This window comes from Schistosoma haematobium, chromosome 1 (assembly GCF_000699445.3).
Source record: "Schistosoma haematobium chromosome 1, whole genome shotgun sequence".
NCBI classification, from domain to species: Eukaryota; Metazoa; Platyhelminthes; class Trematoda; order Strigeidida; family Schistosomatidae; genus Schistosoma; species Schistosoma haematobium.
In genome coordinates, this window is record NC_067196.1 from 32,714,711 (window position 1) to 32,786,799 (window position 72,089).

The 72,089-nt window shown below is 34.8% G+C and overlaps 4 protein-coding genes across 4 annotated transcripts; 2 read left to right on the top strand and 2 right to left on the bottom strand.

Moving 5' to 3' along the window:
• Window positions 1-886: 886 nt before the first annotated feature.
• On the top strand, window positions 887-28,232 carry BRF1 (transcription factor TFIIIB subunit brf1). Its single transcript, XM_051216150.1, has 12 exons — window positions 887-1,097; window positions 1,132-1,179; window positions 2,844-3,122; window positions 5,522-5,734; window positions 12,563-12,723; window positions 13,529-13,661; window positions 16,231-16,674; window positions 17,671-17,739; window positions 22,627-22,682; window positions 25,318-25,402; window positions 26,209-26,279; window positions 27,285-28,232. The coding sequence occupies exons 1-12, from the start codon at window positions 1,007-1,009 to the stop codon at window positions 27,855-27,857; spliced, it is 2,223 nt and encodes a 740-aa protein (XP_051073762.1). The 5' UTR covers window positions 887-1,006; the 3' UTR covers window positions 27,858-28,232.
• A 1,642-nt stretch (window positions 28,233-29,874) lies between these two features.
• Window positions 29,875-37,356, bottom strand: MS3_00007828 (uncharacterized protein; the record flags this gene model as incomplete). Its single annotated transcript, XM_012944097.1, has 4 exons — window positions 29,875-29,985; window positions 32,724-32,830; window positions 32,883-32,965; window positions 37,025-37,356. The coding sequence occupies 4 exons, from the start codon at window positions 37,354-37,356 to the stop codon at window positions 29,875-29,877; spliced, it is 633 nt and encodes a 210-aa protein (XP_012799551.1).
• A 2,504-nt stretch (window positions 37,357-39,860) lies between these two features.
• Window positions 39,861-44,787, bottom strand: MS3_00007839 (uncharacterized protein). Its single transcript, XM_051216184.1, has 7 exons — window positions 44,695-44,787; window positions 41,920-42,074; window positions 41,787-41,861; window positions 41,695-41,742; window positions 41,587-41,641; window positions 40,141-40,230; window positions 39,861-40,085 (listed from the first exon to the last, which is right to left on the bottom strand). The coding sequence occupies exons 2-7, from the start codon at window positions 41,987-41,989 to the stop codon at window positions 39,941-39,943; spliced, it is 483 nt and encodes a 160-aa protein (XP_051073763.1). The 5' UTR covers window positions 41,990-42,074; window positions 44,695-44,787; the 3' UTR covers window positions 39,861-39,940.
• An 11,463-nt stretch (window positions 44,788-56,250) lies between these two features.
• On the top strand, window positions 56,251-64,150 carry MS3_00007850 (uncharacterized protein). Its single transcript, XM_051216197.1, has 4 exons — window positions 56,251-58,553; window positions 59,472-59,734; window positions 61,158-61,397; window positions 62,840-64,150. Exons 1-4 carry the CDS (start codon window positions 58,440-58,442, stop codon window positions 63,000-63,002), a joined length of 780 nt encoding a protein of 259 aa, XP_051073764.1. The 5' UTR covers window positions 56,251-58,439; the 3' UTR covers window positions 63,003-64,150.
• Window positions 64,151-72,089: the final 7,939 nt, after the last annotated feature.

Here is a 72,089-nt window from a genome sequence, read left to right on the forward strand (position 1 = left end):
TGTCTTAAGGAATGCTTAACCACCTTACATCCAAGATCTATCACTAGGAAAGAATTTCTATGCTTTAGATACCTGCCATTGGTAAGTGGTCTTTTCCATTTTTTTCTATGGATGAGTTTGCCTAATACGTGAAATGGAACATACAAGGTGGGACTTGAGTCTAAGATGAACAATGTAGTGTTTTGAACATAACATAGGGTTACTAAGGATAATTTCTGGCAACCGAGATTTCATATTCGTCAGTTCGCGTAATTTCACAGCGCCAGCCACATGTTTCGTTTCTCGAATGTCAAGAGATATCGTAACGTAATCGCGAAAATGGCGGGTGCTGTCTTACAATTCATCAAAATATTTTGAAGTATACCCTAGATTTACGAAGCATTTTCATGAAAAAAACGACAGGAAGTAGTGAATAACTAGTTCGTATGAACTATGCATCATCAACAACTGGTGAAATATGGCAATCGATTGACACACCAACTAGTTTTTTATTGTCCAGTAAAGGAAAATATGAGGTTTATTATTCAAGAAGTAAATTAACCAACACGAATCCGACCTCCGATTGTGATTTCTCAGCAGTCCCATGATTTTGTCCACCCCATTAATGTCCAAGTTTTTTTAACCATTTAGATTCAGAAGCTTTGAAATAGATTTTATTTTAGCACAATTACCCCTCGCTAACATTACGTTTTGAGAGATAATAACGTTTAATGAGAAAAGTAATACATATTCAAACTTGCATGAAGCACATTAACTTCTTCAAAAAGTGAGGGTTACGGAACAAAAGTCGATGTTTGGAATTTATTTGTCGTTCTACACGAAAGAGCATACGAAATATTTGACTATTTGAATCTTTAATATTTAGACAGCAGTTACTTTCTCAGTAGATGATCGCGCGTATTCCAGTAATAGCGCTACGACAATGAAGTGTAAAAACTGTGGTTGCTCTAATTTAGAGGAAGATCGCGCACGGGCTGACTTAATATGTTCCGACTGTGGGATGGTTATGGGAGAAAATGTTATTGCATCGGAAGTGGAATTTGTCGAAACCGGTACTGGTCAGTGTGCTGCAGTCGGTCGTTTTGTCTCAGACGAAAGTATGCTCAACTACTTCGTTTGATCATTCTTTAGGTCAGGCAGGAAATTTCAAGGAGTCACGACAGGCAACAGAAAATAAAGGTGAGTCCGAGCTTCACCGTAGCAGTTGGAGATTCAGACTACAAATAGTTATTATGATTTGAAACGGCTTCATCGCAGATTTTTTATTTCCTCTAAGCTTGTCTGAAGCTCTTCTATAAACCAGTAGATGAATCCATCGGTCTTACCTCGCTAGCTAAATGCGTTTGTAATGATTTACCGCTCGTGGACTTATCCTTGTTAGCTTGTATTCTGGATAGTTCCCTCTAATCCGCTTTTGCTGTATGTCACTGGATATCATAATTTAATTATATCTACTGAAGTTTTCGGCTGGTCTTAAGGTGGTCAAAATTCGATTGCCTAAAACTTTGAAGCAAACACATTACGATTTCACATCGCACTCAACTTCAAAAGTTGTTTTGAAAACAACTAATAGCAATTTAAAATCTGAAAACTTTATTAATTGTTCTACACAGTTAGTTGAAGTCATTATGCGAAACATGAAAATTATTAATTATTATTCACCTGTTCCTGTTTATTCACTTCGTCACTTCTTTCGATTCTTATGATTCGTGGTTGTATGTTTACCTTTTTTCTCGACACAGTAAATTGAAGCAATGATCAGTCCAGTTGTAAAAACACTGTGTAATAATTCATAATTATCTTCACTCATATTGGCTTGAAACGTTGCCAATCTTGAGGTTACATTAATAATTTTTTTCTCACTATAATGTTTTAAAGTATTTAGTATTTGAACTGTTTACCATTCATAAGCCCATGATTAAAATATGAGTAACATACGGTCAAAAGTTTTCTGTATCATCATACCGCGCCAACAGTGCGGGCCTTCTGCTTGTAGTCCGCAAGTTGACTGTAAATAATAGTTGAAAACTAAGTGATATTAATAAATTATTTTGTGGACTCACACTCATTATTTATCTTTCATTTCGTTTCTTCTTTTGTTGGAAGTATTGTTACTTTCAAATATTTGCTTGTCCTCCAGTTCACTTTCAATCTATGGTACACGAGACATGACAACTTGGACCAGGACATTCTTGCCAAATCACGAGACTTGTCTTTTTTAGTCATACCAAATTTTAACATTCTTAAATTGTGGCTAACAGTGGGATTCAGGATGTACTTCTGATCTTGTTTATTTGATCTACCTTAATCTCTATATTGATCATTACATTGAGAATTAAACCTAGTACATATCGCTCAAGTTGCCAACGCGTTAATCGCTGGGCTGACTCAGAAATGGTAGTAGTCGGTGGTCCACATCCTCAATCGCGTTCTAAAATGAAATTGTACAAAATTAAGTGTTTTTTTCACAAATCATATGACTAGATGACTATTATTGATTTATAATTATAATGAGTTCCTCAACAGACTTCAACTTTTCAAAAAACTCACCAATTAGTGTTTGTTTTTTAGTTAATGTAATTATTTTACCAGTCTACATTGTATCTGGTTTGTAGAACGTTTTCTGATGTCTGAGCGATATTTTAGTGAGTTACACGGATTCGGTAGATGGATTTCCTTAATCCATGTTGTTATTATTATATGCTGGGTTATAAATGACTTAATCGGCCAAATACACTTTTTAAAATAATAATATGCTAGTTTCAGGCGACGAATATTTTCATTGCCAGTAATCTTATTCTGTTTTGTATACATTTGTAATTACTGTCCTAACTTTGTTGTAGCTCGTCGAAGGATTGACACTATTTGTGGCCAGTTACGCCTAGGCAATGACACAGCTGTATCTGCCTTCCGTTATTATCAAAGCGCACTTTTTCGTGGGCTAACAAGAGGTCGCAGTGCCTTTACAGTTGCTGCAGGTTGTATTTATTTAGCAGCTCGCCAGTTGCGTGTCAATTTGATGTTACTAGACCTGAGCGATGCAGTGGGTGTTAATGTTTACGTCCTTGGTCGTGTTTATGCAGACTTGAAGAAGCGACTAAATCTAGCAATACCAGAAATGGGTTAGTTTTAAATAACCAATTAGCCAAGATTTGCTTTTTGTTGAAACCTTCTATAATATGAGTTATAATTTTTCCATTGCCGACATCGGAACATAGCACATGCGATATTTAGTCACTGAAACTAGAGGTTACATTGCAACTCAGTCGATAGAATCCGGTCTGCACCAATGAGTAAAAATACTATATGAGCCACTACACAGTGATCATTGTATACATAGTTCTAAAAATTTTTACTAACTCGTATACTGAGTACTTCGGTATGAGCTGCATTTGACGTTAGGGCTACTGCCGGTTGTCTGAACCAAGGTACAGGTAGCGGGGTTGGAATCTAGGACCTAGTGGTTAGTAGTCGAACATTTTAGCCACTAAGCTACCACTCCACCCCAATTTTGTACTATAAGTCTCAGATAATTCAAGGCTTGCGCTCATACTCTGGTGGTCTTCGTTCTGTAAACAAAGTTACCATGTCATTTAGAGTACCTCAGATCTCCTGTTTTACTTTTCTGATAAGTAAAAACGGAACTTCCTAAAATATTCTGAGGGATTAGAGGTGACGTTTTCCGATAAATGCTGATTTCCTGTCATTCTCAGCATGTTCCAACGAGTTAAACTCAAGGTGGTAATCTTTGTTTTGACTGACCACTTACTGTCCCCAAAATAAGGTGACATTTATTTCAAAGATATGTTACCTTAACACACTTTGAACATGTAGTTGGTCAGTCAGTCAGTAACAACGTAGAACTTCGTACGTACGTACATCAGTTCGAGTTGCCACACCACATTAGCACAGAGGTGCAGTGGTCTATTCAAATCCTGTAGTGCTAGGTGTAGTAAAATTATAAGCTGTTATCAGAAAAAATAGGGTTTGAAGATGTTATTCAAGGAGTATAATACAGTCCAATAGATTTGGAAAGAGAAAAAAGGGATATGAAGAATTCAGAAGATTAGAATTTGGGAGAACACAAAGAGTGGATGCACCTGCGCCATTGCAAACGATTTTGAGCCATGTCATTCAGGGTCTCTAACCATCGGTTGCTATCATCTCGCGGTCCCCAACCAGGTAGTTTACACCTACCGATTTGACCTAGTCCACTTGTCAGTGACTTCATGAACTTGTGCCATGTTTTGGTCTGGCCACCCCTAACTTTCTTCCAACCTACTCCTATACCACTGAACATAGCACGTGTAGTTGGGCTTTTTTAATAACCAATATACGCAGTCGATATGTACCGTCTGGCTATATGCACCATATAAGTCAAACTGCCCATAATGTTTGAGTTGCGTTTGTAGAACTAAGGTCAGATTCGGTCGTAACCCTGAAAGTTTTCGTGACTTGATGGTTAGAGTGCAGAACTCCCAACTAGTGTTTAGCAGGTTTCAACCCTTTTCCATATACTTCATTTTGAATAGTTAGGTAGTACCATCAGCCCTCACAAAAGGTTGAGTTGATATAAAGCAAATAAATGTGGTAAAATATGTACTGTATAAATTATATTAAGTTGTGGTCAGACTAAGACATTTCGCGATTCCGTGAAGCTACAGAGAATCGTATAGATAGATATCTACTCATTGTGTGGCGCATATATATTCGGCGCACTCGTGTACCAATATATATGTGTTCAAATAAATAAATAAATAAATAATATCTACTCATTAGACAGGGTCGTCGAGATTAATGACAACGGACCACAGGCGACATATTTTTAAGGTTTCGCAAAGAGTTAAATAGATCCACGTTCCTTATATTCCGTGAGCATTTCAGTGCTCTCCACCTATTTTCTTTTCCCCTCTCATGCCTATGACATATGTGTCTGTTTCACACAAGAAACAAAGTAGCTTCGTAACTGAATATATACCTCTAAAAGGTTGTAATTGCTTTTTTTTATTTGGGGAATGCTTATTTTGATAAACTTGGTTTGGTCATGAATCAACAATCAGAAGCTTGTTACTTAAACGTTCAAGCTACAAACTCATGTTGAAATAGGAATGCATAGCTATTACCCCTTCCGTATTTTGTATTTTCCTAAGGCTTTCTGATGCGTCTGTGATTTGTTAATTTCCAGAGTTATTCAGAAACTTCACGCAATATAACTAATTTACCAAGTACAATCTTTGAACCACATTTGCGTGTGTTTTTTCTAACACTTTGAATACTTAAATAGAAGTAGCTAAAGGGATTCAAATTTCATTGGAAGTCGAGTCGACCACTGAGCTGTCTCACTGAAGCTTCGTCCTATTATAAGAGTAGTTAATCCAAAAAGTTTCATCGAATAAGCACAAATGTTTGGCGTAAAATTATAACTGTAACCCTTTTTCGTACTTGTATTAAATTTCCGTGTAGTGCTCGTTTGTCATATGTCTATTTTTAGCCTAACGGTATTTGTATGTTGTCTTTTTAGATCCTTGTATATATATCGACCGTTTCGCTAGCCAGCTAGAGTTTGGAGATAAGGTGTCAGCAGTTGCTACAACTGCTATGCGTTTACTACAAAGAATGAAAAAAGATTGGATCGCTACTGGTAGAAGACCCAGTGGATTGGCTGCAGCAGCGCTACTTGTTGCTGCTCGCATTCATGAATTCAATAGAACAGAAGAGGACGTAGCTCGAATTGGTATGTATAATCAATATTGATGCCTTTTGATAACTTGCAGTTTTTCTTTTCTACGTCAACTTTATTGGTACAGTAAGCACATATTTTCTAACTGCGAGAACTTGGTCTCATTAGTTTAAATTTAAATTCGTGGTCTATGTAAAAGTTTGTCAATTAAGTCAATGATCTAATCTTTCATGTTATTGATTCTAGGTTGATACACATAGTAGTTTCGTATTATCACCCAGGTTAGGCGTGATGATTTCAACCAAACTTAGCGTTGGTTAGAGTAGTAATAATAAAGTAATGATATATTTCTGATATTGCAATAAATGGAAATGAAAATTTTTGACTTTTCGTGACTTATTTTGGTCCATTTCTTCGGAATTAATAAATAACTGAGAATTCGACCATATAAACATTAACACTCATAGAAACGATTCGTCTTATTTTTAGCAGTTTTAAGATAAAAAATAATATGGTGTCATTACATTGAAAACTTCCCAATTTTCCATCACATTACTTAATTTATGCTTCAGGTAAATTTATTGCTCGAGTCTGAAATGTGATGTACCAACTTAAATCCTGCAGATATCAATATATTCATATATATATTCATATATTATATATATATTATATATATATATATATATATATATATATATATATATATATATATATATATATATGGTAACAATTTTAAGCATAAGGAGAGACACCGCTTAACATGGTGACTACCTACACCAGACCAACGACGGACTCAAATAGACCATATTTTCAGCAGTCATCGTTGGAGAGGCTCGATAGAAAACTACCGCTCGTCTTGGAGTACGTGTTTAGACTCTGATCATGCTTTAATACGAGCATTCATTTGTTTGCGTCTCACTGAGCGCAGAAAAGCTACACAAAGAAGACCTATTGGAGTTGAACTCAACGATGAGAAAGCCAAAAGTAGATTCTAGGAACAACTGAGGTCACACCTAGGTAGTTCTGAAAACTAGACTGACCCAGATGTTGCTTGGAAAGATATTCAAGCAGCTGTGGAAAGAGCAGCGACATCTATTAATGACTTGAAGCAAAGGGTCACGAAAAACCAGTGAATTTCTGCAAAGTCTATTGCAGTGATAGATTCCAGTAAACTCATCAGGCTCTGAACCCGATGAAGAGCGTAAAAAAATCATCTAGGTTAAACGAAAGTCTAAGTCAGTCAGTAACAACGTAGAACTTCGTACGTACGTACATCAGTTCGAGTTGCCACACCACATTAGCACAGAGGTGCAGTGGTCTATTCAAATCCTGTAGTGCTAGGTGTAGTAAAATTATAAGCTGTTATCAGAAAAAATAGGGTTTGAAGATGTTATTCAAGGAGTATAATACAGTCCAATAGATTTGGAAAGAGAAAAAAGGGATATGAAGAATTCAGAAGATTAGAATTTGGGAGAACACAAAGAGTGGATGCACCTGCGCCATTGCAAACGATTTTGAGCCATGTCATTCAGGGTCTCTAACCATCGGTTGCTATCATCTCGCGGTCCCCAACCAGGTAGTTTACACCTACCGATTTGACCTAGTCCACTTGTCAGTGACTTCATGAACTTGTGCCATGTTTTGGTCTGGCCACCCCTAACTTTCTTCCAACCTACTTCTTTACCACTGAACATCGCACAACGAGGCAGTCGGTCGTTGGGCATACATACCACGTGTCCCAGCCATCTTAACTGATGAAGTTTCACCACTTCATCAATCGATTTGCCATCCTTACCTAGTAACCGTTTCCTAACAACTGCATTACTTACTCGATGGTCCCAGGATATACGAGCAATATTTCGAAGACACCTATGATCAAATACTAGTAACCTACGGACATCATCTACTCTTAACGGCCATGTTTCACTGCCATAAAGTAGGACGGAACGGACTGCTGCGCAGTAAACACGTCCTTTAGTTGATAGACTGATATCTCGCCTACGCCATAAATGACGCAAGTTGACAAAAGCTAGTTGAACCTTCTGTATCCGTGCTGAGATTTCGTCACACACCAGACCACAAGAGCTGATGAGACTTGCAAGATAAGTGAAGCGATCGACGCGCTCAATTACATCACTTTCTATCATTAGTTTGGGTGTCGATGCAACCCAATCCTGAAGCAACATTTTGCATTTCGAGGGGGAGAATCGCATTCCGAACACGCTTGCATTGTTGCTTAGAGTGGTCAGAAGACTCTGCATTTTGTCAGCGTCTTCACCAAATCGAACTATGTCATCAGCATATTCTAAGTCAACAAGTGAAGCTCCCGGTAGAAGTTCAACCCCTGGAAATCTAGACGAGGAAAGTGTTACCTCCAAAAGTACGTCGACGACAAAGTTGAACAAGAATGGAGAGAGTGGGCATCCCTGACGAACACCACTTGAGGTAATCAATTCTGATGACAGTTCGCCATAAGCTCTCACTCTACCAGTTGTGCTCGAGTAGAGAGCCTTTACAAGGTTAATGTACTTCTTTCAGTGACAAACATTGCCATAGAACCTTACGATCAACAGAGTCGAATTCCGCCTTAAGGTCAAGAAATACTACGATTGTGGGGCGTCTGAATGTATGTCTGTGTTCTAGAACCTGACGTAGTGTGAATATCTGGTCCATACCCGACCGTTGTTGCTACCTTGACGTGGTGGTCGGGCTTGCCTATCGAGATGAAGCAACCGAGTTATACTGGCTGGAACAACCGTTCCTCAAGGTCCTACCATGTTAGACAAGTCGTTTGAAGAGCGGTAAGACTAAAAGCAACAAACCCAATGTCCGAAGACGAAGTCGTACTGCTGACTGTACAGAGGTGTGACACCAGTAAAGTGTTTTTTCATACAACCAGCATGACAGCGATGCTGCCTTCCAACAAAGAGAGGCGGGGTTAGAAAAGGTTGACCCTAAAAATACACACCTCATCTTATCCCACGGATATCCATCTCCGGCGGTGAGGTCTCAACAAGTACGGAGCTAATTCAAAAAATACCAATAAAAAGGTCGTGTGTGACCGACCTCAAGCAGTTGTCCCATGGTTACTGCGGTCACGCTCTCAGGTCACTAAGACCACCTCTAATCCAATTTCCTTTTCAGGTACCTCCAGAACAACCCTCCCACGGTGTGGGCGACCGGAAAGTGATAACTGTTCTCATACCTCTAACAACACTCAAGACCAGTGATCTGGTCCATACAACCATGTCCAGATCGAAAACCAGTCTCTTCTTCACAAGCTTTGGTTAGGCGTCAAAGTATGATTGGAGCTAATATTTTAGACACTATGTTAGTCAAACTGATTCCTCTGTGATTGTCACAAGAGGACTTTTGTCCTTTCTTATAGACTGGCACAATCAGTGATTGAGACCAATAAGATGGGATTACGTCCAGTTCTCAGATTTCACCTAAGACCTCGGTTAATCTCACCGCTAATACTGGACCACCATCCCTAAAAATCTCGGGAGTAAACCTGTCAGGGCCTGCTGCTCTCCCTCGCTTCAGATTTCCTATAGCTTTTTCAACTTCGTAAAGAGTCGGAGGACCTACATTAACTTGCCATTCAGGTTGACTGGAGATCGTGGGAAACCGAAGAGTGGCTGACGGCCAGTTGAACTGACCCCTAAAGTGTTCTGCCCATCGATACAATCTCCTGGATTGAGAATGTATAATATGTCTATCTTTCTCTGAGAGTGTTTCGCTAACAATCGGGTTCCTAATCCCGGTTTCCTTAACAAGTCTGAACAGTTGTCTGCTATTACCTATTACCGCTGCCTTTTCTATCTCTCTTGCTTCCGCTACCCACCACTGTTCACGATCATTGCGTAGATTTCTTGTCAGCTTGCGCTTAAGCTGACTCCGCTCTTCATTATGTTCAGAGCCAGGTGGAATGAGTTTCCGAGCATCTATCAGTGCGATAGATGCTGCTGAGACCCAGTGTTGCTCCCTAACCTTGTGGTTTACCGTACTTAAAGTTAGTATTTGCAAGACACAGGCGGTTATCTGAGCATAGCTGCAACAGACGGTCGCCATTATCTGTCCTTTGAGCCACGATGCTATAAGATCCACCAAGGTGTCTTTCCCTATCGCTTAGTTTACCTACTTGAGCATTAAAGTCACCAGCCACTATTACTACATCAGAGCGCCTAGCTTTTCTGAGGTCGGAAAGCCTTCTGTAAAACTCATCTTTTACATCATCTGCTCTGCAGTCAGTGGGAGAATAGGCAGAGACGACGAAGAGGCAACGATGAGTGTCCCTATCTTTTCGGATCCTTACTGTTCCGTTCAGTCGGACAGCGCACAAACGACTGTCTACTGGGATCCAGTCTAAGAGAGCTGGTTCTGCCCTAGGACTCAATGCTATACCTACGCCGGCGAGGCCACGGGAAGCAGAATCAGGGCTTCCAGATAAACGAAGTACGAAAGTCTAAGTAACGACTGTGAACAGTGGTGGGCAACGAAAGCAAAAGAGATGTAAAAGACAGCGGCTGTAGATAACACCAGACAGCTTTTCAGACTAATAAAAGGAACTGGAATAAAAAAAGTCAAGTGTAATTGACATGACCTCGGAAAAAGACGATACTTAACTGCTCTCAGCTCAGACGTTTAGAAGGATGGGCGGAACACTCTAAGGAGCAGTTCAGCTGGCCTTCAGCTACTCTGCAACTACCCACCATTTCCAAACAGCCCGAAATGGAAAATTGAAGTAGGTCCCTCGACTCTATCTGAAGTTCAGAAGGCTATAGCTAGTCTGAAACGAGGAAGAGCAGCTGGTCCAAATGGATTGACTTCAGAGGTCTTTAAGAATGGTGGTCTAGTTTTGGCGATCACGTTAACTAATATTTTAGCTGAAATCTGGGAGTTGCATGTAATCCCATCTGACTGGTCGCAATCACTGATTGTCCCAATTTATAAGAAGGGGTCAAAATCATCCTGTGACAACCATGGAGGGATTAGTTTGACTAACGTAGAATCTAAAATACTAGCCTCAATAATTATCGGGCGCCTGACCAGGATTCGTGAACTGCAAACACGAGAAAATCAGGCTGAATTTAGACCTGGTCGTGGCTGCATCAACTACATATTCTCCATTCATTAGGTTTTTGAACAGTCAACCTCGAGTGGTGTCCAACAAGTCTGCCGACTAGCTCCATTTTTGTTCAACTTCACCATGGACCCACTGCTGTAAATAACGTTCTCGTCGACCGAATTTTCGGATATTGATCTTTTACTAGGTGGTCCACTTAGAATACACAGATGAAAAGGTCCTGTTCGGTGAAGAATCTGATAAAACGCAGTGTCTTTTGGTAGCACTGAGCAACAATGCCAGAAAGTTTGGAATGCGTTTCTCCCCCTCTAAAAGCAAGTTGTTGCTCCAGGACTGGCCTTCGTCAACACCTGAATTAAGGATAGGGAGTGAAGTAGTCGAACGCGTTGACAACTTCACTTATTTTGGAAGTGTGATCATCCCTAATGAGTTGGTGTCTGACGAAATCTCTTCACGGATTCAGAAAGCTCGTTTGGTTTTTGCCAACTTACGTCACCTATGGCGAAGGGGAGATACTCATCTAGCAATTAAGAGACGAGTATACTGCGCGGTAGTTCACTCTTTTCAACTTTACAGATGCGAAACGTGACCATTAAGAGTAGAAGATACTAGTAAGCTACTAGTATTTGACCACAGATGCCTTAGAAATGTTGCTCGCATCTGCTGGGATCACCGGGTAAGTAAAAGTGATGTTAGACACAGGGAATCAGGGAATGATGGTAAATCAGTTGATTAGGTTGTGAATCTTCATCGACTGAGATAGTTGGACCGTGTTACGTATGCCTGAACACTGATTACCACGACGTGCAATGCTAACCGGTGTTGGGGATGGTTGGAAGAAAGTTAGTGGCAGCCAATATAAAACGTGGCATCAGTCTTTGAAGTCACTAACTTCTGATCTGAAGTATGTTGGTAGATGCAGACAACCTGTTTGGGGTCCGTGTGACTATGGTTGACAATGGTTGGAGACTGGGTGTTATGGCACAGAGTCGATCACAGTGGCGTCGGTGTATACACTCCCTGTCATCCCTTAAATCATGAGATTAAAATTGCCACATATCTTTCTTTCTACGAACTAATTCTTCATTCCTGTACTATGTCCTTATATGCAATCTTTTTTTTTATATATTACTACCACTGAAGTAACTGCTTCTGTGAATTTTGTGTTCATCTTGTTGTGCTAATGAGGTATGGCAACTTGAACCAATGCATATATGTGCCTGGTCGTACGTTGTATCTGACTGATATACTGGTGGTGTTCGTATGTAGACACAGGGATGTTCATTAGTTTTTCACATGCAAAACGTTTTGTAAAATGATGTACTGAACAGATATAAGTCGTATGTAGCAGGAACTCGAGGCAGAGTTCTAACCGTCAGAAGAGGAAAGTAAAGAGAGGAGGAAGAAAAACAGAGATCGGTCGGAGTAATAACGATTTAGTCTATAGACAACTGAAAAAATGTGCAAATAGTGCGTTTAATACATTATCTTCACACTTTACAAATGCAGTGTGCAATTTTACGTAACGAAATTGATTTTCCCCTGCCTAAGTATTTGTCCCTTACAGTCAAATGAAATTTCTTCGCTTTCATAAATTTTACCAACCTTATAAACCAGAGCGTAAAGTTACATAATTATGTATATGTGCATTTTACCCGATAATACCTTTCTTAGAGTATGATTTAAATGTTTTATCATTTTCTGGTTAGTTTCATGTTGATTTCAGTCGGCTGACTGTTTTTCAAACAAAGTTTTAGTGGAATCTACTCATAATTGTCTGGCTGTTTTTTTAGCTCGAATAAGCCAAAGTACTGCTCGGAAGCGTTTAGAAGAATTTGGTCGCACTCCATCATCTGCTCTTAGCATCGAAGCATTTTTTTCAGTTGATTATACGGAGGAACAAGACCCACCAGCATTTGTTGCTTCAATGAAACAGGAAGATGAGAAGATAAAAGTAAGTTAACATCTTTCATCTTTGTTCAACAAAGAATATATTGGTAATAATGTTACTCACCGCCTAAGTATAGGTTTATATACTCGACTTTAGGTCACGATATTTTCATGACGGACATTAGTATTACCCGGCTTTCCAAGCCTAAATGCTTGAGGTTGTTGGAGCTTGTATCTTATCGGTTGAAATTTGAGTGCCCTAATCACTAAGTCACCAATTCAATAAAAGAGTAAGCCCGTTGTAAATGTTTTATTTCGTGGAAAAATGACTATGACCCATTAAGAAAAAACTATGTCTCTATTTTGGAATTTTTAAACTACTTTCGGAAACTCAAAATCCGCTCCACTGAGTTGGATACCGTACTTTTGATCCCGTAGGCTATGCTAATTATTTATTTGAACGCCTACACAAATTCACTATATCCCTCAGCAGTTTATAAGCACTGAGCATTCATTTATCTTAGCTTCTCAACTCTAAGAGCTAGTTGTTCCGTACGTAACAAATACTTATGTAATACAACTTCTAAATATCCCACGCTATACTCATAAATTGTTTATTAGATCTGCAAAGGGATGCAATCGTGTGTGGTTGTTAACACTAACATTTTGTTATTTGTTACTAGTTTTCTGTGTCTTCTTGCGCTTAGGTTACCAGAGTAAATGGACGTCACGGTAACAAGAACTCATCAGACTTATATTCGGTTTGATATAATTTCCATTGTCTGGGAATGGATAAAACCTTTTAGATACCAAACAGAGAACTATATATATATAATCAAATCTGTTAACTCGTTTTTTCAAATACTTAGAGTATGTCAGAGGGAACGATGGCTCGTATTACTATGGAAATATCAGAATTAGAACGTCGTATAGATAGTGAATTACAAAAACTGGCTGGAAAGTATACTGCACGTACTATTTCTTCACAACTTTCCAAAATAGGTAAGTTAACCTGAAAGCAAATAGTTAATTAACCATTACTTTATTTCTAACAAAAATCCTAGGTACAAAAAGATGCTAGTGTATGAGCTTTACAAGATAAAATATTCTTATTATTAAAGACGTACATTAAAGAAAAGCATTTAATGAAAGTAAAAAATAAGCGAATTCAACAAATTTAGATTTCGTTCAGTTTAGAGATTTTTTTATTTAGAATACAGAGGAAAACCGTAACTCGTTTGCTTATGGCTTCCTTTATGATTTCTGTAGTATAACATCCCGAACAGATGAGTTTCATTATCTGTAAATCTCCATCAATGTACTTGTGATATACTAACTAACTCCATACCATAAAGTGACTGTATTTCCATATTTCTATGCAGCGTCAACAAGTAGTAAATAGTATTAATCTGCTCGGATAATATGGCTAAATATTGTCTAATCTATCGATTCCCGTGTTTGAAGATGGAAATATCTCTTCTGTGATCAAACATACATTGTTTGATCTCAGGGCGACTTAGATCGTGTGTTAACGGTATCTCGGAAATATTGAAGATTGAATATAGGGTTGTAGTGTTCTAAGCAGTGACAGATCGTTTCGAAAGTTTGGAGTAAGACTGCTCAAACTTAATATTTTTACATTCGATATTTTATGTTCAGAATAACGTCGTGACTATATCTAATGCCACGTAATCATTTAACGTTTCTAGAGTTAACATTCACTGCGGGATTTTTAGTGCTTAATAAATTGCAGATGGACTGTCTTCTGACCATTCTTGTTTAAGTAGCATACGTTCCCTTTCACTCTATCTTTTTTAACGAGATACCAATGTCAAGTAAAGGCAGCTAGTAGGGGCTTCTTTAGAGTTATTTATTTACTTTTTTGAATACACAAATATTGGTACAAAGGGGCACCGAATACATATGCGCCACACAAGTCACTTGATGTGTGTGTGGGCTGTGATACTGCCAGGGTGCCCAGACCGAGTCAGGTGGTTTTCCTAGGGGGCCACACCTGGAGCCTTCGACCTAAAGGTCTGGTTCACAAGGCAGTAGAGCAACGTCAGGAGATGCAGTCCCTTGGTAGCCGGTGACTAACATTAGGTTTATACGCCATTTTTCCTACAGGATATTGGAGCCCATGTGCACCATTGGTTTGGAATCAGGATTTTCCAACTTTCCTAGGTGAACCATCCGTGTCGACCGACTAGGTTAAAGCGCCGGATAACCGCTTTTCGTTCTCTCAAATCCCTAAACAACACCCCCGCTACAAGAAGGCAGTGAGTAGGACTTCGCTGGCAGTGGCTGTATATGTGTGGCCATGTGAGGGCATTTCGAGAGAGCTGACTCTCCATTCTCGGCCGTACTAGGGTATGTAAGGAAGTGACTTCGTAAGTGTGTGTGAGAATGAGGATAGAGTTTCGCCACCACGTGGTGTATTAGAGAATTCGAAGGTATTTGAACATCGTTATGATATAACTTTGTGAAACAAACCACTAACACATACTTCAAATATCACCATGATGCAAGGACTCAAATTGTATTTGATGTTAGTGTTTTCGTAGTGGAATAGCAGTCGAAAATCAGTTAATAAAGTCCAATATGAAATTTGAAGCGGTGATTGAGATACTCAATGCTGACCAATTATCGTTTCGCAACCCATAAAACTGTTGTCAATTCTTCAAGTCTTTGTTAATCACCTAATAAAGTGTCGTGTTTTGGTAAATGGGGAAGCCAACACATTTTCATTTTGTCTGAATTTTTTCATAATACAACTTACCAATAGTCATCATCATTTGAAAGTATCCTTAGTTAATTTCGATATATTCACTTATCAAACTTATCATATAATGTTTCATGTTTTGTGTGTTATGTGAACAGATGTTGTAAATGCATTAAATTTCATAATTCGTCATATCAACTTATTGTATTTCAAACCGTTAGGCGTTATTCTCAAATCACCTTATCTAGTTCCGTTTGTCTAGTCTTTGTAGTATTTCTGGCTGTAACTCAGTTAATCTATCTGATTTAATGCATACGCCATCAATGTTTACTTATTTGCTAATTTTCCTCTATTTTGGTAGCATTTTACTAATTATTTTGTAATGTAAGGGTGATATTAAGTATTGGAGTTTGTGATGTGTACACATCAAAAGGATAACTACTTTAGATTCAGTTACTTTGCAATAAGAAGCATATTTTTCCTTAGATACCTGTTATTTAATAGTACTTGTTTATTCCTGTATCTTGTCACTTATTATAGGATTGTAAATGTTGTTATTTTAGAGTCCTTTGATTTTATCTAGATGTTTTATAAGTGAAAATATTCTTTTTGAATTTCAAATGAAACGTTGTATGTTTTATATTTCGCATTAATTGTACCATTTTACACTTTATTTTATACGCTTTTTTCTGATATCATCACTTTTTGTTTACGTGTCGATATAATCATGATACATATCTTAATGTGACGTTGTTGGCTGGTAGTTTTGCTAGGTAATATCTACCTATATATATTTTTAAAAAAGAATCCCAATCCTATTTTTTTGTCTTAATTTTCACTAATATTCAGACGTTGGTTGCTCCAAGGGTGTACACCATTTACTAGCTGAGACAGATTCACTCAAAACATTTGAACTTCTAAATGACTTACAAAAGTTACCTAATAATAGTGTTGATTGTGGCAATACAGTTACTACTAGTACTACGACAACGACAACAACAACACCTATTACAGTTGATAATGTTTTGAATCAATCTAAAACTGGTCAAGTTCGTGGAATATTACGTGATGTCTTAGATGGTTTAATTGAACCAGAATTATTAGATAGTTGTGTTGAAGATTTGCATATTTTAACTCAACATTCTGGTACTAAAATGTGTCAACTTTTGGCCGAAGCTGAAGAGCATAGAAATTTGGCTTCCGTAAGTAGTGAGCAAAAACAAATAATACAAAATGCTGATTCTAAACCATCTGACATTGAAGAAACAAGCATCACTGAAACAAAATCAAAAGGTAAGTCCTATTTATACTGTTTAAGTTTGATATAGTTTTGAACTTGACTGTAGGCTGATGTGAGTAGTAATGGAAATACCTATTGACTATTGTTTATTTAAAACGTAGGGTAATTGGAATTGATAATTCGATTATTTAACCCGTGGACATTCATTGGGCAAAATTGTTGAGATACGTTTTATGCTTGTTTACTCACAACCTATCTCGACTCCGAAGTAGATTGTGAATAGGAGCGGGATGGTGGACAAAGATTTGTCGTGATTTAATGAAACTACAAATTAGAGCTTGTTTGGAGATGAAGACTTTCTGTTTATGATCTGGGATATAATCATAACCTTTTTGGTTGGAGATCTTAGATTATAATAATGGACATCGATGCATATATACTCATTTAATCTGAATGTCATTTCATAATTTTCGTTCCGTGTAATTATTCATTTTAAAATAAATCTCATATTTATTTAGCTTTCCAAAGTCACTGACATTATTTCAATAATTGTAGTAATATATATATATATATATATATATATATATATATATATATATAAATTGCTAACTTTTTAATGATTTTTCAATAAGTTATTTACTGTTGAGTTACAGTGTTTATGAGATCCATAAAAAATCTTCGATATGATGCCCGATATCAAGCCTGACGGTCAGGTCTTCATTGATTAGGGAATGAATAACCTATAAACTAATTTCCTCCAATTGTTTGTGGCATTTTATCACGTTTATTTTGCGCTGTTATTCTATATATAAGCATGTTATTTTATTACATGACAAACGATTGATCTGGCTAGTGGTCTTGTCTTCGATTTCCAATCATTCTGGTGCCTGAGCGAAAATTAATCGGCCTCGTGCGTAGCTATCATTCGGTTTCATATCATTGCCTTCACCTATCGATTAACATTCTATTCATCGCTTTTAATAGCCAAAGTTTTGTCTAATCAAATAATAGAAAACCTCCATAGCGTCTTTCTTTTTGCTTGTTAACAGATACAACGGGCTTGAAATTGCCGGTTTTCATTTCATCAGCAACTATTACTACAAAGAAAGAAAATAAAGGTATGTAGGTCATTTCATCATTTGTTTTATTATTACATTTGACTACTTTTTTTGAATGGTTAACGCTCATTTTATATCATGCCATAATATAGAAGTAATTTGATTGGTCTTAGTGGACGACATTGGTCAGATGAGAATATAATGTGAATTGAATATACTAAAAGGTTTAAGTGCATGCAAATAACTTGTGCTTCGCCAATAATAACAATGACCTCCCTCGTTCCTCAACCTCTCAGCCTGTGTATTTCCAATAACTACTCGATCGTATTTTCTTACTTGTCAGATACTTTTCTAATATGTGTTACGTATGCCCACCCACTGATTACATTGACGCGCGATGGTGATTGATGTAGAAGTTGGATAGAAGAAGGCTAGGGGCAACCAAATCCAGGACTCACGTCAATCCATGAAGACATTGACTGTTAGACGGAGTCATGTGGCTAGGTGCAGTTTACCTGATTCTGGTCTGTGTGATTATAGTAACAGATGGTTAGTAACCTTGAATGACATGGCTCAGAATCGTTCACAGCGGTGCAGGTGCATTCATTTATTGTTTTTTTTAGATTCTACGTTTTTAAATTCCTCACAAGTTCTTTATCAATTCACTAATTTATATTTTCCCTAATCGTCTTAGATACTTAATCTTTTCTATCATCATTATTACTGATTATACCTTTACTCTGAGATTTGCTCTGATGATCTCATCGTGCTGTGGTAATGAAGTATGGCAATCCGATCCAATGTACACGTGTTCCAGGTTCTACGTCGCGTTTGACTGATTAAGATCCTCTTCTAACAATACGGTCTAATGTCGCTGTTTCTGTTGTGAAATACTATTATGAAGATTGTTTAAATGACAGTAGAAATTTACCTTTGTTTCTCATCTGCCATCTATATTGTGTGTAATTTGTCCCAAACATTTTATAGGATGTTAACAGTGTTAGATGGTGATATCGTAAAGTTGTTTTAGTTGAAAAGGTGAAGATCATCATTTTCATACTTTGATCTTGACTATATATATAAATATATATATATGTTTAATAAAAAACATAACATAACAAATGCCCTGGTATGGCCGAGAGTGGGGTGGGCCCGCCCTCCCTCTCGAAATGCTCTCACACGGCCACGCGTATACAGCCTCTGCCAGGGAAGTCCTACTCATTGCCTTCTCGTGTCAGGGGTGTTGTTTACGAAAATGAGGGGACGAAAAGCGAATGTCCGGCGCTTTAACCGGATCCCAAACCAATGGTGCACATGGGCCCCAGTGTCCTGCGGGAACAAATAGCGTATGAACCAATCGTTGGTCACTGGCTACCATGAGACCGCAGCTCCTCACGATGCTCCACTGCCTTGTGGATCAGACCTTAGGGTCAAAGGCTCCAGGTGTGGCCCCTAAGAAAACCACCTGATTCGGTTTGGGCACCCGGATAGCATCACAGCCGACACACAAACAGAATGAAATGATAATACTTACGGAAAATAGTATTCCTGCTTCGATTACCAGTCAAACGATTCACGTTATTATTATTATTATTATTATTATTATTATTATTATTATTATTATTATTTACTACGCTCTCGAGTCACTGCCTGTTTGGAAATTGTACGCTACCACCGAATACGAATACTGAAGCAGTTTTTCAGAAACCACGTGCACCATTCAAACTGGCTGCCTTCAATGTTCGCACACTTAAGCAGGTCAGACAGATATTGTAGTACTAGCCGGAGACTTGAATGCTCAGGTCGGGTGTCTAGGCACAGAAGAGGGTCGTTTAGGTGGCCGATGGGGACTTGTTGGTCGCAGGACAGATAACGGGGACCGTCTACTGCAACTGTGCACAGACCACAACCTGTTTCTGGCTAGCACTAACTTACGGCACAGTCATCGCCGATGTGCCACCTGGCGTCCTCCCTCTGCATCTCAAGCCTGGACTCAGATTGATCACATCGCGATCAGCTACCACTGGCGTGGTTGTGTACAAGACTGCCGCTCCTTTTGGAGTACCTATCTGGACTCTGATCATGCCCTAGTTTGCGCCAATCTCACCTTACTTTTCAGTGGCCAACGAAGTGACCACCACCAAAGGATTGATATTAGCAAGTTGGTTGCAAATTCTGTTGGAAGTGAGTATCGAACCGAGCTAGCTTCTAGGCTAGCTACCATTCCATCGAAAAGTATGGATGAGCATTGGTTGCAATTGCATGACACCATGAAAATGGCGGGTAAAGTCACTTGTAGGTTCGCGAATCGTCCCACTTATAAGCACTGGGTTTCTTCAGGTTCCTTACAACTCATTGAAACCCGTCGGTCTACTCCGGGTGACCGTGAGTTTGATCACAAACGAAGGATGTTACGTAATGAAATTGAGGAAAGCTTGTGTAAGGACCGAGAAGCCTGGTGGTCGGAGCGTGCTAATGAGCTGGAAGCAGCAGCTGCATCTGGTAATTACCGGAAGCTCTTCCAACTCATCCGATCCACTGTCAGCAAGAAGTCTGGTGTGAGCGAAATAATCTGTGAGGATGACGGGATGCCAATCACTAACATCCATCGACGTCTTGGACGATGAGCAGAATCCGTCGAAAAGCAGTTCAACTGGCCTGCTGCTCCGGCAACATCGGTCGGACTGTCCTGCCCTCCGTGGCCGGTGACGATTGATCCACCAAATGAGGCGGAAGTCCGCAAGGAACTCCAAATCTTGAAGCGTTACAAATCACCTGGCCCAGATGACTTACCTCCGGCTCTTTTTAAAGATGGTGGTGACTCTCTGACTAAGGAATTGACGACGTTGTTTACAAAGGTTTGGGAACTAGAGAGTGTACCAACGTCATGGAATGAGTCGATAGTTGTCCCTATCTTTAAAAAGGGTTCACGTCGTTCCTGTAACAACTATCGGGGATAAGTCTACTTCCGATTGCGTCCAAGCTATTGGCTTCCATCATACTTCGTAGGTTGTTCAAAACCCGAGAAAGATTGACTCGCGAGGAGCAGGCTGGGTTTCGTTCTGGTCGAGGATGTATTGATCATATCTTCACCCTCCGCCAAATGTTAGAACACCGTCATACTTTTCGAAGGCCAACAATCGTAGTGTTTCTTGACATCAGGGCTGCCTTCGATTCGTTCGACAGGACTGTTCTCTGAGATTGTCTATTGAAGAAGGGTGTGCCTGAGAAGTTTATTAACATCTTAAAGGCCCTATATACAAACACTTCAGGTAGAATGAGGGCATACAACCACCTCTCTCCATTGTTCCATTCGAGCAGTGGGGTTAGGTGGGGTTGCCCAATCTCACCATTCCTCTTCAACTTTGCCATCGATGACATTCTGGAAACAGCTCTGATGGATGTAAGTAATGGTGGTGTGGATCTGTTGCCTGGAGAAAGACTTCTCGACCTTGAGTATGCGGATGATATTGTCTTACTGTGCGATAATGCCCAAGTCATGCAATCCGCACTTAATCAGTTGGCAATCAGTGTCCGTAGGTATGGTATGTACCTTGCATCTTCTAAGTGCAAAGTACTTCTACAAGACTGGAAGGATTCTAATCCTGTACTCACTCTGAATGGTGAGCAGATAGAAGTAGTTGAGAAGTTCGTGTATCTGGGTAGCTGCATAAGTGCTGGTGGTGGCGTGGGTGATGAGATCAATTCACATACAGTGAAAGCCAGAGCGTTTTATGCCAATCTGGGCCATCTTTGGCGCCTTCGTGATGTTAGTCTGGCTGAAAACGGTCGGATCTACAACGCGTCGGTGAGATCAGTTCTGCTCTATGCTTGTGAAACCTGGTCTCTCCGAGTTGAGGACGTTAGACGACTTTCTGTGTTCGATCATCGCTGTCTCCGAAGGATTGCTGACGTCCATTGGCAACACCATGTCAGTAATGCAGAGGTTCGGCATCGTGTGTTCGGGCACAGAGATGATAATGCAATCGATGTCACCATCTTGAAACACCGACTTCGGTGGCTTGGACATGTTCTACGAATGTCGTCCCAGAGAATTCCACGTCGTGCATTATTTGCCGACTCTGGGGCTGGTTGGAGAAAGCGGAGAGGTGGTCAGTGTATGACATGGTGTCGTGGTATGAAAGAAAGCTGCATAGGGCTGGCTTCTGTCGGTCCTTCACGACTCCCTAGCTGGGTTCCGAGAGATGGTGCTACACAGTGTCTAGAGACGTTATCAGATATGGCTCAGAATAGAAGCCAGTGGCTATCGTGCTGTAACCTTCTTTTACTTTCTTCATAAAAAAATGGTTGTTTCCTCCCTAACTGAAAGATTTCTGATTGTACCTTTCCGTTTCCTCCATTATTACTATAATTATTATACTACCTTACACTAATCTACTCGTTATTGTTCCTTTTTTTTTCTCTTCGCATTCTCATTGTTTTGTGTCGCGCATACATATTTGGTGCCCTCTTGTACCAATATTTATGTGTTCAAATAAATAATAAATAAATAAACCTATCTGTTCTACGTGAATCAGTTTTCGGTTATTGCAAATAAAAGATCTTAAATTTTCTCTTTACAGGAAGAAAAACTGTAAGATAAAAAATACTGAGTGATCGAATTGTCACCTATTTTAAATCCTTTAACGTCAATTTGGGCTAACATACTAACTAGCTATTCGTTTATTGATATTTATCAATTAAATTTTTTTGAAGGGGGTGGGGGTCAATTGGTAAAATAGTGAAGTAAATGTGATCTTTTAAATTACAATCTAACTTGGATCATTATGTTACTGCTAACTAATATATCTCATACTATTATAGTAGTTTTAAAGAGCTGCAACAACATAGTAACTAATTATGTCAATATTGTTTCGGTTTGTTACAATTCAAAATAATAATTATTAGTCTTTTCATTGATATCATCGTGTTGTTGTGTATTTCTAGTCGAAGATGATGATACTTTGTATACTGAAGATATTGATGATGAAGAATTAGATCGAGTGAGTATTATCATTATTTCTTTTAACTGAACGAAAAATGTTTTCTATTTTCTATGGTTTTCTAACTTTTTATCTGAAAATTAATTTTGGTCACAAGTTAATATTATTTACATAAAGAGAGCAAGAACAAAGATTGATGCAGAATAATATGGATTCATTTTATTTCGTTAGGTTCTCATCAGCTGCTTACAACCTAAATTATTTGAAATTCAAATTATTACAGATATTGACGTACTTATACATAAAAGTGTGATTAAGGATCAATACATGTGTATCATGATGTAGCGAAGATTCAAATAGAGTTAATGAGCTCATAAAATGTTTGATTCGAATAAATAAATAAAGTTAGAGAGGGAAAGTTCCAGAACATTGGAATAGTGATTAGAACTCATGAAAATAGATTAATGGTAATAAAGAAAATATGAATTGAAATCAATGATTTATGTACCAGTACCAGAATTCAAACGACTATTACTCATTTGTACAAAAGATGTTCAGTTCCAGTTCAATGATATCATATACAAACAAACCGACGGTGTAGCGATGGGAAGTCCGTTAGGTCCTGTCCTAGCAGATATTTTCATGGCTAACCTCGAAAGAACCAAACTCAAACGAGTGATTGATGAAATGACGTATTATTCGAGGTATGTTGATGATACCTTCATCGTATGTAATAACAACATGCAATAAATCTGCTACAGTTTTTCAACGAAGCCCATCCAAATATCCATTTCACTATGAAGCATGAAAAAGAAAACGAGTTCCATTTTCTCGATATCGCGATGAAAAGAAGAAAGGATGGTACAGTTCAACGTTCAGTTTATAAGAAAGACACATGGATTGGTAGTTATCTCAATTTCAATAGCTTTTGTCCAATCAGTTAAAAAAAGGCACTGGTCAAAAAAATATTTCACAGAGCAGAAAGAATATGTACTTCCGATACACTAGAAGAGGAAGTTATGAATGTTAAAAAATGTTTAAAGAATAACGGATACCCACTGAAATTTATTGAGAAATATGGCAAACGTGAAGATAAAAAGCCCTAAGAAATTACAACAAATAAAAAGCCTATTTTTATCCAACTTCAATTCAAAGGTGACGATGTCACAGGATCAACCAATATGAGACTAAAAACTTCACTGACAAGAACTTATCCTGCAGCGAAATTGATTGTCCTGTCCAAAACAACATGTTCTTTGACACAATCAAAAGTCGACAGGTATCCCTTTCATGTTACCGCCAACTGTGTATACAAATTTACATGTATCTGCCAAAGCAGTTACATTGGTAGAACAGAAAGGAGAGCCTACGTCCGATTCAAAGAACATATTCCGAAAAGTTTAAGGTTAAATGGATTGAACGCATTCAACAGTGCCATCGCAAGACATCTCCTTGATACAGGACATGAAGTTGATATACTGAAGTCCTTCAAGGTGATTAACCTATTATGGTATCTTTGCCATAAAAACGTTGTAAAAATTGGTATTCTCCGCGTTAGTCTACTAAAAAAAGTGTAACCTTATGAAAGAGTATTCTGATAATTGATAATTGTGTGAAAAAAACACATTCACTTTTCAAATATTATACCGTTTACTTGAACATTGACTATCCATTGTGTTCGTTTGATATTGGTTATTTCTCTTTCTGTTTCTTTTACTTACTCCGTACTATGTTTCTTGGGTTTTTTCTTCCTAACGTGAGTATACGGTGGACAGGAATTACCCAGATATTGTTTATTATAAATCCAATATATTTTGAGTTTTTAATAGGTCACTTAAAATAAAGATGATGTATATAATTTAAAGATCTGATTGGTGAAAAGAAATATCAGATTGATGACATTTTGTGTAGTTGATTGAAGTGTTATTTGATGAGCGTTAATAATTACTATGCGGTAACAAGCTATGTCGTACAACATTTTAACTATTGGGTTACATGTTTAATTCTCTCTGTAACCCACCCCAGTTTGGTCAACTGGATCTTATCACTAACCCTTTCACTAAAAGTAGTGTAGCTAAAAACAGTACAAAAACATGTAATCGTTCACTGTATTGGAATAATATATACAATCTAGCTATTATTCATTCCTTTTTAACTCATATTCTTATTATCATTGTTACTTCATTATTTCGACTCTTACTATTTATCGTGTTAACTTCATCTCGTTGGACCGATAGGTTATAGCAAATTGCACTAATCCACAGTCGTGCAAGACCTCTGTGTTGATTATGACTATTCTTTTAACGTACTGAAGAGTATCGTATGTGAATTGTTACTATATATTTATAGTCGTAATTTACGAATAAAGTTACTCCTAGTTTGTTTTCCGATGAGGTAGAATTTTACGAGATGATAAACTGATTTTCTCTTGACACGACGTAGCTGATTGATAGCTGCTCACGTAAACAAATTACTAACCTATGCTCCCGAATAATTTGGAACCAAACACAAGGCTATTAGCTGAAAGAGTGGTTTTTCATGCAATAAACTGACTTGTTTATGTACAAAATATTGACACAAAAAATACCATAAGAAATTGGAGCGAATTACGTTGTAGATCACTCACTCTTCAATCGATCAAGACCTGATTGTTAGGTTTTATTATTGGTTATCGTATCGTATTATTTTATTTTAGGAGTACTTACTTCAACCTAGAGAAATAATGTTAAAAGCAGCTATTTGGTTCAAAGCAAATGCAGAGCATCTGGAACTGTCAAGAAGTAAGTAAATATTTTTTTCTTACTTAAGAATTAACACAAATTCCAAACTAAAGATTATTAGTCATCTTGCTAACTAAATAAGGGACATAATATATTCATGTACAACATTGAATATTATCTTTATGCATAGCATAATTTGACATTTTACTGATATAAAAGCATCTGAAAATATAGAAATTAGGATATAATGCATGACTTAAAAAACAAAACTATAGAGTAATTTAAGCAACTGCCTCTTATTCATCACGTCATCTAGATCTGATTTACTTTTTTTTATCATTTCAATGTAAGAAACTGGGTTATTCCTTTATCGATCATTAAGTAACTAAAGCGTAAAGTTTAGTACACACTTTTATGTGTGTATTTAATTGTGTTTTCTTATTCAGCTATACAAGTTAACCACTTTATTTCAATGTAAATATGATATGCAGCTTCATCGAAGATTTCATTTATAATATTTTAATTGTTACACTTATTATGGATGATCATTATTGTTAACATTAGTGTTAGTTGAATCAACATCCAGCATACTGAAAAAAACCCATTTCAAATCGATAGTAACAATGTGTTTCACCTGTAATCCTCTGAGAAAACAACCTGACAACTTTGGTTTTACTAATATTGTTTAACACAAGATTATTTCATATTTAGTTTTTCTGTGTTGTACACTTCTGTACTGATTCATCACATTTAATCTAGATGTAGTAAGATTTACGGTTACAGTTTGATGTAATGTTGTGTATTAGGTGATCTCTTTGTAAAACCCCTTTTATCTTCAATTTGTTTTCTTTTTATAAAATATTCAGAACGGAAATTAGCTAAATTACAAAAGCAACAACAAGAACAACACGAAGATACTAAAGGTGGTTCTAAAAAGGTTTGTTTATTTGTTTTCATGTTAACGAGGCGATTTATTTATTGGTTATACATTTGAACATCCTTATGAATTGTTTTTCGCTGCATACACACATATATACATATGAATGCATTCGATTTACAAAGACTGTTGTATGTATAGAGTACTTGTAGTAATGTTTTGGTTTATTAACTAAATACACACTTTTTTTGTGTGGACTTGTGATATTGCCTGGTTGCCTTAACCAAATTTGATTGAATAGCCTTCTAATATTTTATGTATTGGTTCAAAGTGCAGTTCTGTAATCACTAATCCATGGCTACCAGTTTCTTGATAATGGTTAGAACGTTTGACTTTCAGAGACTAAGCTTAAGTTCGAACTCTGTTTTACCTACTTCTGTTTAGGCAGTCAGGTAATATCACTAGCCCTCGCACTTAGAGTGTGGCTCATAGAATGTATTCTGGCAAACGAGTAAAATATTGTATCGCATTATGCTATTATGCACTAATATTTTCGATATGTTTATTCCTCTCGATTTCTTTACTTTTTGACTTGTCAACTGGGCATTTCTGATTTCATAGTTGATGTTTTGATTTAAATTAATTAGACGTTTGCGTCATGAAAGAGTTTTCAATTTTATGTGATAAATATCAAAAATGTTAGATAATATAAATTAAATTCTGAAAAAAAAACACGAAGAATACATGCCGTTCATGTCTTAATATACTATACTATATGAATTGTGTAGAATGCTTTTAGTTTCGTCTACATTCTTATCCTATCTGGGCTTTAATTGAAAAGCAGTTATATGTTAGATTGATTAAATTTCTTCATTGTCATTTATCCTTTTTTCTTTATTTCTAAACAGTAAAGACTTATTTGCTGTCGTCTGAATTTTTAATTTCTCACTGTTCTGGCGTTTTACTTATTCAATGCTAAAATGAATAATTTTTGTTTTAATTTTATTTTGCTTTTGATTGTCGAACGCTACTTAATATCTTGTTTATTGTATTTGTTGCATACAGCGTAAGACTATCAATCGTAATAATTATGCATCAACAAAAACAAATCGTAATGCCTTTCCCAGAACAGAAGATGCAAAACCGATATCTCGTAAAATTAATTACGAAGCACTTGAAGCAGTTGTTGGCCTTTCAACAACCTGTCCATCAGTTGATTTGGTCAATAATAGCTGTAAAACTGTATCGGCGACTGATGTTGACATTGTCACTGAACCAAGACCTGGGCCACTACTTGCATCCACGTTATGTGATAATGATAATTCTAAAGATTTATTCAAATCACCTAAGCATATTCGAGATAACAGTAAACACAAGTCACTTGCATCTTCTACGAATTTAAAAACTTTATCCAATGTTAACGATAATGATAAAAGTGCAGTAAAAGCTCAAGATTTGGATGCTAACAACAATAAGCTTGAAGTTGAAGAGATGAACGACAATGAAGCAGAAGAAGAGGAAGATGAACAAAATATTGATGAGAACAACATGTATAATTCATATTTACCTAATTATAGTCATGGAATAGATGATGAGGATGATGATATAGAATGGTCTACTGGTGCTGAATTATGGTGACTAATAGATTTATCACTAAACAGCAATAATATCCCGAGTGTATATAAATGTATAAGTATATGTGTATTTATGTATTTAAATATCCCTTGTTTGTTTGTTTGTTTACATTACTTATTTGCATTTGATTTCACATGTTGTTCATTGAATTGTAAAATATTATCATATACAATACATAATTTTGTTCTAACTTTAGTATTTAATATCTGAGCGTCTAATAATTCTTTTATACAACTTATTTACTTTTGAAAATAACCAAAAGATGATTTTTCACATCTCTGTCATTATGTTAATTTTATAAATGATTATTCTAAATATTTATTGTTCTATTAAACTATTTTCTATTTATTTTATAGATTATTAAATTATTTGTTTCAACTGTTTGTTCTGATATTTTTAGGGTGTTGACTCATTTGGTTCTTATTTTAATTACCATATCATGTTTAGATAACAGTTATTGTTTTGGAGTATATAACTTGTTCTATCTAACTCCAGTAATGATGATAGATATATTCTGTCCTCCTAATTTTCCACCTTCTACATTAAATTATAGGTTAAACAAATTACACACATCCATGTGTGTGCGATATCAGTGACCATACTTTGAAAGAATAAGAATTATACCCATGAAGAGTCATACTACGCTAAGAAACACTTTATAGCAAAGCTCAGCAAAAATGACTTTCCCCGACGCAGATAATTCGATATAGTTACCTTAAAGATAGTCGCTAGAAAGTATGGTGAGGAGGTTACGATTTATGGTTTTTGATAATCATTACATTCATAAAACGCTTTGAGTAATGAACTGAGTTTCTTTTTTGAAATAAGAAATATTCCTTCGAGCTCTAGAAAAATACATTTCCACGATTGGTCTTATGTTAGAGATTTGAACTATATTCCTTTGATGAAACTTGCATCTTATTTCAAAATCCTGATTATTTTTACGCTTCATCGTCTAACGATCAGGCGTGGATATATGATTTTAGTGAAGCCTGTTTTCTTTGGTATGAATTATTATTATGCATCATTCCTAATGTTTTAGAATGAAATGGCATTCATAATGTTTATCATTGCTTGGATTTTAGTACGGATTAGTGTATATTGAGAACCTCTTTGTCTGGAAAACACCAATTACGTTCTTGTGTTGATTTCAATAAGTATTGTAATTCGATGATATAAAAACATGCTATTTTTATCCAGAAATTAATGCTTCTTTGTAAGCAGTTATGTACTTGGTTCTGAGCCAAATAAGTTGGATGAATGTTACTGATAATGCTTGGTTACTTAAGTCAAATTAGGTGGGAAGGTATTCGGATTTTGATAATTGACTACTCTAACTGCCAAGTTATCATTCGCTGACACAGTTACTTATCACACAATAATCCTTCACATTCACACAAAATAGTTATGAAGTTAAAGATAATAGGTTTTTTGTCATAACGCATCACTGGAATGTTGAACTCTCGTTTCATTTCCGTATTACGTTTATTGTATTTATTTTAGTTCATCTCTCAGTATCACGTATTGTATTTGAAATGCTAACTAAAATGTAGTATATTTTTTATATCACTGGAGTGCTTAATATTTTTGAACCTAAATAATATTCAATTTTGTTCTTAAACACAATTTGATCTAATTATGATGTTTGACTTTCGAAGATCGTCCATCGTACATGTTTGAATTCTGTTATCTGTGACTTATCTACGTATAGTTTCTAATTACGATGGTTCACAACCACAAAAAGGTTTATTTCATTGTCAAGCTTGATTACACTTGGTTAGGATTTCATGACATTAATGTGAGATTTTATCGTAGTATACATTTTATACTGTTAAATCTCAAAATATCGTGCTTAGCAACAGACCGAATCCTGTCTTTTCATAACTATGCATGTTATATCTTTTCATAAATCCTCATTTTCATTTATATGAAGAATTCTAACTTTGATAATAGAAATTTTTAAATGAATAAGTAGATAAATATATGTATGATATTACAGTAATTCAATTTTCACTAGTGTTTATGTTAATGTTTGCCTCCAGTTAATTGGATTGAATTTTAGTTGCTCTCTGTCTTCTTCAATTTCATTTCTTCTTTCGAGTTTTCTAATTCTTTCATTCTCTTCCATAATCTATTGAAAATAAAATAATACTGTTAGGGGTAAGAAGATAAGGAAGGGGAAAATTAGAAAAAGCGAATATGTGGGGCTATGTTTTAAAAAGATAAACTCGTAATGTACAAGTTTTATTAGGACATCGGCAAATAATGTTGTTTTCAGTTACATATATATTTATATATATAACAGTGTTAGCATAAGTGTTAAAAATAATGAAGTCTAAACGGCAAAATGAACGAAAGCTTTACAACACAAAGTAGGTCACAACTTACGTCAGTTTTTGTCACTTCTGGTCAATCGTGAACACGAGTTGGAAGCAGTTGGATTTTTATGGTCAGTTTTGTGATTTTTTTTACTGATTTCAACCACGCATTATGCACATAACAGAATCTTTCGGAATTTGAACTTGCAACCATAGCCTTTGTATTCAGACGAAACTGATAATAGTTTTACCCTCCGATATTCATGGGCATCTGCTTCATCCCGGTGTACGGCTTCACAGCATTAAACGTTCACGACATCACTGGAGATTGAACACAGGACCTTCACATGTCGTGGCAAGAACTTAAACTTTAGACTACTGATCCAACACTTGGTGGTGTACATGTCTAACTCCACTTGATTAGCGGTATTGCACCATCTACTCCTGTTGTTTTCGGTGGGTAGTTGCCTCACATTTCACGATTGAACACCGCTGATTATGGATTCGTAAAATCCTGGAATTTCCACTTGAAATTAACCTCTAGTCAAGATATGATAGTTATCAGTATAGGTTGTCTAACTTAGGTTCGCTCCTGATCTCAACAATATTTATAAACCCCTATACTAGTATATATGTATATATTCCCATTAATACATCAAATAATAAGTTGAACAGACAAATGTTTCTTCTTAATAAGTTCTTTGTCTCCGCTCTACATTAATATGTAGATTTTATGAGTAAGAATAAAATCAATAGAAAATGAGTGATAATAGATCCATTTGATAATATCCCAATATTGTCTAAAGAGAAAATAATCGCGTATTAACTCAACAGATGCAAAATAAAATTATCACAACTAGTTTCGTAAAAATTAAGTTTAGAATTGAACGCGTATATTTAAGTATTTAATGTTATTTATAAAACTGCTAATATGTAATTAATAAGACGGAAGGTAAAAAAAATTGTTTAATCAGATAATCAAGACTGACTACGTAGGAACGGAACAATAAGTAAATCTTGTATTAAAACGTGAAAATGACAAAGTGGCCAGGGTAAATTAATAGTCGAAATAAATTTTTTTATGTACACAGTAATCAGGTTTGTCAATGTATATACACATGGCTTCTATTGTATGTAAAAGACGAATTCTACGAGGATATGAGAATTTTGACGGGACAGATAGTTTTGGGAGATAAATTTATATGGATTTGTTGACCAAAGTTGACTAAATGCCAGAACAGTGCCTATTGTTTTCTTTTATTCCGTAGTAAACCAAGAGGATAATTCCTCGAGAATACGATGATTTATTTACCTGATCGTACATTCAACGTAATTAACTCCATTGGTCTTAATTTTGTGTTAACATCAAGTGTTAAAAAGGTAGAAATACAAGTTCAAAACGTATGGGCACAAACATGAGGTCTAGTACCTTTGAAATAGGAGAATATAGGAATACTTAAAACTATCCTGGTAAATTGTTACTATTAATGCGGAAATTGCAAATATAACAGAGATGTTATTGAGGCCAAAAGATAGAAAATCTCCACTTCAACTAAAGGAAAATGAAAACCAAGTAATCAGCAAACTCATGAAGAGGTCAAGATTAGTTTATATAGAATAGTTGAATATATTACTCGGCGACTATCCCAAAATTCATAAATTATCGAAAAACAACCTAACTTGAGATACTAAGTAAGAACTGGTGCCTTAAATAGCTTGGAACGAACACGTTCATTTTCATGGAAATTATACTTAAGACTCAGGCTTATTGGGTCTATTACTCACCAGCTATCGAGTATGCCAAACGTATGTAAAATTGATTTACCACTTACCAGTGATCCAAAATAATAATAAGTTCATGTTATTGCTGAGACTTAAAAATGGGTAGTAGAAATTCTAAGACCACCACACAAAGAGGTAGATCACTATGTAAAAGATAGTTTCGAATTTAAAGATAGAATTAAAAATCTAAGGGGGGAAATAATCATTACAATGTATGATCTCTATTCACGAACGTGCTTCTTACAGAAACATTTAATTTCATATAAAGTAAGCTGCGAAGTCAATGATTATAGATTCGAAGCCCTGTTTCTTTTTTAAGTGAACTGATTTTTAAATGTAAGATGAATGAATTTTTGTTCGACAAGCTGCTCTCTAGAGAGTGTGGGCATGTCTCTATGTTACATATATATATATATATATATAATTTATATTACGAGGTGTCAAATTTTAGGAATCGAACTGTTTATATCTAATGCGATGAATTAAGAGTAACGTACTGTCCTATTGCAATAGAAGTTCTATAATTTAACCTTTAAACGGCCGTGGAAGTAACCATGAGGAAAGTTTCAGATCAACTTGAAACCGCTGCAGAACATTAATGTTTTACTCTGATTCTACCATTAATATAATTTCATAAACCAATTTTCATGTTATATATTTTCCTGAAAAACTAAAAATCTAATTAAAAATGAGTAGATGCTGACATTTTCGTTAAAGTTGAAGTTCGAACAAAAATAAAACAATATTAATACTTATCAATTAGACTTACCTTTTTATTCATATCTCTGAATGTGAGTAGAAAGGCACGTTTCTGTTGTTCACTTATCATCTTATTATGAAAGTATTTTTGACAATCATTTTCTATTTGTTTACCTTCTGTTTGGTTAACAAATATATTATTGCGTTCATTCAATGATAATCTGTTTACCTGCTGATTTGTTTAACCATTCTTCTTTTCTTCGTTTAATCTTATCCATCATTTGTTGTTTTAATCCTTCACGTATATATTTCCTATTTATAATATTTCATAGATTTGAAAATGAGTAATTCAAGTGGCATATATTATTATTATCATTATTATTATTATTATTATTAAATCCCGTTGCTTACGAAAATATGATGGGTGAGAATATAAAAACGTCTGATTACTATAGTTTCCAAAGATATAACCTCGGAAATAACTAGTTAAATCTTAAAATAACTGGTATAAACAATGTGAATTTTATCTAGGTTATCGGCTTATTCATCTTATTAAGTTGTTTGAACAAGAAAAATTCCCCCACAGTTACCTATCAGCTAACGATAGAGTTTTCCTTATTTCCTCCTTAACTGGATAGCACCTTATGAAAAGTTAAATGATTGACTATTGGTAATAATACCTCAGTTAACTTGAGTAATCTCCAAAAATCATACATAGATGTTAATGAATCTTCAAGTAACAGCGTACTTTAGATGGCGAATAATAACTTCTCATGAATACAGTACTCAACATGTATTCACATGAATATATTTGTATTTTCAGTCGAAAGTTAGTTTAAAATAAATTGAATTTCTAGTCTTCCTGATTTTTTGGACATAATTGTTCGTTTTTTTGTCATTGTTTTGTATTCATTTATGGTTAAATTAATTTTTACTTGGTATCATTCACATATCTAAATGATTTTCAAAAACATTATGTTATAATGAATCTGAAGTCATCAACTAATAATACACCATTTACTCATGATTAATTTTAATTGTAGTAAGAAAATTAAGTCACTGTATTGAAAAAGTATCACAGAATTCTGGTAGTAAAGATAAGGATATTTCTGTATATTAGTTCAAACTCACTAATTATTGAACATTGAAAACCAAAGGGGTAAATATTGTGTTGTGTGGTTGTTTGACTCCTATACTGTTACATACGCTTTCCGTTCACACTCCTAAATTGGTAATTTAGTGAAAATTCCAAGAGATAGTTGGAATCGGTATTGGCTAATGAGATCAAAATATTTGCCCAGATGTATCCACTAATAATGATGTGTCCTTCAGAAAAGTAGGCCCTATTTTCAAGAGATAGCTTGTACTCGTTATCATCTCTCACCTACCATTTAACCTTGATCGGCCCAGCCTATTAACTTCCTTTCGTGAAAAGTGAATCTAGAGTTTTGTATTCAGCTGTAGGAATTGAGATTAAGGTACATTAATAAGCGATGCACTGATTCGGTTAACTGATTACGTACAGTTAATAAATAAGATGATAAGGTAATATACTTTAATAAGACAGCAGAAGAATCTGTTGAGGATGGTAATCCTCGAACTGCGCTACGTGAAGTAGAGGTCGTGTATTAGATATGTGGTAGTAAGACCAATCTATTGTGCCAATACATTACATGTAGTCTTCATTCTTTGACAAAACCTCATTTAGATGAATGATTACAATCAGTGATATTATATAAAATGCTTAGTTCAAAATAAATATCTTTCCATTATCTGTACCTTGTGTGAAATGGAAACAATGGATTTACTAACTTACAACCTCTTACATAAATGTTCTGCTTTGAATAATTAATTAGTTTAATATAAACAAGTGTAAACGTTTGGAGCAATACAACGTTGATCTATATCTATCAATGATTCTAATTTTCAAATTGTCTAAATGGTAATATCTAATATTACAAAGCGTTCAGGTTATAAATAGGAGTTAACCATGATTCCGATATATATATCCTCATTTTATAATGAAATATATTTGGAATACAAGGCAAAACTTAAACATAATCATTTGTACATAATGAACTTTCACTTGTCAGAAATTATACTTTTAGCATAAAGGTATGCAGATTTTTAGCCACTTTATACCACATTAGAGCCCTCACTAACTGAACGTCTACAAGTGGTATGAAAAATATTTTAGGATTTATCCGTTTTATTACCTACTTTCGATTGATAAAAATCTAATGACATCGTGAATTATAGATTACCCATATATAGTTAACGTGGACAGAGGATTTATGGAGATTTGATCTCTTGTAATGCAGAAGTAATTCAGAACTGGTATCACATGACGAACAACTAAAATTCATAGTGTTTTGAACAGCGGTGTGAACGTACAACAGTACATGTGTTCCGACTCAACGTAACCAGAGCCCTATGCTGTCACGATAATATTAAGCCAATACGATACAGTTCAGTGGTTCACATTTTTAACTTTATAATATTCTGTGATGATTGTCAAATTTTGTCAGGGATGGACTTTGTACTTCTTGTATGCTTGAACTCTACCATTTAAGTCTTTTCACAAGAACTTCAGGAGTCTATCTCATTTGAAAGCGTATGATTATTATAAAGATATAGGACTACTTGAAATTACTGAATTGACCTGTCTTCTTGTTCTCACATAATGAGACCTTGAAAATTTGGTGATATTTATGAAGCCACCTGATTATAGTTGAATGAAACACTCGATTTATGCTTTAAGTGATAATAACTAACCAATCCCCTACATAAAAGCGTTTTTTTAGCAATTATTGAAATTAAATAGATGATATCCAGGAGTTTGCTCAAGTTAATTTTCATATTGCTTCTGAGTTTACTTTCAAAATCGTCCTCAAAAGAATTCATAAGGTTATTACAAATTCTACTAAATGTATTTGTAAGCTCTGTATGTCAAGTGGACAGTTTGAAATATCATATCTGACGGAGATGGTTAGTTTTACTTAGAATAATTTCACTTTTATGATAACTAGCTACTTCAAAAAAAAAAACAATAAGGTTTCTCAGTAGATCACATTTGATAACGTTTTGCTCGCCATTAAATGAATTACATACATTTATAAATTTATGGTTAAAGATTTTAGACTAATTTACTGATCTCCTTTCTCGTTTTTCTTTCAAACTGAATTTCAGTTTTTCCTTTGATTATAAATAACTAAACTTGATAACATTTTATCCCAGTGATTATTAGTTTTAGAGTTTGAGAATAATAAGTTTCGAATATTATGCATATTCACTTTTATTAGTAACAATCACAATGATATACTTTAATGCTGCATAGTTTTCTGACTCTTGAAATCTAAATAGTTTCAGATTTTATCAGAGTAATGTATCTTAATTTATTGTTAATTTAACTAACTAGGAAAGGTCTATATAATCGTCAGCAACTAAATTTATGTTCTTATCCTTACTTTTTTAAAGAATTTATTACTGCTAGTATAAACAATATATCCACATGATAGTACTACAAAAGTTTATTTTTGCTCATCAGAAGACTTGATTATAAAAAGAGTCATAGCGATTTTAGTTTCGAAGCGCGAACTTTATTGATAATCATTAGTGTCAACCTTTTGTTCGATATAATTATATGAGTTAAATACATATACTTTAAGAATGCAAAGTAATTGATTTCTCTGTGCTTCTATTATTGTCTTTGAAATAGATTTTTAAATAGTTTATCCGTGAATACCATAAATGTTTCGTTCTCTGTGTACAGATTGGTAACCATTATAAAATGGTTATATAGATTTTAAGTTTGTGAAATTCATTGGATCATTGATAATAAAGCCAAATAACAAAAAGTGACTTTAAAAATGCTAGTTTTCCTAAACTTTCAAGAAATTCTAATCAACATTATGCACTTTTCAGAAAAATAATTTTCTAGTACTGACGGAACTTTCTTATTTGAAGTTCTTTTATAGTGTTCTAATAATAGGGACTGATTGATTCCCCTCTTTATAAAGTAGTTTGATGTGGTCAACAAATCTGTCTGAGTTTATTCTTTACAATGCAATAAACAAACTTAGAAACCGTTTTCTTTTTTGCTCATCTACTTATTCATTACATTATTATGAGTACATCAATTTACTATGTATTTAATAGAAGAGTAGTTTAATCCCGCGTAATAATAATAATAATGACAGAACTGGTAGTACCATATTGACTGGACATTAGGGTTGAAATGGTTTGACAGATTTGTCTATATTAACATAAGATTAATGTTATTTTGAAGCGTTCCGTTTACAATTAGACTGAATTGTTTAATACAAAACTTTAAATTGGTTAATTTGAAAATAACTATAAGTAGTAACTTACCGATAATCTTCTTTCTCTTCCATATTTCCATAAAAATAATTAGAATAATAATGATGATATCTATCATATTCATTTCTTAACATATGATTAGCTCTTTCATGAATATAATTACTAGCATCAGTTGTTTCAGCTAGCATATTTTTAGCATGTTTCGAATAAAAATAAGGATTAATTCTAGGTGGTGGATTTGGTTCATATTTTACCGGTGGTGGATAAACAAGATATATACTACGAGTACGTAATGTTGGTTGAATAGGTGTTGTAATTCTATGCTGATTACTAATTGAATTTGAAGTAGTTGACTTTTCTTTTATTATTACATTTCCATTCATTGCTTATTAATATGTAAAATAGTTATATTAACATTATTATATTTTGATTTAAGTGAATAAATTTTATAAAGTACATTTGTACGTATTCTTCTTTTTATATTATTTCTTAAACCTTATTACTTAAGGAAGATGGTTACCAACCAATCAATTGACTTTTAAAGATTTTGGTTTTTCTTTGAAAAAGAAACGTTTTATGAACAAATAAATTAAGGTCACCGATTAAATTTACTTGTTTTTGTATTAATACCTAAAAGAATATCAGATTGCAACTAACAAATTGGTTGATATTTTAGCAAACGAGTCAATCCGTTTGTTAATATTAATTAAAATGATAAATATCATTATTATAGTGCAGTGTTTTAAGTAGTTTAAAAAAATCAGCGGGTATTTGTTATAGTACCTATAGTCTAATGTTTTTTTCTCTGACTTTGTTGTTAAACGGTAGGAGTTATTTGTTTAAAGTAGAAGACAGTAAAAAAAATAATTTTTAGTTGAGAAACGTAAGTTTGAAAGTAGATGCTCACTGCTGAGGAGTCCCATACTAGGATGAAACGGTCGTCCAGTGCTTCCAGGTTTTTCATGGTGGTCTAGCTTCAATTGACTTATATATGAATGTGTTCTTTGATCAACAGACTTTAAAACATAACGGAAACTGAACAATAAAAATCTCTGTTTAGTAATACCAAATGTGATAATGTTAAAAAAATGAAGTTATTAGTAATATTTTGCTTGTAAGACTCGTAATACATAAATTTTCGAATTTATATTTTCATATTACCACCAAGAGTTAATAGACTCAAGTCTAATGAACTAAAATTAGGAATTTTGGTCATACAGCTTACTAGTAATGAAACACGTTGATTTATACAGTCCTTTTTGATATTTTGAGAGGTGGAGAAGAACAGTTCATAATTTTATTTGTAGTAATTTGACTATGACTTGAATAGCTTAGTGATAATGTTATAGATTGGGGAACTATCTACCAGAGAATGTCATTTCTCTGAAGATTATAGAAAGGGTTTGATAGCGTGTGCTAACTGATATGATGGAATTAGGAAGCAAAATTACATTCTTTTACTCATTGTGATTTTTGTTCATTATTACTTCCACTTTTTTAATTCAATGTGATAATTACTCAGTGTAGTATTTGTTTTGTTTTCCAGTAGTAATTTTTTTACTCGGTAAAGCATTAGTTTATTTGAGTGGAATATTTGTTAAAGATACGATATTCTTTATTAATTAAACATGAACTATGTTCGGCATGACACGCGGTGTGATTTGTTATAACTCTAAGTATTTTTCGCATATGTGATTTCATCTTAATTAATTACCAAAATAGGTGTACAATCAATATGTAAATGAGTGTATTTTCGACTAGGGTCGTCTTCTGGGTTTAGTACATCTTCACTTGTATCAGTCTTGGTGTTCTTACTTCGCGTCGCGGGAATTGCAGTGGTTCCTCGTTTTAGAAGTATAAGTAGTAAGGGTTCCGACATAACGATTAGCGATGACCAGTCATAACATCAACAAGCACGAAATCTGGTTTTGAAGTTTTATGGCGACTAGCTTTAACTGCATGACATTGAAAGTTGTATTTAAAAAGTCACCTGTTCGTCTGTTATTTACAATTATATTAAATTATTTTCTGGAATGAGTACTTGGCAGTTTACCAAATATAAATATAATATTGAATTTTATTTCTTTTTTACATAAAATTATGTATTCAATTATTTTCGTCGTCGATTCAGAAATCTTCAAGATTTTGACATTTTACAATATTAGGCTTGAACTTAACACACACATAACACCCTAAACAATTTAGATTTTATCAGTGTAGGGTTATGGAGATTGTTGAGTTTTGATGAGAATCATGAATCGATGAATATTGGAACGCCATTGAAAACCTGGAATCATTGAACGACCATATTGTCACAATATGGGACTCCTCAGTGATGCGCTTAAACGATCCCCCACTCGGTATTTGACTCCAGGACCTTCGGTCTCGCTAGCTGACGCTCAACCTCTAAACTACTGAGCCGGTGCAAGACCGGAGGTTCCGAGTTCGAAGCCCGAGTGCGGATCATATATGCAGACCCCTGAAAAATTCAATACTAAGACGAAACGACTGTCCAGTACTTTCAGGTTTTCAATGGTGGTCTAACAGTTAGCGATTCATGATCTTAATCAAAATTTAGATTTCCTTCACCAATCATGTGTATTATGAAAGAGTACAAGTGTTCGCATTTAGATTCTTTGAAATAACGTCAAAATAATCTACACACTAATATTTTATGTTTATTTATGACCTTTCATTTACGATTAATTGATGATATAGTTTATATATTTATTGACAATACCCAGTTGGGACATAGTGATGCACTTTATTATACTCAAGTATGCTGATGGCATTTTTAAGTCATCAACACACTGATCAAAAAATAGTACGTATTTGTTAGTTTTCATATTTTGAACTGGTACGCAATGAGCAAATAAAAAAGCATATGTGAAAGAACAATAGTGAATTCAACTTCAATTTATTTACCAATAAAAACCAACAGCTATAACATTAACAAACAGTGAAATATTAAATTTGTTTATTTTCAATAAGAACGATTTCATTTCCTTCAATCTCTTCTTTTTGTGGTTCATCTTCAAAATTTCTATCACTAAAATATCGAAAAATCCAATGGTCTTCTGAATATTTAATACATTCCTGTAGTTGATGAATTCTATTGAGTAAATGAGTTAATACAATGGTAAAAACCACTTATTAGTTGAGATTACCTTTCATTCAAAGAATTTTCACGTTCAACTTTTATCGAATCTTCAATTTTTTGTTTATTTGAAATTAGTAAGTATAAATCTTTTTGTGCCCTGCACAATAATAAATGGGAAAACCGTAAAAATGATGAGTTTTTTATTACATTAAACTAGACCATACATTTTAAAATTGCTTAAATACTTTTATTAATAATGTCTATCGCTTACCCAAGTAAGCAATAGGTTAGTTATAAGAGGAATATGGGGAGCAAAATGATAAATTTTTTATCAATTTTCGAAAAAATCAGAGTGGTCAGATATAGAAATAACAGACCAGTCTTTTCAGTGTAATGACAGTGTAAATATAATATACTGTATGCTATTTATAATAAAGATTAAAGCAGAGTTTTCTACATACAGTTCAGATAGTAATCTTAGCTAACATTTATCTTATAGATAGGTATGTACAGAATAGTTTTATTTAGTGTTTGAATCGCACAGAATCGATAAAAGGTTATGTCTTAAGTTCTAAGCAAAACAACTCAAAATATCTAATCCCTCTTATTTGTATTCTTTCCGAATCCTAATGTAATGATATGTAATTTATTGGTTTGTCTAAAGTAATCCTTCAAATAAATCATGTTTGTACCAATGGATTATATAACAGGAATTCTTGTGTTTTGCAAACTACTTAAACAAATCTAGAATTACATTTATGTGGTTCTTTGATTAGTGTTTCATAACCCTTAATGAAGCTTGCACTCAATGGTTGTAAAACGAATATGAAGTCATTTATGAAGACGTTTATGAGTCGATAAAGTACCCAAACATAAACTAGTTTGCTAGCGAATGAATATATTTATGTAGAGCAGTTGACCTGCTTTAAAGTAATGACAACCGATTTTGACTCCTTAAAATCTCAAAAGTTGGATCAAACTGATTCTTGATTTTGATGATCTATTTACTGACTGATTAACAACATGCATAAAATTTTCACAGTAATTTCTAGCGTTGCTCGCGTTAGAATATATTATTTAGTGTAACCATATTAACTCAATATCATATACCTGGGATAAGTAACCGAATTAAAACAAATAATTGTTTTCCTGTTTTAGTGAAATTTTGGTGATGTTGTTATTGATTTACATAATTTTATTAAAGCTAAGCAGTATAAGTAATCGAAAAGAGTCAACAAAAGCAAAAAGTGGCATAGTTTAATTAGCATGCAAAATATCCGTTATAAAAATTACACTTTGTACCTTGGTATGTTGAAAATACTATGAGACTAAAATCACTTGATACTCACTATGTTGTTAGTTAATCGGAGTTCAATATTTACGATATACTATCATTAAATAACTTTTCTTCGTATAATATCAATTTATAAATCCTACATGATTATTCATTGACCCATGGTTCAAATTATATATATATATATATATATATATATATATATATATATATACGTACTTTTGTTCTCTTTGTCGTCTGATAGCTTGTTTTTTTATTAACAATTTTTTCTTAACTACAAGAAAATAAATTATTATTTATAAAATAATTAAATTATTTTTCACTAACTTTGTATGTCTTGAATTTCTTTATTAACTTTTCTCAATTCTTCTGTTGCTAAGTAATCAAAAGTTTATTAATGTTTATTTTTCTTATATTACCTGATTCAATTTGACTTTTTAATAAGTTACATTCAGTTTTCGTTGATGATAATATATTTTTTAATTTTTCTTTTTCTAAAATATATAACAAAATTTTTTGTAACAGTTCATTAATAATCTATTCTATTATTACCTTCTAATGTTTCATTAAGATTTTTTTGAAACTTCTGGGTATTTCTGTTATCATTCTCCGTTGAATTCATTGTGAATCTGTTTTTTTTCTTGACAAGAAAATTTCTTGGTGATTTTATTTTTTGTATTGCTGTTAATAATCTATTCTAAACAAAACTACATAAAAAAAGTTACATTTCATCTTAAACTTATTTAACATTTAATACATTTTTAAAAATACTATCTTATAGAGCTATGGATATTGCTTCATAAAAGATAAATACTGCGGATTTAATGCATTTTAAACTTGCTATTTCCTTCCAGATAAGACGCAAGAGTGCTGTACATAAATATTCGACTGGTGAACTAGTTTTAAAAAATGTCTAAATTTATATAAGTTTGTTATTATATTTAACATTGTTAGATTTGTGGCATTGTTATTTTGGCAATATAATGCCGTATACAGTTGTAAATCGAAATTGTATTCTGTAATAAAACTGTCTGGGAATGTTATGGTTATATCTCTGTACAAAATTCATATTTCTTTATCGTAATAATGTATCCTTCAACTGAAATCAGGTTACTCCAAGTTGGCTGTTTTCCCTCGTAATATTTACTATAACTAATCTATTTAGTTTTACATGTCGGTATATAGGTATAAATTTGAGAAGTATCAGTGATTTTTCTAGTAGTACCTCAGGAAAAAATCATCACAAGTCTCTTAAGTTTAATGAATATATAAATTAATGAATTTGGATTCAAATGACTGATATTACCGATTGTTAACAGTTACTTAAAATATCCATCTATCTAATAAAATATTTCAAATATGAATATAGCTTCGGCTAATTAAAGAAGCATGGAGGCTGACCCTTGATAGATGGTGCTGAAAGATTTCAGTCTATCAACTTGACTCTCTGTGCTACAGAGTTCTACAACAGCGCTGCTAAAAGCCTTTCTCGGATTTGCCGTAGCTATAGTCGTCTAACGGAAGCAGTTGCAAGTCTTTCCTCACAAAAGTCTCTTCACCGTCAAGTTTTTTACATCACGTTTGCAATTTAGATCTCTCCCATAATAATTTCATCGTTTTTTTCGTATTCATAACACCATTTTTTAACTGACTGATGTCAACTTATGTTATTCTTAATTGTTAATTTGTTTCCGACTGCTTCATTATATAATCAACTATTTATTTTCTTCGGGATCTCTTTTTGCTGTCTGACAGTCCGGAATCTTTTCTCACATATATTTATTTACAGCGCTCTTTTCATTTCTACACTATCATTTTTTACAAAATGATGATACCTACCCATTTTTGCTGTTATAAGTGTGTAAACTTTACAATAATTTTGATTTTTAGTAATTAAAGATTGAAAACAATTGATGAGAACCTTACGGAACAAACTGAGTTCATTTTATTCTTGCTCTATTTAACACTGTACTGAACTGGTTAGGGACTAACCAACAGGAAATTATAATATTTATCGTTTGAAACGTCATGACTAAATATGACTGTAGTAAAATATCTTCCCTATATTTTATTATGTATCTATTCATGTACATCACAAAGCAAAAAGACGAAAATTATTTCAAAAACTCAACAATAAGGTATAAATCTTTTTTTCATCTCATTATCTTGGTAAAAATAAAACTGAGATAATCAACAATCCGTTTTTATGTTACTTTCTATGCCTATTTTTAATGTTAATACAATTTTGCTGATTAAGTCTTTGTTTTTAATAATAAAAACTCATAATTTTGGGTATTTCTATTTGTCACATGCACTTACGCAAGCACAAAAGCATTCTCCGAACAACTGTACAATAAATAAAAGGTAGTGTCGTATCACAAATGCGTTTCTACCGAATCCCAAAACTATACATTGAAAGTCTCATTACTATGACAGAATAAAAAGGACAAATTTCTGCGTCTTGAGTAATCAAATTTTCTTAGAAATTAGGCAGCTGAGTATGAAAAACAAACAAGTTAGACAGAAAAAGTATAACTCTGCATATCACTTAACTTTTTATACGTTTTGAATGAGCTTATATGATTTTAGGACTGTTCATAAACAATCAGTAGAAAAAGAGCAGGAATTCGAACTGTTCGAAACTCAAAATTTTGTGTTTAGTTCGTGCAATAACGAGTTTAGTTTTTGACATTTTAAAAACTAAGTCCTCTTCGTTTTCGTGAGCAAAAGTAACTGACGAGTATAGTAACGGACTGTACACGTATGATAACTGAGATGTGATGGAAATCAACATAACGTATCTCATTTTTTAAAGGGATTCATGCATATAAAACAAAGGAATGATGAACGACAACAAATCGTATTAAATTAATGTTCCGAGTCCTGAATTACCTGTTAACTATTACCTAGGAATACTACTAGGAAGTCGTTTGAACAACCATAGCCGACAGCGAATTCAAGGATGTGCGGTCGAAACAAAGAGTGAATAATGAGATTAAAGAATGTGGTTGAAGCAGCTTAAAATAGCTATGCCTTTGTGTGTCGATTACACATTCAAATTGTCAACTCAATCTTCGTCAAAAATGATTACAAGTATTTAAATTGTGTTTTCAAGCTCACTGAACTACTTACAACTCGACTAGTGTTGTGAAGGGCTAACTTAACATAACTTTGATCAAATTGATCAAAATTTCACCTTATTACTACTTCACCAGTATGAAAGTACTTATAAAAATATGTAAAGCTTTGTATTTTTATCTTCGGAATTCAGATCACGATAAAGTATGCAAACGTTTTCGATTATAGAAACACAATCTGATGAATCACCTGTTTTTTTGTTAAGAGATTAGTTACAATGTGATGCACTGGACGAGTATTGTTAAAGCGAAAACAGCTAACAGTTGTTACTTTAGCGCCATAACAACTTGTTAAACAAAAACACATTCTTTATATGGTACCTGACTTTAATCAACTTTCAAATAATGTGTCTCAATCACATATTAATTCTAATAGTAAAAATGACTGATAACGCATTCGAGGGTTCTAGGTTCTTTCAATCACCTAGGTGGGACATTTCTCTCAGTTAAATATGCTGTCTTTGTAACGACAGATATAAGTATTACGTGTCATAAATTAAAAATAGGATTCTTACCGAAAAAAAGGAAAGTGGGCAGAAGAGAAAGAAATACAGATATCAGTCAGAATAACAATAGGAATTGAAGAACAACTTAGTATGTAAGAGATAATTCAAATAACATATGAATATAATGTATCTGACTTGTTGTTTTTATATTTTGCACATTCAGTTTGTGCAAAATTCAATTAACTGGTTGACCGTACAGGAGTCTTTGTTTATAATACGGTGATCATAATGCACACTATGGTATATACACACTAATCCACCTACTTCTACAATGGAATATATTTTCACTCCTATCAAGTAAATTTTACTTCACTTGCCTTTTGGATATATTTTGAAGGATTATTATCAGCATCATTTGACCTGGAGTCAGCCGAACGTGTTTTAAAGTAAAATTATGGTTATCGGAATTCAATATCGTAACTACCTGGTTAGTTGTTTATCTGCTTTTATGGTACTTTACTCTATTTTCACTGCTACTTATACAGCCAAATTAAAAACCTTAGGTTCGCAAATACTCTTCGTTCTGCTGTACAGTATGTATATTTAAAATCTTACATAGGTTCAGATTTTAGAGAAAACGTTTCAAATACCCATATAGTAAACTCCTTCGGTTCTATGCCTGCATTAAACAATGTATTTGTTTCCTCCATTTCAGTTCTCGTTCACACCAAGATGAATTCAAATTCGTCCGTCTGTCCACTTGGCTTCTCACTCTACTTCAGAATCCATTCTATTTGCAACTTTCTAAAACCGTCTCATTAAGTTGCAGTTCGCGTCTGAGGTCCTAGATTTATTTAATCGTAACACAGTTGCTAAACATTCGACTGCCCGTATTATTTCTCTCAATAATGAGAATCCGTTCTGGTTTGCTACGCATCATGGCTCACTGTGTTTATTCCTTATATTTGTTCATCTAGAGACTATTTAGCCACAGTTTAGATAACAGAAGATATTGTGGGTGTTATCTAATAGTTCGCCACACATGTGTCTTTTCAGAGCAGTAAGGCATCATTGTACTTTTATGTCGGAATTCCCTGGTGCCCCTACGGCCCCCATATTTTTCATCATCAAGTTTGTATTATACGGCCATGGAGCTTTCGTTCATACTTGAAAAGCCAAGCTGAAGTTTGTCATGTTCACAGTCAAGCGCTTTTCAGTGTGTAAATTGTATCAATTGTAAATTTATTAGGCAGGTGCATTGCATGAATAATTAGCGGCACCAGAATCTTAGTAACCGAATACTACTTTTGACCAGACGTACACTGTGGAGTGTCACAACTTGAATGTGCTACCGTTTTCAAATTATTATAACTGTAAATTAACATCATTGCATTAACCTATTGATGATGTCACAGGTATTCAGTGTTTGACAACGCTTCTACCAGTAACACCTTCTAATATATTTCGTTCCCACCAAGAGAAATCAAAAGACAGAGTCGAGGAGATCGGAAGAGTATATTTGGCGATGACCAATATACCGGAATTCTCTGATCTAATCTGGCTAGCGATTGCGGTTGATGTTGAGCACGGCGTTACCACACGTGATCTGGTGCGGATGCCTGACCGAGCGCCTTCAGCTAGATGAGTCCACTAAAACATATGGTCAGCATCCAATGTCGAAAACTTACAGAGCTATTTATTTTGGGGATTTATTTACCGCTACAGATCACTCCCCCTAGTGGGGCAGTGACGACCCTAAGACGTGGCCAGCCAGAAGTTTAAACCCAACGAGTTTGTCGTTGGTAAACACTCTTCTGATAGCTTACTAAGTGTAGCAGCGTCTGGTCGTCTTTCCTTACTATATGGGACCGAGGTACAACATAGTAAAAAAAGAAAGAGTTACAACGAAGATTTCGACTCCTTGTAAACTGCATCGTTCTTTTCCAGTCGTCCTGGAAAAGAAAAAAGAAAATGTAAGTGCATGTCGAAATACACTCGTATGTGCGTAAAAACACAATGTCGGCGGAAAAAAATGGAAAAAAACTCATGAACACGTAATAGCATTAAAAAAATTGTTTTTTTTGTTTTGTTTTTTTTAAATAGAAATAAAAATATATAAGCATATTAAAATTGTTTTTTTTAAAAAATAATATAAAATGTCGAGTAGTGCCTTACGTGCAATAGTCGTTTAAATGTTCTGGAAATCTCAGCCTTCTTCCAGAACGCGTCGTTTTAAGTTTATTTTCGGATACTGTCGAAGTATCATCGTGTGTGTTGGTTGTCGGACGAGGTATTATAAGTGTCGGAGTCGTGTCGTTCGATTGTACCGAAGGAAAATCGACGTGGATAGGATTTCCTTCTAAATACGCTGCTTTTAAGCGATCGATGCTGATGCTATCGTTTGTTCCGTTCTTATCGACTATATAGTACTTAGATTCACGTTGAAGAACTTTGAAGGGTCCTTCGTATGCTGATTCGAATGGTCGTCGATGCGAGTCTCGACGAATGAAAACGTGTGTACTATATCGTAAGCCAGGTTGAACGAAAACATCAGTTGATTGAGGTCGATTGGAAGCAGGTTTAACTGAACGCATTGCGTTTGTATGCCTGTTCGTGTAGGAGGTTAGATCCATGTTCATTGAAGAGGATGAAGGATCCACGAATTCTCCTGGAAGTCGAAGTGTCGTTCCATAAACGAGTTGAGCCGCAGTGTATCCAATGTCAGCTTTCACTGCATTGCGGATACCTATTAAGACGAGTGGAAGAGCGTCGGTCCACTGTGAAACGTTTGCTGCTGATAACGAAGCTTTCAGTTGTCGGTGAAAACGTTCTGCCAACCCGTTTGCTTGTGGATGGTAGGCGGTCGTTCGGAAGCGAGTGATTCCTAAAAGTGTGGTCAGACGACGGAAAAGATCAGATTCAAACTGACGTCCGCGGTCTGTAGTGATGGTTGAAGGGCAGCCGAAGTTTGCTACCCATCGTTCGACGAAGGTGCGGGCCACTGTTTCAGCAGTGATGTCCTTGATAGGTGCTGCTTCTGGCCATCGAGTGAAACGGTCAACGCAGGTTAAGAGATAAGAGTATCCATTTGAATCTGGTAAAGGTCCTACCAAATCCAAATGAACATGGTCGAAACGAGCATCGGGAGTTTTAAACGAGCCTAAGGGACATTTATTGTGTCTGATAACCTTAGATTTTTGGCAGCTTACACAGGAGCGTGCCCACTCCCTCACGTCTTTATTCATTCCAGGCCAGCAAAACCTTTCTGCTATAAGCTTGATGGTTGCACGAACACCTGGATGCGAAAGTTTGTGCAATGTGTTGAAGACATTGCGTCGATAATGTTTCGGCACGATTGGGCGATCCCTACCTGTAGATGTGTCACAAAGTAAGGTTTCTTTACCTGTTCCCATCTGTTTGATGCGTAGTTTAAGTGTTGTGGACGATAACTCGTGCTGAAGATCACTGTCTTCTTTTTGAAGCTAGGCGAGTTTAAGAAGGTCGATTCCTTGGAGACTGTTCAAGGAAGTTATGCGAGATAAAGCGTCTACAACTACATTGTTTGCTCCAGAGATGTGTTGAATGTCTGAAGTAAACTGCGAAATGTAGTCCAGTTGTCGAGACTCACGGGGAGAGTACTTGTCAGAAGGAGAGCTTAACGAGAAAGTGAGCGGTTTATGGTCCGTGAAAAGAGTGAATTCACGGCCTTCGATATAGTGTTGGAAATGCCGTACAGCACAATACATAGCTAGGAGTTCCCTACCGAATGTGCTGTACCTCGATTCGGTGTCTAGCAACCTTCTAGAGAAAATGCCAAGGGTTGCCAGGAGTTGTTAACCCATTGTTGTAAGACGCCTCCGATTGCCGAGTCGGATGCGTCTACTGCGATGCTAATGGGTGCTCGGGTGTCCTGATGTGCGAGCATTGTTGCTTTAGCAATCAGTTCCTTAACTGTGGAGAATGCTTTTCGTGTGGTGTCGTCCAAGTTAATGGACTTCGCATTTCCACGAAGTTGGTCGGTCAGAGGTTTCATAAGTAATGCGCATTTCGGTATGAAACGTCTATAGAAACTTACGAGGCCGTTGAACGTGCGTAATTGCTTGACGGTGGTCGGTTCTGGGTAATCCAGAATGGCCGCCACTTTGGTCCTAAGAGGTCGAATGCCTTGAGCATCGATAGTGTGTCCCAGAAAGTCTAATGAGTCGGTTCCGAATTGGCATTTCTGAACGTTTACAGTAATGCCATGTTTTTGTAATCGTTCGAAAACAAGATCCAGATGCTTGAGATGTGTTTCTCTGTCCGGACTTGCGATTAGACAGTCATCAACATACGCGTGTACGAAGTTGAGACCTCGAAAAACGTCGTCTATGAATCTTTGGAATGTTTGAGCAGCATTTCTTAGACCGAAAGGCATTCGCAAAAATTCATAGAGTCCGAAAGGAGTTATGATAGCTGTTTTCGGTATGTCGTCAGTAGCCATAGGGATTTGGTTATACGCTTTAACCAAGTCGATTTTCGAAAAGACAGTTGTACCTTTCAAGGTAGCTGTCAAATCGTGAATGTGAGGCAACGGGTAACGATCGGGAATGGTTTTCGCGTTCAATCGCCGATAGTCACCAGTTGGACGCCAATCGTTGCTGTCCTTTTTAGGGACCATGTGCAACGGAGATGCATATGGGCTACTTGACGGTCGTATGATTCCTAAGTCCATCATGTGATCGAATTCGTTTTTCGCTAACCTTAGCTTTTCGGGAGCTAGTCGTCGTGCTTTAGAGAATACAGGTGGTCCTGTAGTCGTGATGTGATGTGTAACGTTGCTGGTGACACACGGTAGTTTCGGTTGAGTTTGTTGTATCCCAGGGTACTTATCGAGTAGTGGTTGATAGAGTGGGTCTATCATATGTTTAACTGTGACTGGGGATACTCTACAACCAGTAAAAGAAGTTACGCAAACGGACAAATTAGTGTTCCCGTCTACTAGCCTCCGTTTGCGCGTATCGATGATCAGATTGTGGTGTTGTAGAAGGTCCATACCAATGATTGGTATAGAAACATCTGCAACAACGAAAATCCAGTGTATGGGTTTGCGTAAACCCACGTTAAGGTAAACGTACCTTTTGCCATACGTAGCGATCGGTTTTCCGTTTGCCGCCTGTAAGTTTAGGGTCGATTCGTGAAGTCGGTCGTTAGGATTTGCTGGGAGAACGCTAACTTCTGCGCCAGTGTCGACGAGGTAGCGAACTCTCGTTGTCACATCTGTGACGAATAACAGACGGCTTTGTTCGCCGGCTACGGTTGCCGCTAACGCGTGCCGGCCTGGAAGTTTCCCGAATTGTTTTTCGAATCAGTCGGTTTCGTGTTGGGAAAATTGCAGGGTTTTCTGCAATTTCTAGAAGACTTTCCATACTGGTTATGATACCAACACCAGTCGGGGTTATCTGTCTCTCGTGGTCTAGAGACAGATCGCTTACGAGAAATGCTTCTACGTGGTGTGCGCGATCTCTTACGGTCGGTACGAAGACTAAGATAACGCGTGAGTGTGTGACATAAGTCGGTTATATCATTTTGAGTCGTGTGAGGCTTTTCTTTGACTGAAAATACCTCGGTAGTAGAAGGTTTCGTAATTTCTAGAATGCGGTCGGCAGATGCAGCTAGCTCGTCTAAGCCGTTGTTCTGGAACGAGACCAGAACTGCTTGCACCTGTTGGGGAAGTTTTGACAAGAAGAGTTGTTTGAATAGACCTTCGTCGAAAGTTCTTGGGCCTATAACCTCTCTCATCCGTTGCAACATGTCTGTCGCAGAACCGTGTTGCAGGTCGATGTTATTGAAGAGTTGATCTAACCTTTGTCGATCGGTTAGATCTCCTCGTTTAAGAATCGAGCGTTTTAAGACTTCGTAAGGATCGGAAACATCACTAGTAAACATACTAGGTGTTACGTACCTGTTGAATTCGCGCGGTAGTGCCTTGACTACTGCGAGGAATTGTGCACGTGTGTCGATCACGCCGTGCTCGGAGAAGTCGGCTTCTGCGTAGCAAAACCAGGCTTCGATGTTGTCGGGCCAGAAAGGCATCAGTTGAAACGAAGGCGGGGACAAAGTCTTAAGCTTGAGTACTTTAGGTGTCTGTTCAGTCATGATGAAGTATGAAGTACGATAATGAACGAGGGGAAAATATATATATATCCAAGAAAAAACACGAAAAAAAATCACAATGTTTAAAAAAAAATAAAAAATAAGGCAATGATACATAAAAATCCCATAAAGGAACAGACTCACAGTTGCAATAAGGTGTACCAGATCACGTCGGGCTCACCAATGATGATGTCACAGGTATTCAGTGTTTGACAACGCTTCTACCAGTAACACCTTCTAATATATTTCGTTCCCACCAAGAGAAATCAAAAGACAGAGTCGAGGAGATCGGAAGAGTATATTTGGCGATGACCAATATACCGGAATTCTCTGATCTAATCTGGCTAGCGATTGCGGTTGATGTTGAGCACGGCGTTACCACACGTGATCTGGTGCGGATGCCTGACCGAGCGCCTTCAGCTAGATGAGTCCACTAAAACATATGGTCAGCATCCAATGTCGAAAACTTACAGAGCTATTTATTTTGGGGATTTATTTACCGCTACACTATAAAACTTAGCAATGCTAATAAGGCCCATCTGATAGGAATATCTGAAACCTGGATATCTTCTCAGTTCTCGGACCATGAGATAGAATTACCTGGGATGTCTTTGTTCCGCAATGACAGAAAATCAGGATATGTGGGCGGAGTAGCTGTTTACATACGTTCTTGCTTGGAGGTGCTCCAGGTTCATAACCTCGAGTTTAACAATCTCGAGGAATCTATATGCTGCTCTGTAAGATTGTCTAGTACTTCGAGGTGTCTAGTCGGAGTCATTTACAGGAAGCCAGCTGTGGAAATCGAGTATGATGTTCGTATGCTGGAAGGACTATCCCGCTCTACTCGTCTCGGTTTCACACACATCCTGATTCTAGGGGACTTTAATCTCCCTAGAGTCAACTTCGCGGAACACACGTACGCTGGAGGCGACAAATCAATTGAAGCCCGGTTCTTCAACCTCATCGATGACTTGGGATTGTACGAAAATGTGAGGTCGGTAACTCGTTGGAGAAACAGTCAGACACCATCGCACTTAGACTGTGTATTCACAAACAAAGAATTTCTAGTTGACAGCCTCTCAATCCTGGCTCCCCTGGGAAAAAGCGATCATGCCATCATAGCCTTCAGTTTTGTCAGTAAAACTAAGCTCAGATACCCCACCAATAACTTGCGTTGAAATTTTAAACGGTTGAATGTGCCAGCTCTACACGACTATCTACAAGAAGTAGATTGGGATGTTCACCCCGAACTCGATGTGGGCGGTCATTGAGACTTCTTAGTGCACACGCTCTTACGTGCTACTGTAGTGGCATTGGACCATAACCACACAATCCGCAAAGCTGAACATGAGACAACTCGGAAAATAGATATTCAATAGTTAACACGGAGAAATACCTAACGATGGAGAAGGCGCGAACAATGAATTGAATGGAATTAGAGTTGATCGAACGGCATGGCTCGGCCATGCAGGCGTGGTCCCTGCTGAATGTTATCTTATTTCTTCTATTCATATTAAATATATTGTTCTTTCTCTAGCCTAACCTTGTTCTACATCATGTATTGGTAATTGGTACGATACAGTGAGTTGGCGTAGTCGATGGTGTGACTTCCACGTAAGATCTTATAGATTAGGCAGTTATATCATGACAAATCTACAAATTTAGGATTAGGTCTATTATTAGAGCAGCACTAATATCATAGTAGACCATAATTCTACACTACAAACCATTCAGTTCCTCAAACGGTTCCAAAAAGCTGCAAGCCACCCACAATAATCAAGAACCGTACCCTTCGCCTACTAAGCTGCAAAAGACACTGTTGGGCGGAATACAAACGAACTGACAACGACGGAGCGTACAGGCAATATAAACATATCAGGAACATATGCACGAAGGCTATAAGAGAAGATAGGCTTCAGTACCAGGAAAAGCTTATGGACAAATTTGCCTCTAATCCTAAAAGCTTATTCCGTTATGCAGCTTCTCTTCGTCAAGCCAAAACTAGAGTTTCCCAACTGGTAGGTCTTAACGGCCCGATCAACAACGATGGCGACGCCGCTAACCTTCTGGCTGAACATTACTCCCAGACATTTCAACCGACCGACATTAACTTTACTGACGACAGTTTCATCTGCAATTCCACAGGACTTTCCGAAGTGGACCTCAGCTCTGACTTGGTGTTCCGGAAATTGCAGCACTTAAGACTAGATACTTCTTCTGGCCCGGATATGGTTCATACTGCCATACTGAGGGAGGCAGCCTCAATCCTGGCAATGTCGCTTAGCGTGATGTTTTCACACCCGCTAAGCCGAGACAAATTACCGGAAAACTGGAAGTCGGCCCACATCACACCAATTTTCAAAAGAGGTCGACGCAGCGAACCTTCAAGTTATCGGCCGGTGGCTCTTCTGTCATTACCTTCAAAACTCATGGAGTCTCTGATATGCGACGGTTTAAACGACTATCTACTGTCCTTAAATTTCTTCTCACCCCAACAGCATGGTTTCAGGAAGGGTTACTCTTGTATAACCAACCTGCTGACTGCGGTGGACAGATGGACAAGCATCCTCGATTGCAAGGGAAAGGTTGATATCATTTACTTTGATTTCTGAAAAGCTTTTGATAAGGTTAACGACTTGTGACTTATCGGTAAGCTCAAACGACTAGGTATCAAACCACCTCTAATCGATTGGCTTACTTCATACCTAAAAAATCGACACTTTAAGGTTAGGGTTAATTTCACTTTATCTCAGGCTATGGAATGTCCTAGTGGGGTCCCCCAGGGCTCAGTACTAGGGCCTCTTCTCTTCTTGATCTACATAAATGATCTTCCTCAACAGGTAACGTCAGACTTACTACTTTTTGCCGACGACGTGAAACTTTGGAGAGAGATACGCAACCAAGACGATACACAGGCACTTCAGGAGGATCTGACGCGACTTCAAAGCTGGGCAGACGATAACGGACTTACCTTTAACACTTCAAAGTGTAAATTAGTCCATCTATGACGTGCCGTAGACCACAGTTACAACGTAGGAAACTCCTCTCTAGCAGTATCCCAAGTCGAAAAAGATTTAGGAGTCCTGGTGCCCAACGATTTAAAGTCTTACGCTAACTGTGACAAAAATGCCTTCCGAGCAAACCTCGCACTGGTAACATTGAAGCGCATTTTTGGCCAGTTTGACGTAAGAACTTTCCATATAATCTTCAATAGTTTCATCCGTCCCCATTTAGAGTACGGAAACATAGTATTGCCCCCTCACTCCAAAAGGATAAGGACACTCTGTAGCGTATCCAATGGCGAGCCACGAAATCAGTTCGAGGACTCAAAATTTAACCTTATGAAGAGCGCCTCCATTCACTTAACTTTTACCCATTAGAGTGTAGACGTCTTAGAGGTGACCTTCTGATGGCTTATAGTATCCTTAACACTCCTAGACATCCTCTCAACCACCTACTTAAGCTTAGTTCCAACACTAACCTAAGAGGTAACACCCAAAAACTGGAGACACAACATAGCAGAACGGACTGCAGACACAACTTCTACTCCTTAAGAGTTGTCAAATGCTAGAATGCGCTGCTGGCCGAGCTAGTCCAAGTGACTTCCCAGAAGTCCTTTAAGAGGCAACTTTATCTATTCTTAAGGATTAAGGATAGTATCACACTATGATTTACTAATTTCTTTTCCCCTTTTATTGTTAACATACCTGGGTTCCTACCTGGAGGATTTGGTGATCCCCTGATACTAGACACGGAAGCCTGCTTTTGCTTCCGTCTAAAACCGATCATTTGAGAGGATATTCGAAGAAAGTTCAAAAACCGAGATCAAACCGTTTACGTCTGGAGTTCCGTTTCTCGCACCGAGTAGTGAATTACTGAAATTCTCTACCGAAACACGTTATATCAGCACCGTCTTTTAATATATTCAAAACGCGGTCGGACCTTCACAGTATTACAAACTGCAAGGATTAATATCGGTCGATAGACCTCCTATCCTAATTACTGAAGACTGAAGACAGACTGAAGACTGCTAAGCGAAAGCTTCTTCTATTCCGTGCACACCCATTTGAACCATTTTGAACTCGCTGTTGAATTCACATGAATATCCGTTTATTTTCATTAATGATATCAATTTAACAGATCAAGTTAACAGATGAAGTACCTATCAAGTAACCTTACTTACCCGTATTTTGGTCTACAGTGTCATCGTAAACCCTATGTATCCACTTACAAGTCTGTTCATTCAATACTATTATTATTTCAATTCAAACTTATTTTAATTCAATATATTTATTACCACTGTACACGTCAAACAACTATACGGTTTAAATATACTTTAAAAGTATCGGCATTTGAGTCCTTATTTAATTAGCTCAATGTGGATTGTAAAGTTAAAGAAAACAGATTTGACTCGAGGCCCACTTGGTTCGTTGTGTTTGTGACCTTAATTTACATGTATACTTTCTTGTAATTTTGGTTTTATATCACTATTGGGACTTTAATGTGCTTTCAAGATCTTCGGTATCCTTTGAGAACAAAACAGGAGTGATCATAAAGTCTTATAAAAAAATAGTGCATGTTTTGTCTTCGTGAGTATTCTTCATTTGATGATTAAAAATGGTCCACTTAACAGAAGGGAAAACAGAATAGTAACTTTGCAACGCCTACGCATCAGACTCAGAAAATTTCTTTCATCATGTTTGTAGCAGGAATTCTGATTTTGACTATTCATTCACAATTCAGACACATTAAGGTTCCTAGTTTATATAACGTCTTAAAGATGACACAGGTATTTGGAGTTTGACAACGCTTTAACCAGTAACACCATACACCAGGAATCGTACCTACCAAGTAAAATCAAAAGGCAGAAGCGAAGATGTTCAAAGATCTTTTTGATAAGCTATCAATATGTGGAGGGTCAACTGAACTAGACTAGCTAGCGATTGCAGGGGATAGTGAGCATGGCGTTCCTACTCGCAATCTGCTGCGGATGCAAGACTGAGCGCATCCAATTAAGTGAGTCCATTAGAAATAATGTGGTCAGCATCCAATATCGAAAACATACAGAGCCACTTATTTTTGGGATTTACTTGTCACTACAGTTTCGTCAAGTTTTAGTCAACATTTTAAGATTTTGCTGACATTTAAAGACATAAAAAAGTAATGCAACATATCTTACTTATCGTTCAATCATTTTACTGATGTGCAAAGTGTTTATCAATTAGTTGCCATGTTTGCAAGTTAGTTGAACACGTGGCAATTTCAAATATCTGAAACCTTGCACTTTCACCATTTTGTTCTGTTTATCATTTTAATGTGACTCTTTTATTTTTACGATTGTTCTCAGTTGCCTTGTTATTCATGTAAGCGCACTGCTTGTGGTTGCTGAGCTGTCGATACATCTTCTCTTATGTCCCTTTACTCAATCTCCCCATTTTAGGGAAAATTTTACCCTTTTTGAGGAAGACGCTATAGAAAATTTTAAGGAAATGGCACTAAAACCCTCAGCTTTTCCTGGATCTAGGGAAATTACTCGTCAACCTTGGTGAAGGTCTTTTGACTTTGGGGAATTTCCCAAAATTTCCTCCAAATTCCCCAAAATTTCCCCAAACTTGGGAGATTAATTATATAGCCCTCAAGCTACTGTACATGCTTTCCTTGTACATAAAGTACTTTCTGGCTGCACGCGAACGTCTAGAAAAGTGTGTGTATTAAAGTAACTCAGTTTTGGTCATGGGATCTCTTTAAACCTGGATTTTTTATTTCCGATTACTATCTCTTTGTTTATTCATGGAATATTAAGACATTCGTTGTGCTTGCTGAGTGATGGGCTTATTTTTCTCTCAATTTGTCTTCGGATTTCAACACATTACCCTTCACTTACGCGCTCACCACACAACGTAATTTCAGGCTGGACTCAGTTTTACCTAAACTCAAATATTTGTAACGTATGTTACAAGAAAAGTGACACTTCTGTTATTAAATTCAGACATACATCGACTAAATGGACATCTGCCGTTATATGAGCGAAAAAAACAGCAGATGAAGGGGAACCTTTGAAAAACATAGGCGACATTATTTTGGTAAATTTGGTGTAAATTGGGGCGAAAAGGCATCAAATTTTCTTTTTTCCCAGACCAGGAAATCGGTGGGATTCCTATCAAAACTTTCTCACTGCGACGAAGTGTCTCATATTTCACACCTTAATCTTTGCTTGAATTATCAACAGACAGTCTAGTTCTCTCAAATTAACGACCAATAGTTTTATTTCGCTCTATTTATTTACTATATTGTGTCTACGTCAGTGGGGAAAACTGTCTTCCCCAAAGTGAGAACCTTTCTTATCTTTATTTCTCCAGAATTCTACTTTATCATCTAGATGTGGGAAGTAATGATGTATGAGTCTCATCTAGTGGCGGATATCAAAGATAAATTGTAGTGTGGTTATTAGCAAAGATATTAGTGCTATATTCTCATCTCGCCACTCATTTGGTTTGTCTTCAGTAACTTGATCGTCCTGTCACTCTGCGTAGTTCTTAATTAGGTGCAAATTAACATGTATATTTGATATAATTTATCTTAGGAAACTTCAATAGTCCTTAGTAATTTGTATATCTTTGAATTGGTACTATCAATTTATTTTATTTTAAGCACTTTGTGTTCATTTACTTTGGAGGAAATCTATCCTTGTTATTTGGCTACACATTGAGGTAACCCACACTGATCATTCATTTTTATCTTGGTCCAGTTGATTATGTTCTCCTTTCACTTCTGTCTTTTGGGAACACGTCACTTGTTCCACTTATTATTATAACCAACAAAATTGATAGATAATTTCCAGCATCTGTTAGAAAGTAACATTATATATTGGTTGTTTCCGTCTACTTATATATATTAGATAGGTTATCAATAAATGCCAAGAATAATAGCGTATAAACTTTTTATCTGTCTTGTTTGTTGACCGTTTTAAAGATCAAAATAACTTGAGAATAATCAATAATAGTTCACCTTTTAAACTTTTAGTTTTGCCGCTCAGCAAATTTTTTCAAGCCAAATCTGCTAGGAATCGGAGTTTTCTTCCTTGATTTCAGTCTGAAAATAGAATTCTACGAAAATGGATTTTCTTTAAGATTCTTTTTTTTCAGTTGACAGCTGGACAAAGAATGTCTTTTCTTCTCACTATATACGTTTTGTATTATTTAATATACAACTACGTTTTTTAGTGCAGTTCTTATTTTGTTAGTCCTTGATTTTAATGTACTGAACTTAAATCCAATATATTTTTATGCAGCCTAAATACTGGTTGGTGTATTACCTCTTTGAAAGTTAGCTCAACACTTAGCGAAGCAACGAAAAAATGACATACCATGAAAATTCTTCTGAGTTTGTAGGTGAAAAAAGTAATTATATCGGGCTGGACGATGCATCAAATATTCGACCACTTTATAAAAACAAAATTCATAATCAGTGTGTAAGTTTTGTATTCCTTCTATGTTAGTTTAGTACTATTTAACGAATAAATTATAGATAAAAAGCTTGTGTTACTTCTGTTTTCCCCTTTAAAATTAAATATTCTTGTGTTATTGACGAATGATAGCGCGCCTAAGAACGATGCGAACCTCGAAGGGATAAAACGTTTTCCTCAGGGATTTTGTCGGACGATTCTTTAAAATCTCTGCAGCAGTCTTCCTTAAACTCAATGTTCATTAAATGAGTTCTTGCAAATTGTAATTTTGGTTTCACTTTTCACTCAAAAAATCTTGATAAGTAGCTATTTTTGAGAAATATCTGTCGGGGCTTGTAATGTTTCTCGTCTATTGAGTCTTCCAAGCATATACGCCTAGCCGTTGGTGATAAAATTAAATTAGGTTTCTCCTTCTGTTAAATGAAGCGCAGCTATGAAAATTCGTATGTTGTTCATTCTGAGTTGGTTTTCGATATATAGACCTGTATAATATACCATCTTGTCTAATTTCTCATAAGATATCAAGGGAACGAAATTTCAAAATCGATTCTGATTTCAATTAAATCTGATGTCAAGCATTTATAACATAGTCAAACCATTTTCTTGTCTTTACTTTATTTTGAAATGTTTCTGTGAGATTAGTTATGGAGTCCATTATTAAATGGAAGTCTAATAATTCGTTTGCATCGATTTCTTGCTCTAGAGAAAATTTTATTTCATGTTAGCAGGGTTTAGGATAAAATGTTCAGATTGTCATGCTTAACGAAGTTTTGCAGCCGATTGATAATCTGAAGCTAATTGATACTCTATAAAATCTTTTGGGACTATTTAAAAGTAATTATGGGTTACCACCAGCTTTAATTTGCTTAGGACTGTACAAAATTGTCACCAGTGTTAATAAATGATATTACTCCTTTAATATAGCGTCTTGCTGGTCCAACTGGTCAACAAAGCAATGGGGTTGTACAAGATTTATCTACAGATTTCCTAGGTTATGACTGGATAGCCTCTATGGTAGATAATCAGATAAGGCCCATATGCACAAACATTTCGAATCGCCAAGTAAACGTATCAGCAAATCACTATATCGATGATGAAGAGTGGTTAAATCAACGGGAATTTTTCGACAAACTAAATGCATTTCGTCAAACAAATTCTGATCTTTGCTGTTCACAACGACCTTTGAGGTTAGTGTTATGTTCAAAATTAACCATACCTCTTTGTTTGAAATTTTGTCATCTGTCAAGTGCTTTTTTTGGTGAAATAAAAACTTGAAGTGAAGTTGAAAGAGATTGTCAATTCTCTGAAAGAACTTTGTGTTTGTGAACGTATTGTTTAGTCCTAACGTTTTTTATTTTATGCATCCATAAATAAAAAAATCAATACTTATTTCAAACGTTTAGAATTATTATAATGTAATATTTGAGTTGGTTGTTCAGTTAACTAGCTCACATAACTAATCCCAAAATCCTGACTGGATATATTGGAGGATATCGAACTAATGATCAGTTCGGTTTATATTAAGGAATTAAAAATGTTTTCTGTAAATACAAGCCTTGCAAAACAAACATTTTTCTTACACTTCGCTTTTCTTATATACAATATACTAGTCAACATTTCTACGGTACTTTAATTGTTCTAACAAGGCTGTATCTAAAATTTTATTTACTAAGTATATTAGCCGAATAATTGCAATTTTACTTTTACTTGCCCTGGGTCATAGATCTATGAACACATTTTAAAGTGAGGTAGCTAAGTTGTATTTGTAAATTCCAAAAGTTAATACTTTCATTCTTATGATATATTTTGATTTGTGTATGAACTTACTTTTATTCCAGTATTTGAAATAGCATTTTGTGTTATTAGGAAAAAGCGTATACGGTATCTGAAAATAATTTGTGGATAAACCAAATAAAGGTTTCTTCCAAATAATGGCATTTCTCAGATAAAATGTACTAGTTATTCTAATCGAAAAAAGCCAACGTGTAACTTAAATACATAATAAATTGGATTTAATATGGTACGATAAATGTTATAATAATAGGCTTTCGATTAGATCATAACGTGGGAGTTCACTGCACCAAATTTGGTTTGAACAGCTTGGTATCATTGTGGTGTATTATATGTGTGTCTGTCGACATGAGAAGCATGTAACACCAATCGGAAGTAAAAAAACCGAGCAGCGGAAGTCTATGGAGGTCGACTTGAAGTAAACAGAAATAGAAAGTAACTGTGACTTGGAAGAATCATACATAATTTGAAGCACAAATGATGTAGTTTTGCAAATGAAGTATTAAATGTATAGTTTTCATATTTTGCCAAGAGATTCTGTAATTATGTATTAAAATACAATCGCACCACAAGTTAAATATAGCTAACAGAAGCTTAAGTAATACTTCAAAGTAATATTTCAAAGAAGAACCGTCAGGTTAAGATTTATCTCCGAGAGGGTAAACCATAAGTATAGTCGTTTAGTGTGTTTTTCATGAGAACTTAGGTTGAATGAAAATCGCAGAACAAGCTCATTGTGATCTTGTTCTCAGCTTGAATTTTATCAGTTATTTGATTGTTTTGTAAGTCTATGAATACTCTTCTTTTCCTATGTTCAAGCCTCCATAAAACATCTACGAAAATCAGCCATAACAAGTCTACGTTAATGAATGTTAGACAACGTGTTCGACCATTACCACCAATTAGAACAAATATGTTTCCTAATAATGAAACTAACTTAAAATCCCCAACAATTGTGCAAAACTACACATTAAATTCAAGATTATTTCCAGTGAGAACAGATGTTTTAGCTTGTGATGGAAAATTCAGAGAAAAAGCTGTTGGTCCGATAGTTCTAAGGTATTTTCACTATTTGTGTATTGTTTTAAGCACAATCATTTCAAATTTTTGGATATTACTTTAACAGTCAGACTTCTGAAATATCTTTCTAGCGAAATAACCCACCTTGATTTGGGGCTGGGCAGTATGTCAGCTCACACACAAATATGGTGATGATTGCTAATAAAAATAAGTCTGCTTGGTTAGCCTCATTATCCGCGCAAACGACGTCCACAATTTTCTCTCTACATCCAGATTTAATTCAATTGGCTCAGATTTATATCTTCTTTTATTTCTAGTTTGTGTATACTTTTATTTTCCAACTTGCTTAGCAGCTTGTCTCTGTTGAAAATTCTGTTTTTTGTGAACAGCTTCAAGTAGCTGAATAATGTCAAACTTGTACTTTTTTACAGCTACATATGTTATACAATTCTCACATACATTTGTTATGAAACAAATAGGATTCATTGAGACGCGTTTCAAGTCACAATTAATGGTTAATTTAATCAATTCTGACGTAGATATCTCTAGCACAAATTTCTTTTGAATTTTGGGATTAATGTTAAGAAGGATGAAGTAATGAAAATAAAAACGATACTGTAGTGTAATAATGTTTCACATTCGGTTAAAATGCGCTCCTTTAATAAAGGTACGCAAAAACCACACTTATCAATGTTATTGCTTGAATTTCGCATAAAGAAAAATTCAACTTTTTAGTGGAATCAACAATAATTATAAAACTAGTATAAATAAATAGATGTCTGTTTCGCTGGTTTAAAAAACTGTGAGGTGCCATGTCTTTTTTATTTGTATATATAAAATCATTTACTGTCAAAGTAATCTGCATCCAAACCTGGCAGTGTAAAAATACAACTTCAGAAAATTCATTGCTACAAAGCAGTTGTCATTTATTTATTTAAATCTGCTTTGTTCGAATGATTAAGATACCACCTAGGATTGGCAAACGAAACAAACGTCAGCAACATAGCGTACCAAAAGAGAAAGCAAACCGATGACATTCAAGCTCCTTTCAAGTGGAAATCAAAAACGGAAGGTAAACATGGACGCTTTCTGCGCGAAAACGAGAAATCCGAATTTGCATAATAAGATTGCAAAAATAAAAAGTTTGCCAATTGATTTATGGGAATCTAGAACCATCAACAAAATCTATTTATTTATCTTGTTTTCCTATACTCATGTTTAAGCGTACGTACTATGTATATTTTGTCTTGCAGACTCAATTTACCGGTATTCTGATAGCTATACTTAACATTTTATAGGCATAATCCTGTGTAACTTTTTTATTGTCTGTTTCGTTGACTTACTATGTATCTCTTCTTTCTAGAAGTTTGCAAGTTTGAACTTATTCAAAATTAGACAAGCAAATATTATTCTTATTACCTTGTTTCTTGTTATGATTATGAACATAGTTGGTAAAATGTTTTGTTTTTTTTCAATTCCAGAATTTCGATTCCGTCTCATCGTTTGAAAAATACAAAATTCCTAAATGATTCATTTATTATCTACAAAAAGCATAATCCATTATCAACATCATATCCATTTAAAAATACTATCTCTCTAATAGGACATTGTGATTATTCAGTAGAAACAAAACGTTCACAATAAATATCTAATGTATTCAAATGACCAATTATATCTCGTACATTTGATGCATTTGTATCTACATTATTGTTATGATAAAAATAATAATGCCTATCCATAATGGGTAATTTAAAAATGTATAATTCTTATTTTCTTTTGTAAATATTGTATATATGAGTATGTTTTTCCAAAATTATTATACTTTTTCAAATTAAAATTAATTTGATACAAGTGAAGCCTTTTACCATATTGTTTTGTATGCTCGACTTTTTTCTGACTGGCATTTTAGGAGTCAGAGAACAAATGGTTACTGGTCACATCTACCATTATGTGTGAAATAGGAGCTTTTTAATTACTGTCCTTTAAAATTAGTGGTGGCCTGAGATAATGTTGCATAGCTAGTGACTAATGAGTTCTTTTACTACAAGTTAAAACGTTTACGTAATTTCAAAACTTCAGTTATTTGTATTTGGAAAGTATGTAGTGACTTATCTATTATACAAAACAGTTGATTTTGTTATGTTTCTACAATAAACATTCCGACTTGATTACTATAGGGATGAATAGCAATATAGATTAAAAATTCGAAGTTAAAAAACTGGCTCTATTTCACCAGAATTTAGTAGAAGGGAAATACACCAAGTGTTGATTGTATGATTATCAGACAATTACTCTTATTACCTATAGAACGATCAAACTTCAGTAGCATTAAAATTCCACATTTATGGTACAGTACGACGGTTCTAACTGATATTATAGATACTACAGTCTTTATTATACCCACAGGTCTCTCAATAGGAAATTCATCAGTGTTGCTTATAGAACAAACAAAAATAACATAACACCTGTAGTAACTAAATGAAATTTTACCAATATAATTGAAAGACAGAAAGACTTATTTTCTTGTTGCAATATATACACGTTTTTGTTTTCATACTGATACAACCAAACAACAACTTGCAACTCAGACTACATCATGGATTTCTAGACAGTGACATTTGTTTCACCTAATATCGCTTGAACGATTATTATTTGTAAATTTGTAAACTTTCCTGATTGACAGCGTAGGTAGGTTATTGTATGATTCTACGAAGTAGGGTAAAAACTTTAATTCATGATTTTAATTCAAGGTTGGATTTATTGAAAGCTATAAATACTTAGACATATCGAGCTGGATGACATCATTTTTGTGTAGTCTTCATACATAATGAAATATTTTCCTAGCATAATGTTTTTCATTCAGTACTATACTGCTAAGAAAAAACCGAAGCGTATTCTTTCACAGGACGATAATTAAGTCTTATAGCTGTTGGAGAATGGGTCACCTATAATTGTCTTACCTCCCGATTATTTGTCTTTCGTATATCTTTTATTCATGTTTCTAGTATTTTGCCTGTAAAATGTTATTTTTTCAGAACTATGGAACTTATTCTATTGGTTATTTGTTTTGTCTTTGATCTGAAATCATTCGTTAGGATTACATCAATAATATGATCCTTTAAAAAGCAATTATTTGATTAAATCATATCATTTATGTATCACCTATCGGTTGGAATGCTATTCTGTTATTTCAATAATGAATGTATTTGTTTTCAAAACTCTTTATTCATAACACATTTTAGCACGTTTTAAAAATTATTTTCACTCATATATTTCTATTGTTTTTCAATATCATAAATCATTTTAACTTTTCAATTATTATGCATAGCACTTACTAGATGTGTATATTATTGATAAATTTATAAACAAGAATATGATCATTGTCAAATCCTATAAGTGATTGTTGTTTCCAAGGTTTAATAATGTAACTGAATGATTTGGTTACACTTATAGTATTATTTACAATAATAATAGAACATTATACATTAAAGAGCATATTGTCATTAACTTGACACTTCGTAGATGTAATCATAAAATGTCATTTGTTATTCGTTAAGATTATTGTTATAACGATAACCATTATTTATTCAGTTGTATTCATGAGTGGAGATGATAACACCAAATAATCGTATGCAAAATTACTGTTTGCTTATATTAATAGTATTTCTGATGTTGAAAATATAAGGGAAAGATAACTAAAGCGTGTTTTGTCATTTATTGGATGTTATACACTTCAATCTTTAGTAATAAAGATAGTAGGTTGGTGAACCTGTGTTAATCCTGACAGATTGCCTTCCAGTGAAGGTCCAGCTTCTCCTTGAAAATACTTACTGATGCGGCTGATACCACTTGTTCGTATAAGGCGTCTCAGTCCTTGACTACTCGATGAGAAAAACGGGACTCCACTTTAAGTTTATTAAATCGCAGTTTGTGAACCTTCTTGCTATGATCTCGGAGATTGTTAGTGCTGGAAGGAGCAAAAAGATAAGACATATTGACACCCAAATCATAATTAAAGATACGAAATGCCAGTATAAGGTCACCTCACGTCCTACGATACGACAAGAGACAAAGGTTTAGGCGTTCCGAATGCTCATCGTAAGGGAGCTTTGTTCCTACACACTGAATCCTTTCAAGTGGGTTAATATCCTTTATCAGACATGAGTTAGCCGCTTGGATACAGTACTTTGAGTGTAGTCTTACATAAGTGGGATATAAAGTCCGGAACATTTGTTGTCAAAGCATTTGAATGATCGGCAAAGTGACCATAACGCACAATAATTTTTAGCAGCAACTTCGTTGCAAGGCGTAGTTGCTTTCAAGTCATGACTTATTATTACTCCTAAGCCCTTATGTTCTTGAATGCTAATTAATGTTGAAATATCTTTATACAGTAGAAAATAGAATATCATTAATACCTTTTTAATTAAGTGACATTTCATTGAAACAAGAAATTCCATAATATAATACGAATTTGTAGTTTAACCGAATATGATCTATAAATGAATGGGAATGATAGGTTAATATTAATAAATAATATGGTATATTGTGATAAGAAAACGAAACGTTATGGAATACTTATGTATGGTAACATTTTATTGGAAACCAAGCTATTAGTTAAAGTATTCAATGAAAATAATTCTTCCAAAACAGACAAACAAACAAATTCAATGAAATGCGATAATTTTTCAAAATTCACTGTACTGTTGGAGAAATCTGAAATTATGTAAATTTGTTATTTTACTGGAAATAATCAGAATATGATTCATTGTTGAATAAGTCAATGTTATACTTTTGATCTAAAACACGAACATATCATAAACACTCTGAAATGAAATTTAAGATGAACTATTTTATTTAGATTTCTCACTGTTCATCAGAATTACGCAAATGAGCAAGAGTTAAGAACGCGAAATAATCTGGTGTTTCTAACTGTTAACGAATTGTCAGATGATATGATGATTGATCCTCGTGAGGCTAATGGATGCACACTATTTACTTTCGACAGTAACTCAAATGAAATCAATCCTTGACAACTGCAAACTCATAAATTAATTACTCTCCATAGATCCCCCTCATTTTAACTGGATCATTCTCAATATGTCACAAGATAACTAGGTTTTATTATGAACTCTGGTATGCGTATTCCAGCATTAAAAAAATGTAACCAATTTTAAGTAAGGAAATTTGCTTGATAAAATAGAAAAACCATACTATAATACCTAATTTGCAAAATGTTCAATAATTGTCTCGAACTTCGCTGTTCTTGCATTTCCATACTAATTGCTTTCTATTCCCGCTCTTCCTTTCTTGATGTTCTCCATCTCCTGCTGCCAAATATTACATTCGTGACTCGCGTCATATACTACTTATATCAATATAAGTAGCACGCACCACAACACAAGGTACAATTAAGTGGTCATTTTACTCACTATGATATATAAATAAAATTAAAATGTTAACAGATAAGCGAAAAGATAAAACACATTTCGAACATGAAGAAAAACCCATTTTTTGTCATTGAGACTTCATTCTCTTATAATTTTGTTTACATTGTTTTTAGTATTTAAAGCATCTGAAAAATAATTTGATATACGAAGGTAAAACATACGAATGCTTTTAGACAAGAAAAACAAACTATGTTTTTTTCCCTTAATGCTTTATTCATGTTTGGTTCTACTGCTGTTATCAAAAGTATTCATTTTTATAAATCAGTTGGTTTGTGCAACATGATCCTTAGTTTTGATAGGTTCTCTTTAAATTTCATGTACGTGTTTTTTTCTATTATAAGTATACAGAAAATCAAGTTTTTAGATTTCTTTAAATTTTGCGCTACTTTTCAAAAGTAATGATTGTTTTAGATGAAAAACCTTTTTTTTTGTGGCATATTTTACTTCAATTTTATCTTTAAGTAGAAACATACGATGAGTTCATAATCTTCATGAGAAAAAATTACGAATTTAAATGTTGCTTTGGTGTAACACAAAAAACGTAATGAACTCTCTGATTTTCTTTAAAAATAAGGTGTTAAATAAAAACTATTTCTTAAAAATCTTGTGACATATTGGATAGTTCTTAATACGATAATCCTCAGTCACCCATGTAACATTAGGCAGAAGGAGATTAACTAAGAGTATAGATTCATAATAATAAAATACTAACACGTGGTATAATTAGAAATTGTATTTCCGTACTTGTACACGATTCATGAATTTCAACGCTGCGCACATGAAAACTAACAGTTGAATGAATGAAACAAATGGTTGTCAATCGTACATAGCACATAAGCAGTAATTAAAACTTCTAAACAAAAAACCTCGAAGCATCTACAATATCGTTTTCTTAGAGTACAGGCATCAATGATTAGCTCTACGTTTGAAAATTCGCTGGATAATAACATAAAGAAAAAAAGCAGGAAAACTAAGACTAAACGTCAAGTAGATTTGACATAATAACATGAAATGGTTAACCCAGGAGCTATTCGTGAGAATAACAATATTGATATACGTATCATATGTTATTGTCATTGTATGTGTCAGTAGTTTACGTTGCAAGACAATAAAGAACAATGGTTTATCGTATATTAATTTGATGTCATTTAATACTATATAATGTCATGAAATGTACATGTCACAACGGTATTTATGATACTAGGATAAACTATATGGATAACGTATTGGCTCAATGATATTAAGATAAATAGGATGGTACATTTAACGTTTTTAATACTGATCCGATAAGCATGATGTGACTTTAGCAACGTATGTATATAACAGGCCAATAAAGCATAAAGGATTAGGAAAGATGAGAATGCAATTTGCCTACTAAAATATACTAAAAATAAAGAAAAATATCCTTAATTCTTTGGATCAAGAGGGAAGAAAAGTAGGATATATCATGTGTGAAATGCAAAGAATAGAAGAATTTTGTTGGTATTTTTGTATTTATGAACAGATAAACTTGAGTATTACGCTCTATTCATATAATGTAAGGTTTTAATTTTATTACTACTTATTTCAGATAAGACTTTTACTTGGGGGTTTAAAGAGAATCACCATATTACGTTGATGAGATGAAGTTTATGTAAACGTAGTGATTATGTCAGAGCAATATATTTCGAATAATCTGTCTATTAATTAGTTTGTTCGGACATCTATTTGGAGGAATTAAATGTTAAACTAACCAGATGGAAATATGACAAGAAAAAATGTTACTTAATAAAAATAATATAAATTACACTTCAGTGAATATCAGAGTAGGCTTAATACACGTATGTATTGCTTTTGAAGCATACCAGAAGGGTCTACATTTTCGTATGTTTCAAACCTGAACAAACTTAACGATCCGCTTTAGTTTACTTTTTTATATGATTTCATCCCTATTGGTTTGACAATAAAGAATGATGAGGGTATGTATCAGTTATTAATTGGGTCACAAAACTCCTTCATCTCAGTGAGTTATTTAAATTTTCCATATAGACTGACTGATCTAAATATATAATTTCACCTTTTTCAAAAAGTATAGAACAAAATTATAGAATTCTGAAACTAAGATCCATTTTCGTGTTAGTGATTTTAATAATTTCATGACAGTAATTAATGTAATATGTTGCTTGCATTTACTGCTATTATTATCAATGAGGCATTAGGTATGCGATCAACTCTTACATGATTGAGATATTTAAAACTGATTGATCATTGATTAGTGATCCCTTTCAATTTTGTCTAGTCCTCTTTTTGTACTAACTTAATTTTATATTATTTTATCTGTATAGCAACTACATATTTTACAAAATTATAGATTTAAAATACATTTTTTTGTAAGAATTTAATGTTGTTTTGATTTAGTCGATGACATATAATACAATCTAATCCTTATTCAACAATCAGTAACCTCATTCTAAAGGATAACAAATGTACAGTAAAAGGAAGAGAATAACAGAAATAGAAAAGTAGTTTTTTTAATGTACAGTACACAATGAATAGTTGATCGTTTTAAATAATAGTAAAATTTCATATTTTGCCATTAGTTATATGTCAGTTTAATTGATATTTAAAATAAATTTTCTATATCAATTTTCAAGGAGGATTGGATGCAGGCATAAAGGCGAGGATTGGCAAAGTAAGGGTCGCATTCCTACAGTCTAAGAACATATGGAACTCAAAACAACTGTCAACCAATATCAAAGTCACAATCTTCAACACGAACGTCAAGACATTTCTACTGTACAGAGCTGAAACGTGGAGAACTACTACAACCATCATCAAAAGGCACAAGTATTTATAAACAATTGTCTATGTAGGATACTGAATGTCCGTTTACCGGATACTGTCATCAACAGCCTACACTGGGAGAGGACAAACCAGCTTTCAGTTGAAGAGGAAATTAGGAAAGGACAATGGAAGTGTATAAGACATACATTATGGAAATCACCAAACTACACCACGAAACAAGCCCTAACTTTTAGTCCTAAAGGAAAACGGAAAATAGAATGGCCAAACAACACATTACGTCAGGAAATAGAAGCAGATATGAAAAGGATGAATAACAACTGGGAAGAAGTGAAAAGTTCGCATACGACAGGGTTAGATGTCGAGTGCTGGTTGGAAGCCTATGCTTCTTTACGAGAAGTAACAGACGGAAGTAAGTAATATCAATTTTGTTCTTACATTAGTCAATATGATGGGTAATGATAGAATAATTTGATTTATACTCGTGGTTAAAATATAAATAAATAAACTAAATTATTTTTATCATTTATTAAGATGAACATATAGGCTCACTAATATATCAAATTAAAATATTCATATCATTTCTATAAACAATTAAATTTTTATTTTTTTTAATAAAACAGATCTAATAAGTAAAGAAATCTATTCGTTAAAGAAAAAGAAAAAAAGAAAAAAGAAAATCACGCGCCAACAATAAACATTAAACTTTGTTGAACTCAATAACTTGTTTATATAAATGATAATAACCATTAAATTTAGAAAAGAATTAATAATTATTAATATATACTACTTATATTAAGTTAAGATAATCATGAAATTGTAATAGATTGCCCTTTATAATACTGAACGTTTTCTATTATATTCAATAAGAAATTATATTTCCATTCATGATATGTACAGTATAATAATAATTTATTCTATATATTTTTAAGATAGAAAATGGATTCTAATTTTGTGATTGACCTGAGAAACATAGAATAAACGCAAAATTAGTTATGTTCTTTTATTAAACAGCTAAATTAATTAAACTAGAGAAACTCTAAGTAAACATAATAAATTTAATGAATTTTTATTAGTGAAAGTCTAAGATAGATTACATATAATCATGTTTTCTTATTGTTGTTATTGGTGAAAGCGAATATTTGACTATAAAGTGATTAAATGGAATATACTTTGAAGTTGTTTAATGTAAAGAAAGTTTCATTATTAGTTTGATTGGTTTGGTTGTTCAACTTCGCTATTAACTCGAATTATTTAAGTATAATACAATTGTGGTGCGTACTACTTATATTGATATAAGTAGTATATGACGCGAGTCACGAATGTAATATTTGGCAACAGGAGATGAGAAACATTAAGAAAGGAAGAGCGGGAATAGAAAGTAATTAGTATGGAAATGCAAGAACGACGAAGTTCGGGACAAATACTGAACATTTTGCAAATAGTATGGTTCTTCTATTTTACCAAGTAACTCTGTAATTTTGTGTTGAATATAATTGGGTTGTCGTCACCTATGTTCTCCTTCACTACATTATTGTTTAGTCAAATTATTGACTATCTCAACAAGTTAATCACAGTCTTTAATATGGAAAATTGATCAGTATTTATTATAAGATAGAAAAACCTTCAATTTTGTAGAGTTTAGTAAGTAAAGTTAATGTACTTGAACATTTGAATAATTGAATTCCAACCAAGTGGTCTAGCGGTTTCGTCACCATACAAAGGTCTCAAGTTCGTCTAGTTCGATTCCATATAAAATCACTGACATAGAAATTCAAAAAAGTAAACACTAGTGACAAAATAATTGTCTAATGCTCTCTAAATAATTTCATTATTGCGTGAAAATTGCATTGTCAATATATTAGTATTCTCTCATCAGACAGTTTGATACAAGTAAAATGAATATTCAGTATAACGTTTCCTAGCCTCAACGCACTGAAGAGAAAGCTAATTATAGAGGGAGAAGCGCACTGACAGCACTTATAACATGTAAATTAATAAAAGTTGTGAAAAAAAGTCTATGGTCAACTTTGTACAGTTGATCGTCGCCAAGCTACCTTTTTTAGCATTTTTTGAAAAAAATTATTCTAAGATAAGTTATAAACCACCGAGTCGGTTTTGCTTCATTATATCCTCCTTAAGTGGAAAAATTATTTTTACTTATGATCTCCTATTTCAATTGAGTGATGTGGAACAATTTGAGTATTTGCATTGTAACCGTTATGGATTGATAACTTTTTCAATCAGTGTAGTTGAATACTGTTTATAACAACATTTTATAGTTTATTGCTAGAAGACAAAATACAATAGGACGAAACGGCCTTCAAGTGCTTCCAGGTTTCCAAAGGTGGTCTAACATCAATCGGTTCATGATCTTAAACAAAAACTTAATAATCTCCACAACCCCTATACTAATATTTTCTTCGTTAGTTAATTTTCTAATGAAGAGCTAATTCATTAGATTGTTTGAATTTCAACACATCCTACTATAATCATTTTA

Bases quoted from the DNA above. Each gene is read 5' to 3' on its own strand.
- MS3_00007850 (XM_051216197.1), top strand. From the start codon at position 58,440: ATGACATACCATGAAAATTCTTCTGAGTTTGTAGGTGAAAAAAGTAAT. The intron at 58,554-59,471 runs GTAAGTTTTGTA...CCTTTAATATAG, and splicing joins ACAAAATTCATAATCAGTGT to CGTCTTGCTGGTCCAACTGG. The intron at 61,398-62,839 runs GTATTTTCACTA...TTTCAATTCCAG, and splicing joins GTTGGTCCGATAGTTCTAAG to AATTTCGATTCCGTCTCATC.
- MS3_00007839 (XM_051216184.1), bottom strand. From the start codon at position 41,989: ATGAATTCAACGGAGAATGATAACAGAAATACCCAGAAGTTTCAAAAA. The intron at 41,642-41,694 runs GTTAGTGAAAAA...ATTTTCTTGTAG, and splicing joins AGAAATTCAAGACATACAAA to TTAAGAAAAAATTGTTAATA. The intron at 40,231-41,586 runs GTACGTATATAT...ATTATTGTGCAG, and splicing joins AGACGACAAAGAGAACAAAA to GGCACAAAAAGATTTATACT.
- BRF1 (XM_051216150.1), top strand. From the start codon at position 1,007: ATGGGAGAAAATGTTATTGCATCGGAAGTGGAATTTGTCGAAACCGGT. The intron at 1,180-2,843 runs GTGAGTCCGAGC...ACTTTGTTGTAG, and splicing joins ACAGGCAACAGAAAATAAAG to CTCGTCGAAGGATTGACACT. The intron at 17,740-22,626 runs GTATGTAGGTCA...GTGTATTTCTAG, and splicing joins TACAAAGAAAGAAAATAAAG to TCGAAGATGATGATACTTTG.